A 71,490-nucleotide genomic window follows, 5' to 3' on the forward strand; every position below is an offset into this window, starting at 1 on the left:
CTGGGGTCAGAACTGTGCAGTCTGCTCAGGGTGTGGTCTGCTCAGATCCCTTAGAACTGGAGGTTCAGGGTTCGGTCCTTGCACTCATTCTTTTCCACAGTCAACCACTCCCTTGGTGCCCTCATCCATGCTTGAGGTTTTAAGTATCATTTATACAGTGTGAGCTCCTAAATCTATTTCTCCAGCCCAGTCGATTTCTCCTTTCCCCTAAACTCTGGAGTTGTCTGTCCAAATTCCACCCCAGCTCCCCAACCTGCATTCCTAGTAGACATCTCCTTTACTGAGTGCCTATGATGCCCCCTCCTCAGTATGCTCCTGCCAGAGTCTCCCCATCTCCACTGACAGCAGCTCCACCCTTCCTTCTACTCACTCATTTTACAACTATGGGTGTCCTTGATTCATCTTTCTCACACCACAGATACAATCCATTGGCAAATGCTGTGAGTCCATCTTCAAATGCATCCAGAATCCCCTCACGTCTCACTCTTTCCCCTGCTCACACCCCAGTCAAGGTCACCGACATCTCCAGCCTGGAATACTGCACTCACTTCCTACTGTTCTTCCCTTCTGCCTCCCTCGTCCCTCACCTCTCAATTCTGTTCTCAGCACAGCAGTCAGAGATCCTTTTAGAAGAGAAGTTGTGGCTGGGTTTGGTGGCTCATGCCTGTATCCCAGCACTTTGGGAGGCCGACACGGGCAGATCACTTGAGGTTGGAAGTTTGAGACCAGCCTGGCCAACATGACGAAACCCTGTCTCTACTGAAACTACGAAAATTAGCCGGGCTTGGTGGTGGGCACCTGTAATCCCAGTTACTCAGAAGGCTGAGGCAGGAGAATAGCTTGAACCTGGTAGACGGAGGTGCAGTGAGTGGGGATCATGCCATTGCACTCCAGCCTGGATGACAGAGCAAGACTCCATCTTAAATAAATAAATGAATAAATAAATAAATAAGTAGTTGTACCATGTCCCTCGTCTGCTCAAAATTGTCCTCTACCTCCCATCTCACTCAGAGCAAAGGTCAGATCATTCCCCACTCCCCTCAAGCCCACCTGCTCTGGCTGTACCTCTGACCTCATCTCAGTTGCTCTCTGTCCAGCCCTCCTGGCCTCCTTGCTCTTCTGGAAACACCTTCCTGCTCTAGTACATTTGAACTGGAGGATCCTCTGCCTGGAAAGAACTTCCCCAGACATCCTCATGGACAACTCCTCATGTCCCTCAAATCTTTCCTCAAAGGTCACCTTTGTAACGTGGCACACACTGACCACCCAGCACAACAGCCCCCTTCCCTGTCCCCACTGCCCACACCCTGGATCACCTGTCTCACAGAACTTACCACCTTCTAGCACTTTCTTCCCTTCCTCTGGTTATAATGTATCTTTCGTCTGCCTCCGCATTGGAACACATGCTACCCAAGGTCAGAGATTTTTCTCATTTTACTTCAGTGATGTTCCCCAGATGCAGAACCACTCTGTCCTATGTCTGGCTGACAACAAAGGTCAGTTGAATCAATCATCAGTGCAGAGCACCTCCCTATTCTAAAGCCAGTATCTTTATTAACATAGCTTCAGGCCAAATGCTGTTTTGTGGTGGCCACAGCACAAGGTCCCCTCACACTGACACCAAGGCCTCCTGTGCTTTTCTCAGCAGTGCTGCTTGTGGTCCTCCCTCCCCCATCCTTCCTCCCACACCAACCCCCCCCACACACACCGCAGCACACAATCAGGTTTCTCTCTTCAAAATCCAAGAACAGTCCTTGATGATGCGTCCAATTTCACAAACAAGTATAAACCTAAATTTCACTCTGCTTTAGATTTGAGTTGGGATTTGAGCCAGCACCAAGATCACTAGAACCAGGGCAGGGAGAGAGGGCAGGAGAGCAGAGCAGAAGAGGAGCCCTAGAAGGAGGGCAGGATTGAATGGATCTGAAAATTTGTCTTAGAAAGCAAAGGGACTCCCGTGTGCAGGGGCCACCCTGGGCGATGTGTGAGCCTCTGCGGTCACAGCTCCGGCTGGACAAGTTTCCACTAAAGGGACAAGGACAATGGAGCAGTGAAGGTGACCCAGCTGAGGACTGACCACATAAAGCCCATGAGGGACTGAACAGCCACTGGGCACAGGCCCCGTCCACATTCGGCTCCTCACAGCCTTCTCCAGTCCCCACCTGCAACAGACTCAGCACCGGGAACATGTGGATTCTGGAAGGTTCTCAGGTCTCTATTTCCTCTCTCAAATTTTAGGAATTGACTTATTTAATTAACCCATCAACTTCTCATGGCAAATACTGAGAAAACAAATTTCTATTGAGATTCTTATTTTCAGTAGGGAAGTAAGAGGTTGCAGCTCAATGCAGCATGAAGTTGAGACTGAGATGGAGACATCCAGCCCCACCTCTCTGGAACAGGAAAGATGACTGGGGAGGAAACACAGGTCAGCGTGGGAACAGGGGTCACGGTGGACACGGGGGTGGGCTCTCCCTCCACCTCCTCACATTATGCTAACAGGGACGCAGACACATTCAGATGCCTTTGCAGAAAGAGATGCCAGAAGCTCTTGAAGTCACAAAGGGGAGGCGTGGAGAAATCCTGCATCTCAGTCCCACACAAGGCAGCTGTCTCAGGCTACAGAAAACAGTAGTCATGAACAAATTCAGGTCAGTCATGGTAAGTGATGACACTCTGAACAGTCCCCCCACAGACTCGAAACATCCAAGTCAAAGAATCTCCATTACCCAGGCCTTTCCCCTCTGCCCCACCCCCACCCACTTCAAATCCCCAGGGTCTCACCTTTACAGGCCATGAGAGACTCATCAGAGGCCTGATCAGAGCCCTGGGCACTGCTGCTCCCTGGGGTACAACAAAAACAGGACCTGGTCAGAGCCCACAGGAGACGTGGTGCAGGAGGAATAATGGAGTGGGTGAGCTCCTCCACACTCCCGCCCCCGCCACTTCCAGTAGCTCCCGCTTTTTCCACCTGTGGGAAGTAAATGTCCTGTGAGGGGACAGGGAGGAGGCAGGGCCATGGGATCTTAGAGGAACCTCCTAGTCTTGAACCCAAGAGAAGTTTCTAGAACTATGACTACAGACCCAGGGTAGGATCAGGAAACACCAGGAAAGCAGGTGTGGGTCCTGGACCAACTGCCCTCCTAAGGTCTGTCCTTAGCAGGAACCTTCCCCTGACTCATGAATGCTGGAATCACAATCCCAACACCACAACCATCAAGGTGATACATTGTCCTTCCTTGTCACGGGTGCTGCACAGAAGAGTAAGTGCTGGCACACAGGACCCAGGCAAGGTCGGCCCATGAGTGGATGGTGCTTTCCAGTAATGAGGCAGGGAACACTTCTACCTGGGGCTTGAAACCCCCAGCGGGACAAGAAAATCCAGACCCTACCCCTCACCTCTTCACTACCTGAGCTCTCTGTCCTCCGCATCACAGCAGCAACCACAGCTACGGTGACCACAGTTCCTAAGACAGCCAGGCCAGCAACGATGCCCATGATGGGGATGGAGTGCTGGGAAGCCCGCTCTGGGGAAGGAAGAGAAGGTGAGGGGCCCTGACCCCAAGGCCTAAGCCCTGACCCTGCTGAAGGGCTCCAGAAGGGCTCCCGCTTTCCCTGAGATGTGACCCCTCTCCTTACCCCATCTCAGGGTGAGGGGCTCCAGCAGCCCCTGGTGCTGCACATGGCACGTGTATCTCTGCTCTTCTCCAGAAGGCACCACCACAGCTGCCCATTTCTGAAAGGTTCCGTTCCCTGCGGGCCTGGTCTCCACAAGCTCAGTGTCCTGAGTTTGCTCCTCCCCATCCCGCTGCCAGGTCAGTGTGATCTCCGCAGGGTAGAAGCCCAGGGCCCAGCACCTCAGGGTGGCCTCATGGTCAGAGACAGGGTGGTGGGCCACGTATGTCTTTGGGGGATCTGATGGGAAGAGTCAGAAAATTCAGGGGCTTTGCATCTCTCATGAGACAGCCCAGCAGCACCCATGTGACCATCCTACGAATGGACAGGACACCTGGGGTGGAGAAGGGAGCACAGAAGCCAGACACCAGCCTGGACACAGGCACCTGGGATAATCTCCTATTCCTTGGAAAGTTCTAGTCTCTGAGGGAGGAACAGCGACTTCGGGTCCTGACCTGAGTGGAGGCCGAGGGACTCAGAAAAGCTGGAATCAGACTTTCAAACACGTTGAGTGTGAGGAAGAGAACAAGGCCTGAGAGAAAAAGCTCAAGGCTGCTGCGGTGGTTAAAGGGGACCCCTGATCAGTATTCAGGGACTGTCTTCCCCTCCATTTCCTCAGAGACGTCATCCCTTAATTGTCCTAGAGAGCAGAGGGGGCCCTCAGAGGAAATCAGGAAAACTCATGTCATTCTCCATTCAAGGGAGGGCGACATTCTAGTGCTGATCCCATTATCCTCCCCTCCTCGTGGGAGGCCATCCTGGGAGATTTATAGGAAACGGGGAAGGCTTCCCATGGCCCCTGGTACCCACGCGCTGCAGCGTCTCCTTCCGGTTCTCCAGGTATCTGCGGAGCGACTCCAGGCACTCGCCCTCCAGGTAGGCTCTCCGCTGCTCAGCTTCACGGGCCGCCTCCCACTTGCGCTGTGTGACCTGAGCTGCCATATCCGCGGCGGTCCAGGAGCTCAGGTCCCCGTTCAGGGAGATGTAATCCTTGCCATCGTAGGCTAACTGGTGATACCCGCGGAGGAGGCGCCCGTCAGGCCCCAGGTCGCAGCCATGCATCCTCTGGAAGGTGTGAGACCCTGGCCCCGCCCCCGCGGTCAGCCACGCCCACCGAGCCCCGCCCCGCCCCGACCAACCCGTGGGGACTTCCGCCTAAACTGAAACTGAAACTGAGCAAAGGCGCCCGCGGCACTCCCAGGTCGAGGGTCTTGGGCGGGTCCTGCAGCCTCGGGGTGGATCTCGGACCCGGGCCATCCGTGGGGCATGGGGAGGGGTCGTGACCTGCGCCCCGGGCCGGGTCACTCACCGGCCTCGCTCTGGTTGTAGTAGCGAAGCGCGGTGCGCAGGTTCACTCGGAAAACCTGTGCGTGGGCCTTGGCTTTCTGTGTCTCCCGGTCCCAATACTCCGGCCCCTCCTGCTCCATCCACGGCGCCCGCGGCTCCATCCTCGGACTCGCGGCGTCGCTGTCGAACCGCACGAACTGCGTGTCATCCACATAACCCACGGCGATGAAGCGGGGCTCCCCGAGGCCGGGCCGAGACACAGCGGTGTGGAAATACCTCATGGAGTGGGAGCCTGGGGGCGAGGAGGGGCTGAGACCCGCCCGACCCTCCTCGCCGCGCGGCTCCCCGGGTCCTGCGCCCCCGTCGGGCGGATCCCTCGCTCCTCCCCGCAGAGGCCGTCTCCCTCCCGACCCCGGACTCACCAGCCCAGGTCTCGGTCAGGGCCAGGGCCCCCGAGAGCAGCAGGAGGAGGGCTCGAGGCGCCATGACCCCATCCTAGGCGTCCGGGGAGAATCTGAGTCTGGGTGGGGACTTTAGAAGCCGGACCGCAGAGACCCTGATTGGCTTTTCTAGAATCAGACACCCAATGGGAGTGGGAACTGACGCCGCGTCACGAGTGCCCTGTAAAAAGGACCCAACACAGGTTGGGAGAAGTGAAACTCAGCGGAGTGGGGAATCCCCAGCGCAGCGCCTGCGCAGTGCAGACAGTACCCTGAGACCCTGAGAGCCAAGCCCGGGACCTGGGACTTTGTCCCGATGCCTCTTCTCCTACACCAAGCCTCTTTGTCACACTGACTGCCTAAGTGCTGGTCAAGGATCTGCCTGTGGAAACCAGGGAGAGACCCCCCAGGCTGCGCCCAGATCCTTCCCCTTCACTGCTCGTCCTGGAATCCCCGACCCTGAACTCGACTCCCTGCCTCCCTCTCCTGCCTCTCCCCTTGGACCTTTGTACAGGGAAACGCACCACGGGGTAAATGTAAGTGTGGCCTTACATTTTTATTTCTTTTGGATAACTACATATTTGTGGAATTGCTGGGGCATGTGGTAATGGATGGGTAACTGTGTAAGAAATTGCCATACCACTTTACAAATTGGCTGCCACATTTTTTGCATTCCTACCAGCAATATCAGACATTCTTGTTTTTTCCGTATTCTTGTCAGTGTTTAGACTTATCATATGTCTTTTTAACTTAACCTATTCTAGTTGATGTGTGATGGCTTCTCATTGTGGTTTTAACTTGCACTTCTTAGATGACTAATATTGTTTGCTATCCTTTCATGTTCATCTAAGTGACTTATTACACACATTTTATGAATTAGTTTGTAAATTCACTGATTAATTCCAGAGACTTTTTCAGAATTCCCTAGTGTTTTCTACATAAGCAATGAAGCTGGTGACAAAGAAAGTCTTCTTTCGTCCTTTCTTATCTGTTGACCTTTTTTCTTTTAAAATTATTTTTATTTGGTAGAGATGAGGTCTCACCTATCAGACTGGTCTCAAACTCCTGAACTCAAGTGATCCTCCCCACTCAGCCTCCCAAAATGCAGGGATTGCAGGCGTGAGGCACCATGCCCTGTCCTTGTTACACTGGTTAGGATGCCTGTTAGGCGTTTAAACAAGAAAGATGAGAGCTCACATGTTTTACAAGGAACTTAAACAAATTAACAAGAAGAAAAAACACCCCCATCAAAAAGCGAGCAAAGGATATGAACAGACACTTCTCAGAAGAAGACATTTATGTGGCCCAGAAACATATGGAAAAAAACTCAATATCACTGATCATTAGAAAAATGCAAATCAAAACCACAATGAGATACCATCTCCCACCAGTCAGAATGGCAATTATTAAAAAGTGAAGAAACACGAGATGCTGGCGAGGCTGTGGAGAAATAGGAACACTCTTACACTGTTGGTGGGAATGTAAACTAGTTCAACCACTGTTGAGGACCGTGTGGCCATTCCCCAAAGTTATAGAACCAGAAATACTATTTGACCAAGCAATCTCATTACTGGGTATATACCCAAAGGGATATAAATAATTCTACTGTAAAGACACATGCACACGTATGTTTATTGCAGCACTATTTACAATAGCAAAGAAAAAGAACCAACCCTAATGCCCATCGGTGACAGATTGGATAAAGAAAATGTGGTGCATATACACCATGGAATACCACACAGCCAGAAAAATGAATGAATTAATGTCCTTTGCAGAAACATGGATGAAGCCGGAAGTCATCGTCCTCAGCAAACTAACACAGGAAGAGAAAACTAAACACTGCATGTTCTCACTCCTAAGTGGGAGTTGAACATTGAGAACACATGGACACAGGAGGGGAGCAATACACATCAGGGCCTGTTGGGGAGTGGGTGGTGAAGGGAGGGAACTTAGAGGATGGATCAATAGGTGCAGCAAACCACCATGGCAGATTATGCATATGTAATAAACCTGCACGTTCTGCACACGTATCCTGGAACTTAAAGTAAAATAATGTAAGTTAAATAAAAAAGGAAAGCGCATGTCTTACATGTACACATATGTTCATTGCAGCACAATTCACAATAGCAAAGACCTAGAATCAACCTAAATGTCCATCAGTGGTAGACTGGATAAATAAAATGTGGCACATATACACCATAGAATACTATGTAGCCATAAAAAAGAATGAGATCATGTGCTTTGCAGGAACATGGGTGGAGTTGGAGGCCATTATCCTTAACAAACTAAGGCAGGAACAGAAAACCAACTACCACATGTTCTCACTTATAAGTGGGAGCTAAACTATGAGAGCATGTGGACACACAGAGGGGAACAACACACACTGGGGTCCACTTGAGGGTGGAGGGTGGGAGGAGGGAGAGGATCGGAAAAATAGGTAGTGGGTACTAAGGCTTAATACTTGGGTGGGTACTAATGGGTGTAGAAATAATTTGCACAACACAACCCCATGACACAAGTTTACCTATATAACAAACCTGCACATGTACCCCTTAACTAAAAATAAAAGTTAAATTTAAAAAAAGCAACAACAAAGAAAGTGTATATCTAGAAAGAGCATATGGTTGGGTTCCATGTTTTTTTAAACCAAATCATATAATCTCTGCCCTTCATTGGAGTGTTGACTCATACAGGTTTTTGTCATTATTGACATGATAAGTTTTAGGTCTACCATGTTATTTTCCCAGTTTTTGTTTCTCTGTTCCTCTTATCATGACCAATTACTTTTTGTTTAAAAACCATAGAAACAAAAGAAAGTAGAAAAACATCTTTAAAGTGCTGGAAGGAAAAAAGGTCAAAAAGAATTCTATATCCAGCACAAATGTCCTCCAAGGACAGACAAAATAAGGAGATATTTCAGGTAAAAGAAAATTAAGAGAATTTCTCATGAGCAGATCTGTACAATAACAATTGGTAAAGAAAATTCTTCAGGCTAGAAGCAAATGATACCAGGTGGAAAATGAGATTATCAGAAAAGATGAAGATGATCAAAAATGGTAAATATTGAGCTAAGTTCAAAGGCTATCTTGCTCCTGTCATTTACTCTTACTTTATATTCATAGAACTGTTTAAAGATAAGAAAAAAACTTTTCTCGTGGGACTTATAATCTATATAGATATATTGCATATAATATCTACACCACAAAAGATAGATATTTTACAGAGGATAAGTGGTTACAAGATTTCCATATTTATCGGTACTAGTACATTATTAATTGAAAGTGGACTGTGAAATGTCAAGAATAAGTTAATTTCTGAAGGGAATTGAGACACAAAAAAATATTCAAGAGATCAACAAATCTCACAGATGGTTTTTTGGGGAAAAAAAAAAAAAAACCTTAGCCAGTCTTGAGTCTCATCATCCTACAATTTCAGAACTATTGCGAATACAAAAGTAATCAAAGAACAGTCCTGCCCAGAAAGAGGAGTTGTCCCTAAATATGGTGGCCCTGGGACAACTGGCCCTCCCTGCTGGACCTCTTCTGCATGGGCACTTTCTGCAGTGACTTTGTTGCCTTGCTATTCCACTCTACCCAGTGTCCTGACCCAACAGACAAGGGGCCTCTGCTGCTGTGTCCACACTTGGAGAAGGAAACCTTGATGACATCAGTACATGACAAGCCAGGCATGACAGCTCACCCCTGTAATCCCAGCAATTCAGGACGTTAAGGCCGGAGGTCAGGAATTAGAGACCAGCTTGAACAACATAGTGAGACCCTTGTCTCTAAATCAGAATAAAAATAAGTAAACTTAGCTGGGCATGGTGGTGGGCACTTGTATTCCCAGGTATTGGGGAGGCTGAGGTGGGAAGATCTTTTGAGCTCATGAATTCAAGGCTGCAGTGAGCTATGATCGCACCACTGGACTCCAGCCCAGGCCACAGAGTGAGAACTTGACATAAAAAAATACATCGTAAACCTTTGCTCACTATGGGTTCTTTTATTTATTATTTATTCAATTTGTGTTTTGATTTTATTTCACTGGCAGCACAATAAATCAGGACATGCAGAAACTAGAAATCACATCCACTTTCCAGTGGTAAAAAGCCCAGTCCAGGGAGGCGAGAAGGAGACAGTCCTCATTAGCATTGAGGATTTGAGGAGATGGAGATGGTCTGGGCAGGAAGGGTTTTGTCTTTGTTTTTTTTTTTGTTTGTTTTTTATGAATGAGTGTAACTTTTTATTAAGAGAGAATTGTTTTTATTGAAGATATATATGAAAAATGGTTAAATAAGATCAAATGGCTCCAAACGTCTTACAGTGAAAGCAACAGTCCTGCCAGTTGTTCTTTCCAGAGACAAGCACTTTTCATTTTCTTAGTTTTTCCTTCTGGTAGTTGCCTTCATGGGTTTTTCCAAATTATTATTTTTTCCATTTTTCAAGTGGGTGCATATATTAATACATGTAATTTTAAAAAGCCTCTTCAGTCTATAATGCATCCTAACCGTCCCCTGCCCCGTCCCTCCTAATCCTCCAGAGCAATGACTTTCAACTCTTTTAGCAATGTCTTCTATTTTTCTCCTCACATAACTACTTAGTCATTTCTTGATTATTTTATACATTCTGTAGTGATTTCTTAATATGACAGATGAGGATTTAGCTCTTACACCATCACTATCTTCACTTTTCCTCCCATATTGTCCCAAAGTAGTTACCAGAGTTAGGGGCTAAGCAGTCACCACATCATTATGACTATGTACATATTGCTCATTGTTGAGAAAAACAGCATAATATGCTCTTACTTCCTATCCTGTACTTCTTTCTGCCCTAGAATTAATGATTGCCTAACCACCCTTCCCCCTTGCCTTTTTACTTTTGCTTTATCTTCAATGAACTTCTTTCCAAATGCCCCAAATCTGGCAATAACCTATTATTATTTTTAAGAGAAGGGACCTCAGTATGGTGGCCAGGCTGGTCTGGAACTCTTGGGCTCAAACTATCCTCTTGCTTAGACTCCTGAGTAGCTGGAACTACAGGCATGGGCCGTTCCACCCAGCTAACATATTAATATTTTCACTGTTTCTTTTTAAAGCCAGCTCCATAGCTGGAATATTTCCTGTGTTGGATCCTATTTGCTGGATCCATGTCATTCTCTGGTTTGTCTCCTCCTTCATTTTGCTGGAGTATTTTCTCCAATAGCTTCCCAAGAAAGGGTCCATGGAGGTAACCCCTGAGTCTTTCCTTGTCTAAAAATGTATTATTTTACCTTCACCCTTGATTATTTGGCTGAATATAGATTTATCCGTTGAAAATCACTTTCTTTCTAGAATTCTGAAGGCATGCTTCCATTGTTTCCAGCTTCTTTTTCGAGGCAGGGTCTCTTTTGTCGCCCAGGCTGGAGTGCAGTGGCACAACCACAACTCACTGCAGCCGTGACCACGCGGGCTCAGTTCATCCACCTCAGCCCCTGAGCAGATGGGACTACAGGTGGGCGCCACAGTGCCCAGCTAACTTTTGTATTTTGTGTAGGGATGGGACCTCACCATGTTGCCCAAGCTGGTCTCAAGTGGTCCTCCTGCCTTGGCCTCCCAAAGTGCCCGGATTACAGGCCTAAGCCACTGTGCCCGGCCAGTTTTTCTTGTATTCTTTCTCGACATCCTTCATTTCTCAAAGGCATCTCAAACTCAGTGGGCCCCAAACCAAAGTCAAACTCCATCAGAACATCCTGCTACTTCCAACCTTAAAATATACCTTAAATCACGGTTTCTTACAACATGCAACCCTTCGGTTCAAGCTACCATCATCCCTCATCTGAACTTAGAATTGGTTTCCCTGCTTTTGTATTTTTTTAAATCATAAAATATTTCAAATAAACCATGTGTGGCTTTATACTTTTTATTGCATAAAAAGAATGAAGATCTGCCGTGTGCGATGGCTCACGCCTGTAATTACAGTACTTTGGGAGGCCAAAGCAGGCGGATCACTTGAGGTCAGGAGTTTGAGACCAGCCTGACCAACATGATGAAACCCCATCTCCACCAAAAACACAAAATTAGCCGGGCGTGGTGGCGCATGCCTGTACTCCCAGCTATTTGGGAGCCTGAGGCAGGAGAATTGCTTGAACCCGGGAAGACGGAGGTTGCAGTGAGCCAAGGTCACGCCATTGCACTCCATCTGGACAACAAGAGCGAAACTGTCTAAAAATAAATAAATAAATAAATAGTATGAAGAGCTTACATACTTAAACAAGGAATTCCTTTAAGTGTTTGGCATCCATTGTTCTTGTGCATGCCAGCAGCTTCTTACTGCAAACACCTGGGACTTGCTATAGAGCAGCTGGAGTACGTTCCACCCACACACAGGACAGAGAGCTGACAACCAAGTAGTGGAAGATCAATACTCCAGCTTTCTCCCCTCCGTTTCCCTGCATCTCAGCAGTATGGAGCTTGATACCAATGAGAACCTGCTCACTGACTTTAAACTGCTTTTCTTACCTTCTCAGTTCCATTTCTCCATACCTCAATTGATGATTTCTGGTAAGACCTAGCAAATAAACTGTTTTCACTGAAATTTCAGTCTTGGAATCTGCTTTGGCTTCCCCAGTCTAAGACAGAAATATATTCATTTTCCCAGCACTGGACTTCCAGGTTGTTGTCAATTTTTCACTGCTACAAACAGGGCTCAACATTTGTCTACAAACCTCTAAATATACACGTAGGAAGCTTTCGGTATTTCCTACTAGTGAAACTGCTCAGTTGGAGGGTATGTGCGTCTTCGTCTTTAATAAATACTACCGACATTTGAAAAGCCCGACAATGTCAAGGACTGGCCAGAGACCCATGTGCAATGGGTGTGGAATGGCAGCTCACTCTAGCAGGTGCGGGGACTCAGTTGGGGTCTTGGAGAGGCACTTAGTTATAGCAAGAGTGTTTCATAAATGATATCTGATACAGTCAAGATTAGTGGGGAATAAAAACACGTTGCTTGGAAGTACTTATCCATAAATCTAAAGTCAGCAAAAGTCTTCTTTTTCTAAAGTGAAAATACTTTTTTCAGAGGGAGGGGGAACAATTTAAAATAAACCAGAACACCCTTCATATTAATCATTCTTCTCATATACCTCAAATTTGTAGTTAATGCCTTTCTCCTCCTGGACATCCGAGAGAAAACCTGGGTATTCTGGCAGAAGTTTATATTTCTCCAAATCAATTTCTGGAAAATACGTGTCACTTTCAAAGTCCTGCATGATCCTTGTCACAAATAGTTTAAGATGGCCTGGGTGATTAATGGTTTCCTTATAAATAGAACTGCCACCAACTATCCAAACCATCTCTACTTTATTTGCTAATTCTGGTTGTTCAGTAAGTTTTTGTTTTTTTGTTGTTGTTTTGTTTTGTTTTTTGTTTTTTGTTTTTGTTTTTTTTGAGACGAAATCTCTCTCTGTCGCCCAGGTTGGAGTGCAGTGATGCGGTCCTGCTCACTGCAAGCTCCGCCTCCCAGGTTCACGCCATTCTCTTGCCTCAGCCTCCCGAGTAGCTGGGACTACAGGCGCACGCCGCCACTCCCGGCTAATTTATTTATTTTTTTATTTTTAGTGGAGACGGCATTTCACCGTGTTAGCCAGGATGGTCTCGATCCCCTGACCTCGTGATCTGCCCGCCTGGCCTCCCAAAGTGCTGGGATTACAGGAGTGAGCCACCGCGCCCATTCGGTTGTTCAGTAAGTTTTAAGGCATCGTCCAGACTTCTGGCAAGAAAATGAACCTCCTTGTGGAGGTTCCTTGAGTTCTCTGCTGAGAACTAAATTAATTCTATCCTTTAAAGGTCGATCCTTCTCAGGAATGGAGAACCAGGTCTTCCTACGCATAATCACCAGATTCTGTTTACCTTCTACTGAAGAGTTTGTGTCATTCTCTGGAAATATCTGAATTCATTCCTGAGCGGTGGCCAGGGCAGGTCCCCGTTCTTGCTAATGCCCATGTTCTGGGACACAGCGACGATGCAGTTTAGCAAATGAACCATGACAGCAGCGGTGAGCACCTCCGAGCCCGCTCGCTACACAGGGACGTGCGGCCAAGATTGGCCGGAAGGTTTTTACTTGGAACCTGGAGGATGAACAATGACATCCCTCTCTCCACCTTAAAGCTCATCCTGGGCATCCACCTCCTGGTAGCAGGAGCAGCGCAGCAGCGCCCCCTGCTGGTCCATGCGCTTCCTTTTGCAGATCACTCACAGCCATGAGACCCTCCTCTCCTTTCCAATCACCTGGGATTTCTTCACTGGACATCATTCTGCGTCAACTTTCCTGTAAAGTAAAAGAAGCGTGAGGTTGCTGGAGGAGGAACGGTGTCATTCCCCACCTTTGGCGAGATCCATGTCACCGTGTTCAAGGGAAGCGCCAGACCTTATTCCCTATGCAGAGAGGAGGCTCTGGCCATGAAGGCGCCTTTGGAGGGGTGAGGACCCGCTACACTGAAGGCCAAGAGCCTGCAGACGGTGGAGAAGGCTTCCCCTCAGTTGTGTCCTATCAGATTCTTCCAAGAGTCAAGGAGTAGACCTGCATATTGCCTCTGGTGATGTGAGCTGCACGCACACCTAGAAGTGAGGTCACCCCTGCTGGGGGTCCTGGGGCTACTGGTTGTTCTGCTTGCTCAGTGTCCAGAGAGGAGGATGAGAAGGAGGCTTTGTGCAAAATAGTAACCATGCTCTATACATTATTTGTGTCATAAAATAAAAGACTCCAAAAGGAAAAATATAACTATCTAAAATGTGTGCCCTTCAATAAAAAGTAAATACCCATTAACCATTAGGGATAGACGTTTACAGGGCAAACCAGAGGCCCCATCATTTGCCCCACTTCAACAATAAACTCCTTCCTCCTCCAAGTAAAAACATATCCTGACTTTTATGATCATCATTTCTTTTATATACCTATATATACATATATATATATATATATTTTTTTTTTTTTTTTTGAGATGGAGTCTCGCTCTGTCTCCAGGCTGGAGTACAGTGGCGCAATCTTGGCTCACTGCAACCTCCGCCTCCCGGGTTGAAGCGAGTCTCCTCCCTCAGCCTCCCGAGTAGTTGGGACAACGGGCACACCCCACCACACACCCAGCTAATTTTTGTATTTTTTAGTAGAGACGGGATTTCACCATGTTGGCCAGGATGGTCTCGATCTCTTGACCTCGTGATCCACCCACCTCTGCCTCCCAAAGTGCTGAGATTACAGGCTTGAGCCACCATGCCCAGCCTCTATTTTATATTTTTATCATCCAAAATTGTAATTTAGTTTTACCTTTAGAAATATTATTTTGTTCTCTTTTATTCTATCGATTCTTCCTTGAAATTTATATTGTGTGGTAGAGCTTCCCATAGTGTGCATTTTGCTGATTGCTCCCCAAATTGTAGTTTAATATGTATTTCTAGTATCTGTTATGCCTCTAAACTGGTAACTGGCTACGGAGATCAGCTTTTATTCAGGCTTGATTTCTTTTTCACTTGTACTTGTGTGATGCTACTGTATCGTTGTCTTCCGAAAAGAGGAAGAATCTCACAGTTTTTTTTTTTTTTTTTTAAGACGGAGTCTCTCTCTGTCCCCTAGCCTGGAGTGCAGTGTGGCGATCTCCACTCACTGCAAGCTCCGCCTCCCAGGTTCGCGCCATTCTCCTGCCTCAGCCTCCTGAGTAGCTGGGACTACAGGAGTCCGCCACCATGCCCGGCTAATTTTTTGTGTTTTTAGTAGAGACGGGGTTTCACCGTGTTAGCCAGGATGGTCTCGATCTCCTGACCTCGTGATCCACCTGCCTCGGCCTCCCAAAGTGCTGGGATTACAGGCATGAGCCACCGCGCCCGGCCAGTTTTTTTGGGGTTTTTTTTCTGTATTGTTAAACGTCATTGCTGTTCAATGGCTAAATCTGTTCATTCATTATCGGTTGCAAAAGAGTTATTACAGTCTCAGTCTCTCATTCCTTCTTCATTTATTATCTGAATAATTTCTAAAGGAAGAGATTTGTCCTCCCCTACTGTTTGTTTACTACTAGAAACTTGTTTTTTGAGAGACTAAATCAAGCATGTACTCAGCTATGACCCAGCGATTGCACTCTTAGTTATCAACCAATAGAAATGTATGTATGTGTGTGCCAAAATATATGAAAATATTATTCTTAGCAGCATGATTTGTAAAATCTAAATATGACATAATTGTCTATCAACAGTGAAGGGACAAGAAGTGTGAACTATTTATAAAGTGGAGCATTGGACAGCCATGGGAGTGAATAGGCTATGGCCACACACAGCGAGATGATGAGACCCAGGCGCATGTATAATGCCATTCAACTGGAACTGGCAGAACTCATCTGTGTTAGAAATCAGGAGTGGCTACTCTAGGGTTGGGGAGGGTGGTTTATGAGTCTCACCTTTTGGAGGCTACCTATGGGTCCAGCAGCACTGACTCCCACCTACTAAGGCCGTTGAGTGACCTGGCAGGATGGGCGCGTGAAGGGAGCTAGTGTGGTTCCTGCATGCATGTTCCCATCCTGCCAGGTCTGAGCTGGTCCACAGTGAAGCCTGGCTAACTTCCATTTGTCTGCTTGGTTGTTCAGTACCACCTCAGGGGTAGGTATTTTCTGTGTGGATGGGGTGTTAACTTGGGGTTCAGGCTCTTTCCACATGGACTATTTCCATCTCATGAGGGGCCTGTCCAATCTATGACTCTGTAGGTGACACACAAGCCAATTCATGTAAGTACTTGGAATCACATGGTTCTTGGTGTCCCATGGTCAAGAATTCTATCTGATCAGGGCCAGTAATACTAAAAGTTGCTTTGAGAAGGGGCATATGTCTTTGCTGTGGATGACATGATCTTACTCCAGAATCCCAGGCCCTCCATTGTGACTTTCCCACTGATGCTTGGTTTAGCTCCATCCTGCATCTTTCCCCAGCCCTGCCACCTCCAGCACCAGGGGGACTGAGGGATGGTGACTGCCTGCACCACAGCCTGGATCTGCTGCAGTGTCCTTTTTCGTGTAGGCCCCACTTGAAGCTGGCATCCTCGTATGTCACTCAAAATGTGGGCCAAAATATATACCTACATATGGAATGTGGTGTTGTCAGAACCCGAAGAGATTCACCAGGCAATCTGCTCCTCTCTCTCTTTGTTCTTTTCCGTGAGGATGAAAGATGTAATGGGTTTTTTGTTTTGTTTTGTTATGTTCTTATCGGAAGAAATTTCCCTGCATGCCCCTAGCCACTGCACTCATACAATTTCACTGCAGTGGCCACTCCTGAAGTTCTGTAAGATTTGTCCTCCTCTTTCTGGGGTGCATGTGTTTTACCAAGGCCTCCAGCATACTTTCCACCTTCTTTCTCATCCTTCCCAATCTATGATGTTGCCAATGAAATGAACAAATTTAACATTCTGTAGAATGTCCATGGTCTCTTAAGACTCTGTTATAGATGGCAGGAGAGTTCTAATAACTCTCAGGGAAACTGTAAATAAATGTGGTATGAATGTGAATAACTCCATACCCACTTTCTAATTGGAAAGGAAAGCACTCAGCAAATCCTCGACTGCACACCATTGGCCTGCAGCCTTGTTAACCTCCGCTAGCAGTGATATCCGGCCAGCATGGCAGCTGCAATCAAGACTGCCACTAGGTCAAGTCTGAAGTAATCCTGTTCATTCTTTAGACCTCATTGGGCTTCAGCAAGGACAGAATACACAGAGATAACAGGCAACCCCAACACCACCCCACTTCCTACAGCTCTCTAATGGTAGTACTACCCCCACAATACCTGCAATAACCTCCACAAGACCTGCCCTGGGATGTAATATCACTTCCGATTCAGTTGAGAAAGCGGCAGTTTCAGAGACTTCCCTTTGGCTTTCAGCCCAAAAAAAGCCCTTGCTGCACAGGCGAGGGATCCAGTGTGGGGGTGACTCCAGCTGCCAGTGCATCATTGCCAATTATGTTCTCATGGAATAGGGAAACAAACAGGGCTGGGATTACAGGATTATGAGTTATAATGTGTCCTGGCCTCTGGAAGCCCCTCTCTGATGAACATGATGGAGCTGTGGAAATCTGGACATCAATGTCTGCTCACTCCCCCAAATTCTGCCTATTTCCTTTGCCCAGTGTACAGTCTTTTCAGTAAATGGTTGTAGGTTCCTTTGAGAAGAGCACAGGGAATTTACCCAACATGTATTTCCATGCTGTTCCAGGGTCCTTCCTCCCACGGATATGGACTCCTCCTCTGTCACTGGGATGTGAATCTGAAAGTTGACTGAGGTCTACAGGCATTGAAAATGGAACATGATTTTGTACTGAGTCAACCACTCTCACCCTCCTACTCCTCAACTCTTGCTTTCTTTCCACAGATATCAAGCAGCGCCCTTGCTGGCTGCCTTCTGTTCTGAACCTGAGACCCTGCCCTCTGTTAACCTTCCCCACACTCCCTGCAGGTCAAGCACAATCTTGGCTGCTCCGTTGGGGTTGTCATGGTAACTGTGCCCTCTGACTTTTGCATGTCACTGCCACCACTTGATCTCTATCTCTTCGGGGCCACACCCTCCCAGCAGATAGTAACTAGCCCAACTCTGGGACCACGTTTCCTATCATCATCCCCATCCTACAGAGGACAGAACCCCGACATTTCTTAGTGATGCAGGTCTCTCTCACCAGCACGTTCATGAGGGCTCTGGTACAAGGGTGTGCCCTCTGGGTTTTCTGGTGGGACATGACCCTGATGGGCCTCTGGCCTCACATAATGGTTCCATCCACACCTCGATTTTCCTCAGGCTTCTTATTTCATCCTCTGCATGTTCCAGGGCAACTAAGTCATGGTTAACTTGTTGAGAGTTGGGCATTACTTTTTCCCATCTACATAGAGCCACCCAGCAGTGAGTGTGCCTCATGCCCTGAAGTCCCTGATAAACCCATGTCCTGAGAAACTGCCCTCAAGCCAAAGGATTTTTATTCATCCAGCCTGATATTGTGATGCTTTGATCAAACACCCTCACATTCCAATCCCGGAAGTGCTCCATGGGCTCCTACAAGGCCATGCCGGCTGGTTCCTGCAGAGCTCCTCAGAGGGATTCCCGCTGCATCACAGGGGGAGGCTTCTGCAGCATCTTCCAGTACAGGAAGCGGGAACTATTACCAGAGAAAGGGGAGCCTCCCCTGCATGCCAGAGGGTCCTGGAGGGCACCCATCGGATAACTCTGTTCCAGTTTGCAGGATCTCAGGTTTCCCCAGCAGGGCCCTGACTTTCCCACAACAGGCGTGCCTTGGCTGAGTGTCAAACATCTCTGGAGTGCCGTGACCCTCACAATGATGTCTTCAGCTGCTGTTCCATGCTACGTGCCCTTCCTCTAGAGGAGATAAAGGACTGTCCATGAGACACTGCAGAGGCACTCACACATAGCCACCGACTGCTGTTAACAATCCTCAGATTCTCATTCTCCTTTTATAGGACACCAACACAGCCGAGTAGTATTCACCCAACTCCACTGTCTCTGTAGGTTTCCCTCTCACCCTGTCGTTACTGTGCAGAGGCTTCTATCATCACACCTGCCATAGCTTCCCCTAACCAGGGCATCTTCTCAGGTCAGCACTGGGCAGATCCATAGTTGCTCGCCTGCACCTTGTGCTATGCACTTTCTGTGTCCTCCACCAACCCAGATGGCGTCCTCTTGGCCAGCCAGGCAGTGGGTGAGCTCATCCCAAATCCCCATGCTTTGGCCTGTGTTCTTGGAACACTCCTGACACCACTCTTGTTAGTTAGGGTCCCTTGAGGAGAAGACCCTAATTCTATTAAAAGTGTGATATTTTATTCAGGGAAATGCTTATGAGTGAAATTGGGGAGGAAGACAGAAAACGCTGGGAGAGCCATCGTGGGTGATGCAAGTCTAAACCCCTATGAAGGAGAGAGGGAGGGAGAGTCAGCTGGAAGCGCCCTAGACCCAGTGCAGGCTAAGGGAAGTTCAATAAAGGGATCAGGGAGCCCTGGAGCTCAGTTTGCCTTCAGTGGAGGAAAGATCCTGCTTTAGTTTCCCTGCTGTTCTCAACCGTTGGCTGGAAGAAGCTCATGGGAACATGGTTTCAGAGAAAATGTAGTGATAGACTTCAGGCTAGAACAGCTGGGACCATCATCAGTTACACTTCCTCTAGCTGAGGGTCTCAGATGTGCATTCCTGTGACTACCACAATGGCCCAGTGGTGAGAGAAAAAATGATGATGATAAGAGAAAAAAAAGGAATGGACTGTTGAATTAGAATCTTTAAGTAGATGAGATAGGATGCGGTTTGGACACCGGCAGAGGAACTGGCTCTGGCTGAGACTAGGTCAGCCTACAGCAACTGTCTATGTGGTGGAAGGCCCATCAAGCAGTGCAGCTGTAAATGCATGAGCTGATGGTGGTGGAATCTGTGGTCTTCTAATGTGTTCACTTCTCTCAGTGAGGTAGGAAACAAGGCCATCAGTTGAAGTAAGAATGGGGAAGGAGGGTTGGATGTGTGAGCACAGAGAGAAGGTGTTTAAGAGTCACCCAGGCCCGGAGGAGGCTGAGGGTGAGCCACGTAGGGAGAGGGTGATTGCTGGCCGTGGTGGGGGCTCCCCATGAGGTTTGGGTCATGAAGGTAGAGAGAGTAGTCAGTGTGCTGTGTGTTGCTCTCCTGCAGCTCAGGGAGCAGGTGCAGTGTAGGCAGAGGTGGAATCCACCAGCTGAGTAGTTTTGCCAATCAAGTGTGACAACGCAAGGGAGAGGCAAGGGAAATCATCTACCATAGAATCCAAAATGGGTGAGGAGGGAGGAGAGGACATTCAAGGCTGAGGGACAATGGGTGGATGGCAGGATCACTAGATTGGGAATCCCGGGGGGCCCAGGGGGTCAAAGGATTGCTGGAATTGATGTACTACAGGGTGGACACCAAGCCTGAAAAACACGTACATATAGAGTGAATTATTTGCTGACATCAAATTACAGCATATGATAAAATGATAGTATCTGTGTTCTCAGAGCCTGTGGCCACCCTGCAAGGGGATGAGTGGGAAGATGGTCAGAGTGGGAAGTGTGAGATTGACAGTATTTAAGTGTTGGGGTTCTTGGCCATGATGAGGCCTAGATGACAAGGGCGCAGGGCCCAGGCACAGCAGAGGAAAAAGTCATGGAAGAGATGAGGTTTAGGATCTCAGAAACCAGGGAGTGAGGGCATTCTCTCTGCTGTATGGGTGTCTATTACTGTCATAAAAATTACCACAGGCCAAGTGGCTTTAAACAGCACCTCTTTGTCATGTCACAGTTGTGTGGGTTGCAAGTCCACCCAGTCTCATGGAGCTGAGATCAAGGTATGGGCAGGTCTGTGTTCCTTCCTGGAAACTCTGGAGAAAAATCCACTCCCAAGTTCATTCAGGCTTTTGTCTGAATTCACATTCTTGCAGATAGGACTGAAGTCCCCGTTTCTTTTCCTGTGGCACATCCAACCTCCCGGCTTGGAACTTCTGGCTTCCTCTGCTGTGTCTCCTCTTCTTCCCTCTTCTGCAACATCTCTGACTCCAGCCAGAGCACGTTCTCCACTTTTAATGGCTCATGTGATTTGATTGGGCCACACAGAGAGTCCAGGAGAATCTCCCTATTTTAAGGTCCTTAATCTTCATTACATGAGTAATGTCTCTTCTGCCATGTAATGCAAGCTGTTCACAGGTTCTAAGATTGAGGCTGGACTTCTTTGGGGACCATTATCCAGCCCACCACATCTGCATGTGTTGAAGTCATCAATATCAAGGAGACAGCACTGCTGGAGAGGAAGCCAGGGAACCAGGAGCTACGAGTCAGGATTGAGAGGAATGGCCTGCAGCCCACAGGGAATGGCTACAATGAAGGGAGTGGGGCCCTAATCTGATGACAGCTGAGGGAGGTTTGGGAGGAGGGAGGCAGAAAGGTCTCAAAACCACAATGAGAAGTGAGTCCAAAGGTACAAGTCCCTGGGGAAAGTCCCCATGCGAGAGGACTTCTGAAGGGTCTGTGTCCTCCGGGAAACCCAGGTTCCTGCTGGAGCTGCGAGATCAGGAACATCCTGAGAGAGGATGTGGAGGTTTCACTGATCAAGGGCTGAGAATTCCAGGGGGTGCAGTGGGAAGATTTCTGGAGTTGGGAAGGGAGGATGAGGGGGACAGAAGAGGGGTGTGCAGAGACTTGTGGGGATGTGAATGCAGAGTGTTTGGGGGACCCAGTGTGACTGACACAGACAGGGAAAGGGCATGAGGAGCTCAGTCCTGGTGGACTCGAGGCAGACGATGGTGCTGAGGCTGTGGGAGACGAGGGAGGAGGAGCAGGGGTGGCTCTCACCTGGGCTCTATCCACGGAAGTAAGGACGGTGGAGTGGTTAGATCTTAGTGCTGTCTGGACCTTTCTTGACCCCCTGATGACAGAACGGAGTACCTAAGGCAGGGGGATTCCTAGAGGATTGACCCTTGAACGTGAGGAAGGGAAGTGAGCTCATTCCAGGTCTCAGGTCTACCCTGACACCTTCTGCAGGTGGTGTCACTTCTGGGTCCCACATGTGACCCCAGGATAGGGCCCTCTTCTTCCCTGCTGAGGAGATGGAGGCCCAGGGGAGCTGTGCTCAGATTTGATTATGCCAATATGCGTGTTCACACCTTAAAATATGATGTGGAAGTGGAGATGTTGTTTCCAAATAAAACAAAACTGAGTAAACAGGAGTTTTAAAAAACCTGAGCAATGGAGAGAAGAAGAAAATGTTTCTACTTTTCAGTTTTCCCAAATGTTGCTGTCAAGGGGCTGGAGAGAGAAGTTGCAGGGAAAATAGAAGCCTCAGAGAGGGCTGGAGCTCTTGAGCTCTGCTCACCTCCACAAGAAAGACCTTTGGGAAATTATTAAGACAATTTTCCATTACTTTGAAATTCTGTAATATTAGGGAATTCTAGTAACTCTCTTCAGTGTAATAATAATATTATTGTTGGAAAAATGTTATTTGTTAAGAGATGAGTACTGAAGTATTTAGGAATGAGGGTCATGATGTTGGCAGTGATTACCAAAGTTTCAGCAAAAATTATGGAAATATAATTTATTACATACACAAAGGAAATAATTAGATCTATGGTGACCATTGTATTCTTTGAAACTTTAGGACTCTTGGAAATTTTTTACAATAATTTGGAGAAAATTTTAAGGCTAATAATACATAATCACATAAGAAATGTTCACCACATCATGTGGAATGGAAATTAAGTTTTGAGACCAGATGAGGTGGCTCATGCCCGTAATCCCACAGCTTTGAGAGGCTGAGGTGAGAGGATCACTTTAGGCCAGGAGTTCGAGAGCAGTCTGGGCAACATAGCAAAACCCCATCTCTACAAAATCCTAAACAATTAATTGAACCTGGTGCCAGGTACCTGTGGCTCTAGCTAGCTGGGAAGCTGATTCGGAGTGATTGCTGAAGCCTAGGAGTTCAAGGTTATAGTAAGCTGTGATCACACCACTGCAATTTAGCCTCAGTGACAGAGCAAGACCCTGTCTCAAAAAAAAAAAAAAGAAAGAAAAGGAATATTTAGCATTTAAGAGCATTCAAGAGCTTGTGCATGAGAATGTGTCAGTTGTGTGTATTTTGTGTGTGACTGTGTCATTGTGTAGAGAGTATCTGAATAAGAGCGTATGTCAATCTGTGTGGCAGCATCTTTGTGTCTGCGTGTGTTGGTGTGTGAGTCTATGCGTGCATTCATTCATTCATTCATTCACTCAACTAGTATATTCAAAGTAACAATCAGGCACTATTCAGGGCAAGGGAAATGCAGCTGTGAACAATCAAAATCACTGTCCTTGTCCTCATGAAGCTTGTATTCTAGAGGAGAGAAATAAGCAATTAAAATAAATACATCCATAGCTGGGCACAAATGTGTGTAATCCCAGCACTTTGGGAGGCTGAAGCTGGAGGACCCCTTGAGTCCAGGAGTTTGAGACCAGCCTGGGAACCACAGCAAGACTCTATTTGTACCAAAAAAAAAAAAAAAAAAAAACTAGCTGAGTGTGGCGGCACACACCTGTAGTCCCCAGTTACTTGGGAGGCTGAGGTGGGAGGATCACTTGAGCCCAGGAGTTCCAGGCTACAGTGAGCCGAGATTGCACCACTGCACTCCAGCCTGGGTGACAGAGCACAACCCGGTCTCTCCAAATAAATAAATAAGTAAATAATTCTTAAATGTTAGTAAAAGGATTGTGAACAAAAACAAAGCAGAGGGGGGTCAGAGGTGATGGGAGATGCCACATGAAGTGGGCAGTGCAGGGATGGACTCTCATGGGAATGAGGAGAATGTCAGGGTGGAAGGGAGCCCTGGAGATGAGTTTCCAGGCAGAGGAGCAGCTATACTGAGGCTCTGTAGTGTGGACACCCGGGCGTACTGTATAAACGATGCCATGGAGGCCTCAGCTTGGCCCCATTGCACAGCCACATCTGGGTAAACTGGGAGGTCACTGGAGAGGGTCTTGCCAATGACAGGGATTTTTCTTTTTCTTTTTTTTCTTTTTGGACAGAATTTCGCTCTTGTTGCCCAGGCTTGACTGCAATGGCGTGATCTCGGCCCACTGCAACCTCCATCTCCCAGGTTCAAGCGATTCTCCTGTCTCAGCCTCCCGAGTAGCTGGGATTACAGGTGTCCACCACTGTGCCTGGCTAATTTTTTGTCTTTTTAGTACAGACGGGGTTTCACCATGTTGGCCAGGCTGGTCTTGAACTCCTGACCTCAAGTGATCCACCTGCCTCGGCCTCCCAAAGTGCTGGGATTACAGGCGTGAGCCACCACGCCTGGCCCCAAGAGGGGTTTTTCACGTAACATGCTTTGAAAAGATTCTTCAAAACATTCCAAAGGTATTACAGGGAAAATTTCCTCCCCCATGTCCTCTGCCAGAAATGAGCACGTTGCCAAGTCTCATGCATCCTTCCTGGAAAGTAGTTACGCACGTGTTATTGTTGTTACATGAAGGAGGAGCACTGGAAAGAAAGGAGTAGAAGAAAATGCTTCTTCTCTTCGGTTTTCCGCAGTGTTGTCATGAAGGGCTGGAGAGAGGGTTTGCAGGGAGGAGACAGAAACCTCAGGGACGGCACAAGGCTCCAGAGCTTCCCTCTCCTCTCATCGTTGTGGAGTCCCTTGCTGCCCAGAGGCTCCTTCACCCCCACTGATGCTCAGCCCCGGGTCAGCCATCTCTGCCTGACTTACAGCCCACTCCTCTCTTCTGCTCAGAGAATCTGAGAGCAGCGCGGCGGCGCCCCCCGTGTGGCCACAGGGCTAAGGATGGTGGCCCTGAGCTCCCACCTCACCTGCTCAGCCAAGACCTCCTCTGTGTCTCCCTGGGCTCCAGGCAGCAGGACAGGGGTCTGAACACAAGAGGGCGCGCCTACCCTATGTCAGGGTTGGGATCAGCCGTGTCTGTGTGGTTCTATTCATGAACGCTTTATTGTATTCCATTGATTTATGCCTATTTTATGCCAATATCACACTGCTTTTTGTTACTAGATGTTTATAGTAAATCTTGAAATCACCCAATAGCATCCTCCAAATTTCTTCTTTTAAAGATTATTTTGGCTATTCAGTTATTTGTATTTCCATAGAAATGGTAGATTCAGCTTGCCATTTCTTTAAACATTTCTTTTAAAGCTCACCAGTGTTTTAATTGATATTACACTTAATGTAATAGCTCAATTTTGGAGAATTAATAACATCGGAGATTCCAGTTCTTGAATGCACTATCTCTGTTTATATCGATCTTCTTTACTTTCTGTTGGTGGTGCCATGTAGAACTTAGTGTACAAATCATACACACTATTAAAACATTGATGCCTAGACATGGTATTACTTTAATCATTGTTTTATAAGTGGATTTTTAAATTTTTCATCATTCTGATTTTACATTACTTGTAGATACATTACTTTTGTAGAGGAGTTGTATCCTACAATTTTGATAAATTCACTTATTACTTCTAGAAGTTGTATTTGCCTTAGGATTTTCCACTTGCATAATATTGTCACCTGCAAACTAGGACATTTTACTTCTCTTTCATTTGTAAGTCTTTCATTTCTTTTTCTTGGCTTAATGCTCCGGCCAGGACCTCCAGGACAATATCTTTGCCGTTTTCCTGATCTTAGGTAGAGAGTAATCAATTTTCATTATAAAATATAATGTGAGTTGTAGGTTTTACATGGAAGCCCTTGATCAGATTGAAGAACCTGCCTACAATTCCTATTTACTGATACATTTTATCACAAGTGAGTGTTGCATTCTATTCTTTATTAATTTATTTTTTTAACTTTTAGGTTCTGTGGTACATGTGCAGGCTTGTTATGTATTTAAATTCCATGTCATAGGGGTTTGGTGTACAGATTAATTTATCATGTGGGTTACAAGCATGGTACTTGATAGGATGTTTTTTAATCCTTGCTCTTCTCCCATCCTCGACCCTCCAGCAGGCCCTGGTGTTTACTGTTTCCTTCTTTTGAGTCCATGTGTACTCACTGTTGAGCTCCCACTTATCAGCGAGAACTCATGGCATTTGGTTTTCTGTTCCTGTGATAGTTCTCAGAATAATGACCTGTAGCTCCATCCATGTTCCTGCAAAGGACATGACCTTGTCCTTTTTTATGGCTGCATAGTATTCCATGGTGTCTGTGTACCACCTTTTCCTTATCTAGTCTACCATTGATGGGTTTTTAAGTTGATTCCATCTTTGTTATTCTGAATAGCACTGCAGTGAACATACATGTGCATGTGTCTTTATGGTAGAATGATTTATATTCCTTTGGGAATAGACCCAGTAAAGGGATTGCTGGGTCAAATGGTAGTTCTCTTTGAAAAATTGCCAAACTATTTTCCATAATGGCTCAACTAATTAATTTGCATTCCCACTAGCAGTGTATAAGAGTTCCCTGCTCCCTGCAACCTTGCCAGCGTCTGTAATTTTTTGACTTTTTAATAATATCCATTCGTCTGGTGTGAGATGGTATCTCATTGTGGTTTAGATTCATATTTCTCTAATGATTAGTGATGTCGATCATTTTTTCATATCATTATTGGCCATGTGTATGACTTCTTTTGAAAAATATCTGTTCATGTCCTTTGCCTACTTTTTAATGGGGTTGTTTTCTGCTTGTTAATTTGTTTAAATTCCTCATAGGTTCTGGATAATTAGGCCTTTGTCAGATGCATAGTTTGTAATATTTTCTCCCATTCTGTAGGCTGACTGTTTATTCTGTTGATAGTTTATTTGGCTGTGCAGAATCTCTTTTATTAGATTCCATTTGTCAATGTTTGTTTTTGTTGCACTTAACTTCTGGCGTCTTCTTTTGATACCTTTTAAACATGTTTTTTAAATTCTTTTTTTCCTTTTATTTTAGTTTCAGGGTACTTGCCAACAGCTGACGCAGCATAGCAGGGAGCAGGTGCTTTGGCTGGTGTGGGGATACCGCCGGGAGAGGGGCTGTGGTGTTCTTTTGCAATGCTGGCGCCAGCAGTAGTGGTGGCTTGGCGGGGGTGCAGTTGCTGCTGTCTGTTCTTGCACTGGCACAGGCGGCTGTAACAGCCAGGAAGATTGCTTGAACCTGAGAGGTCGAGGCTGCAATTAGCTATGATTGTGCCATTGCACTCAGCCTTGGTGACAGAGTGAGACCCTGTTTCAAAAAAAAAATTATTTATTTTATTTATCTATCTATCTATCTATTTATTTATTTATTTAGAGACAGAGTCTCACTTTGTCGCCCAGGCTGGAGTGCAGTGGCGTGATCTTGGCTCACTGCAACCTCCGCCTCCTTGGTTCAAGAGATTCTCCTGCCTCATCCTCCTGAGTAGCTGGGATTACAGGCGCCGACCACCAGGCGCGGCTAATTTAGTATTTTTAGTAGAGACGGGGTTTCGCCATGTTGGCCAGGCTGGTCCTAAACTCCTGATGTCAAGTAATCTCCCCACCTTGGGCACCCAAAGTGCTGGGATTACAGGCGTGAGCCACAGCACCCAGACTGTTTTTTACTATATTGATTGAGTTGTATTATTTAATTTGCAGATGTTAAATCAAACTTACTTCTCCATATAAAACCAGTCTGGCATGACATATTGTTCTTTTTATGTTTATTTGAATTTGATAATTTTTGCATAGATTTTTGGGTCTGGGTTCAAGATAAATACTTGTTTGTGGTTCTTTTTTCTTGTGATTTTGTTGTCTGGGTTTTCTCTTCTTTTTTCTTAATCTTAGTAATATTGGCCTCATAGAGTTGAAAATGGTTGCCTCCTTTAATTTCAAAAATGATGTGTTTAAAATTGATGTTATATGTTCCATACAATTCATCAGTGAAGTCTTCTGGACCTAGAGTTTCCTCTATGGGAAGGAATTCAATTACACATTCAATTTCTACAATTTATACATAGCTGGCCATATTTTCTGTTTCTTCTTGGGTCAGTTTTCATGAGTTTTCTCTCTCAAGGAAATTGTTCATTTGGTTGTCAAACTTACTGGCATGAAATTAGTAATATTTCTTTTCAGGACCTGAAGACTGTGCACTGATGTTCTTTTCTTCCTGATATTGTTAATTTGGGTCTTTATGTCTTGATCAATCTAGCTAGGGGTTTATAAAATTTACTGATTATTTTCCCATATAACCAACTTTTGGATTTATTAATTTTATTTATCTTTCTGATTCATTGACTTCAGTTTCATTATTATTTCCTTCCTCTGCATGCTTTGGTTCACTTTGTTCCTGTTTGTTTTTTTATGGCAGAAGCTAAGTTACTAATTTGAGACCTTTCTTCTTTTCTGATACAGGAAAGTAAAGATACCAAATTTTCTCTAGTACTACAGCTACATTCCATACATTTTGATTTATTGTACTTTCATATCCTTCAGTTTAGAAGACGTCCTAATTTCTCTTGTGATTTCTTCATTGACAAAATTGTCGATCAGAATTGTGATGTTTAATTTCCAGATACTTGGTATTTTTTATGATCATGTATCTTAGTCCATTTGGGCTGTTGAAACAGAACACTGTAGTCTGTGTGGCTTATAAACAACAGAAATCTATTTCTCACAATTCTCACAATTCCAGAGCCTGGGAAGTCCAAGGTCAAGACAATGGCAGAGAGAGTGTGTGATGAAGGGTGCGTCCTGATTCACAGATGGTGTCTTTTCTTGGTGTCCTTACATGGTGGAAGGAGCAAAGGAATTCAATGAGGTCCTTTTTATAAGGGGACTAATCTCACTAATAAGGGCTCTGCCCTCAGGACTTAATCACCTCCTAAAGGCCCCACCTCCAAACACCATCACATTAGGGATTAGGTTTCAATATGTGAATTTAGGGGATGACAAAAACATTCAGTCCACAGGGTCATCTTATTGTTACTGATTTCTAATGTGTTTCCATATGGTCAGAAAATATATCTTGTATGATTTCAATATTTTCAAATGTATTGTTTTATGGCCTGAAATACAGTTTCTCTTGGTAAATGTCTCATTCACACTTGAGATCATATGTATTTTTTCATTGACGTTCATATGTATATAAGTCAATAAAGTCTGCGAGGCTAATGCTTTTTGGTTTTCTAGGTATTTGTTGGAATTTTTTATAGTTTTTAAATGTATTGCTAAAGAGAAACTTTTAACATATCTAATCATGCTCATGCAATTCTTCATTTCTATCTCTGTAATTTTGTCAATTTTTTTCATGAACTCTGAAGTTATGCAATTGGGCCCATTTCGGATTGCATGTCTTTTTGTTGAATTGACACTTTTGTTATGAAGCGTCTCCTTTTTTTAATCTCTGGTAATACATTTCATTTGAAAGTCTCTTTTTTACTGGTAGTACTATAACTCTTTCAACCTCCTTAAGTTTACTGTTTGCATGACATTGCTTTTTGCATCCACTTTCATTTGACTTGGACTTATGTGTGCCTGCAATAGTGTGTTTCACAGTGCTAAATTGGACAATTTATAAAGAAAAGAGGTTTAATAAGCTCAGCATTCCACATGGCGGTGGAGGAGCTCCCAGGAAAGTTACAATCATGGCAGAAGGTGAAGGGGAAGCAAGGCACATCTTACAGGGCAGCAGGAGGGGGTGGGAGGAGGTGCCACACTCTTAACCAATCAGATCTTGTGAGAACTCACTATCATGAGACCAGCAAGTGGGAAATCACCCCCCATGAACAGTACTACAGTCTATGAGGTCCTGGTCACACCAAAGCTCTTCCCCAAAACGAGCTGCCTCTTACTGCCATCAGGAACCCCAGGAGCTGGACATGGGATTCTTTGCCATTTCTGAGGAGGAGCTGGAGAGGTCCCAGAGCATATATACCTTGATCCAATTGGAACCACAGTGGAGTCAGGCAGAACTTGGCATTGGGCAGGGTAATATGTTTGTTTTAATTTGCTGGGGCTGCCATAACAAAGTTGGGTGACTTAAACAACAGAAATTCATTGTCTCACAGTTCTGGAGGCTGGACATTCAAGGTCACGGTGTTGGCAGTGCTGGTTTCTTCTGAGGCTTCTTCCCTTGGTTTGTAGATGTGTTCTCTCTGTGTCTTCACATGGTCACTCCTCTGTATCTTCTCTTTTTATGAGGACACTAGTCACATTGAATTAGGGCACATTCACATGACCTCATTTTACCTTAATGAATTCCTTAAAGACCGCTCCAAACGCAGTCACTTTCTCAGGTACTGGGGGGTTAGGACATCAACATGCCAATTTTGGGGGGTACAATTTAGCCCATAACAGTCTAGATTATCCTTGAGATTGCATTTTCTAAACAATAAAATAGAGTAAATCTCTTTAGCTTGATTCTGTCTCTTGATACTCTGAAATTTTGTTCTTGCAGCGAGAACAAAAAAAAAAAGAAGAGCCAAAAGTTAGTGTCACCCAGAAGGTGAGCCCTCCCTAACTCTGGCTACCCCAAGACCCAGGGCTGTGTCATTCCTGAAAGTCTTGCTCCATTCTAGTGATTCTGGTTCCAGCTTTTCAACTGGAAAGAGGATTTTCTCCCAGGGGAACAACTTCTCCTGCTGCGCAGGCTATTTTCATTATATTTGGAGGACAAAAAAAGTTGATATAATAAAAAGAACATATTCATCAACTTTTTGTGGTAATCATTTTTATATCCTTATGAATACCCCACATTGTGATGAAACATTAGCCAGCAGACCAAGTAGACCAGGCTGGCAGACTGGAAACCTAAACTGTAGTTGCTACTGTCATCTTCAGGGAGAATTTTTTCTTCTCTTGGAAGCCTCACATTTTCCCCAAAGGTCTTCAACTGACTCAAAAAGCCTCACCCACATTTCTAAGGCTAATTTCCTTTTCATAAAATCAACTAAGGCTGGGTGTGGTGGCTCATGCCTATAATCCCAGAACTTTGGGAAGCCAAGGCGGGTGGATCACTGAGGTCAGGAGTTTGAGACCAGACTGACCAACATGGTGAAACCCCATCTCTACTAAAAATACAAAATTAGCTGGGCGTGGTGCTGGGCCTCTGTAATCCCAGCTACTCGGGAAGCTGAGGCAGGAGAATCTATTGAACCCGGGTGGCAGAGGTTGCGGTGAGCCAAGATCACTCCATTGTACTCCAGCCTGAGTGACAGAGCAAGACTCCATATAAAAAAAAAAAATCTACTGACATCAGATTGTAACCACAACTGCAAAACACCGTCATAGCAACATCTAAATTAATGTTTGCTTAAATAACTAGGTACCATGGTTTAGTCAAATTGACACATAAGACCAACCATCCCAGCCCATGCTTGTGAACTCACACCCATAAATGTTTTCTCAAACCATACTTAGTCTCTAAATAAAAACAATTATAAAGTTGTACTTTTGCCAAAGATGATACAACTATCTTGCATCCAACTAAAAACACACTAACCCTTTCCGCAGAAAAAGATTCAAACTGAATGCATGATATGTACTCTTCTCTTTGATGTACTGTAACCTAAATACCATGTTTAAAAAAAACTTAAACCATCATTAATGAAAGGGAATTATTAGTAGTACATCTTATGTTTTATTATTAGATGATAAAGAAAAGATGAAAACAAAGGTATTTGCTTAATACATGTATGGGTACATACACACAGACATTAATATCTTTATGAAAACATAAGGAAGTAATGCTCATAACATTTACCGTCTTTAGTTCTGTAACTGGTCACATGGTTACAGCTGGTTATTTATTTATTTACTGATTTATTTGAGACAGTTTATTGTTCTGTTGCCTAGGCTGGAGTGCAGTGGCATTACCTCGGCTCACTGCAACCTCCACCTCCCGGGCACAAGTGATCCTCCTATCTCAACGTCCTAAGTAGCTGGGACTACAAGCACACCTCCAAGTTTGACTAATTTGTTGTATTTATTTTCAGTAGAGATGGAGTTTCAGCATGTTGCCCAGGTTGGTCTCACATTCCTAGACTTAAGCAACCCACCTGCCTCAGCCTCCCGAAGTGCTGGAATTACAGGCATGAGCCACCATGCTGGCCACAACTCGTATTTATAAATAGCTTTTTTCACTAACCGTCTCATATTCCCATTGCCTTCAGCAAGTCCCTCAGCTCATCAGGTTTCTTTTCCTGCTTGGGTGACTCAAACATTCATTTCTGCAAGAGAATGGGTCATTAGAAGTCCTACCTGACTTGGGTTGTTGCAGTTTTTATTGACTTTAATTATAGGGCAGAGTATTACTAAGAGATGCTCTAAAAGATCTCCTGTGTTAGAAACATAGTCTTATTTGCTGCCATTGTGTGGTAGCAGACCAATTTCCCCCTGAGGACCGAGACCAGTCACCCCAGACAGAGTAATAACTCTTTCCTTTGTCTGTTGATTCAGAAGCATGAGCAGCTGAAGGGGCCGGGTGGCTGTCTTAGCTTCCAGCTCAGTGGAATCATTTCTGTGTCTCCTGAGGGAGCATTCCTCCCTTTGGAAAACCTTTAGACCCTCAGGACATAAGGTTGTGAGAACAGGAAGCAAAGATATTGCAAGTGGATCTCCATGGGTAATAGTGAATCGTGCGACTCCCATATCTATTTGGTAATTTCTGGACACATGGATCTTGGCTATGAGATGAACACCACCACATAATGGATGCAGATTCAGAGCATGTACAACTTCTGGGGAACGCTGCCAAAAACCCACAAATTATTGCCACCTTGCTGACCCTGTAACTGCATGATGAAAAGGTCACATTGCCCTTCTGTAAAACCAGCTGCTTCAGGATGATGGAGAGCACAGTAAGACCTGTGAATTTCATGAGCATGGGCCCATTGCAGCATTTAATTTTCTGTGAAGTGAATTGCTTGATCGCGAGCAATGCTGTGTGCGACACTATATGGCAGATATGGCATTCTGAAGTCCAGGAATATTGTTTTGCCAGAAGCACTGCTTGCAGGGAAGATAAATTTGTATCCAGAGAAAATGTCTGTTCCAGGAGGAACAAACCCCTGCTCCTTTCACAATGGTAAGTGTTCAATGTAATCAACCTGCACCAGTAACTGGTTAATCACCTCCAGGAATGGCGTCATATCGGAGACTCAGTGTAGGTTTCTGCTGATGGCAGATTTGGTACATATCCAGCAGTGGTTGTAGCCAGGTTGGCTTTGGTGAGTAGAAATCTATGTTACTGAGCCCAGGCATCATCTCCACCCATACCACCACAGCCATTTTGTTCATGAGTCCACTAAGCAAAGAGGATGAGAGGTATACAAAGAATGAGTCTTCCCATCCACTTTATCAAAACCTCTCCTGCTGAGGTCACCTTGTGGAAATTAGTCACATGAGAGACAGATATGTGCACATTTAGAAAGGTGTATCCACATGCCTTATACTGAGAATCCCTTTCCAACTATTTTCCAATCATGTTCTTTAAAATTCTCTGACCATCCATCCAAGCCATTGGCCATAGCCTATGAATCCATATACAGTCATGTCTGTGTTCATTTCTCTTTTCAAGCAAAATTAATAATCAGCTACACTACTCAAAGTTCTGTCTACTAGAAACATCTCCCTTCAATACAGTTCTTCAGGCATGTCTCAGAAGGGATGCCTGCATACCATACAGAACTATTTATACACAGACCTTCATTTTCCCTTCCTGAGTCAATAATTATAAGGAACTCCCCTATGAGGCCATAGGTACAGGCCAGAAGAGAAAAGGTAACATAGCAGAACTGGGAGCCATGAGCATTTGGGCCATTTCCTGGTGTCGTGTACTTGTGCCTTCAGGGCTTCCTTCAACTTGATCTCCTGTATACCAATTCCATTAGCTGATGGAGTGCTGCTGTGCACCCTCAACACTATGGATTGTGGGTCAGATAACACCCAATTAATGACAGGTAGCTCAGATCATATGGTCATTTGGTGGCCTGTAATGAATCATTCAGTCTCTACTAAGGCCTAGCTGCAAGCCAAAAGCTTTTCTCAAAAGGAGAGTGGTTATCTGCAGAAGGTGGCAGGGCTTTGCTCATGGCTTTTAGTCCTGCCACTTTACCTTTTCTCCCCTAGCCTGCACCTAAAGTTATTCCCTGTGATTCACTCACAGGAGGCTGCCAAAGGCTCCACGTAGTTCTTTATCTGCCTCTGACAATTCAGTCTCTGTTGGATCTGCTGGATCATATCATGCAAGTGGCAGAGTAACTTGCACAGCATCCTGGACCTGATGCAGAGCCCTCTTATATTCTGGGCCCCACTCAAAACTAGCAGCTTTTCAGGTCAGTCAGTAAATGGGCTAGAGTAGCACACCCAAATGAGGAATATGCTGCCTCCAAAACCAAAGTGAAGTAGGTGTTGTGCCTGCTTTTTGGATGTAGGTAGAGCCAGATGCAACAAGTTATCCTTCACCTTAGAAGGACTATCTTAACGGCCCCCATCACTGGACCCCTAAGAAATTTCACTGTGGGGGTGGAGGAGGGCTCCTGATTTTTATCAGATGAATTTCCATACTCTGAAACCCAAATTTATTTTTAATAAGTCTAGAGGAGTTACTTCTTCTTACTTACTAGATCCAGTCGGCATAATGTCATCCATGGAAGGGGTCAGTGCAGGGTCTTCTGGATGGGAAAGGTGATCAAGTTTCTTGCAGACTAAATTATAATATAGGGCTCGAGAATTGATGTATCCCTGCAGTAGGACAGTGTATGTGTATTACTGGTCTTGGCAGTTGAAAGTAACTGTTTCTTGCGCTCTTTCATAGTGGATCTCGGGGAAAAAACAGTTGCCCTATCAATAGCTGCATACCAGGTAACAGGAGAAGTCTTATTTGTTCAAGTAATAAAACCACATCTGGCACAGTGGCTGCAATTAAGGTCACAATCTAGTTAAATTTACAGTTATCAATCAACGTCTTTAAGATACATTTGTTTTCCACACTGATCAAATAAATGAGTTGAATGGGCATCTGGTGGGAATTGTTTTCCCTGCATATTTTAAATTTTTGATCATTGTACTAATCCCTGCACTCCCTCCAGAAATGCAGTATTGCATGTGGTTTACTATTTTTCTAAATAGAGACAGTTCTACTGCATTCCACTTATCCATTTTTGCCTTATGAGCCCTCACTCCTTAGGTCAAGGTCCTGGGGGAGTGGCCAAGATGGCCAACTAAAAGAACCTAGGGTGTATGGCTCTCATGGAGAGGAACAAAGGGGCAAGTAAATGCAGTACCTTCAACTGAAACATCCAAGTACTTTCACTGGGTTTAATCAAGGAAACAACTCAACCCATGGAGCTTTAGATACTCTAGGTTTCTAGCTTCCTGGCAAAGTAACTGCAACTGTGGCAAAGTGGGAGGTCAGACGCCCATAAATACCCATAGGAAACAGGCTGAATCCACAGGGCCAAACAGTAGTGTTCTGCAGGCCCCATTTCCACGTCGCTTCACAGGATAAGATCAATTGACTTGGAATTCCAGCCACTAGTTGCAGTGTTGCGCCTAACTGGAACAGAGCTCCCCAGGGAGGGGTGGGCCTCCAACTTTGTTGTTTGGGTGACCATGCCATTCCAGCCTTCAAGCTTCACAGTGTCCGAGGCAACCAGGGGTCAAAGTGGAGCCCCAACACACCATAGCTGCTCTACAAAAAACATGGCCAGAATATGTTTTAAAACAGGTCTCCAATGCTATTCCTCCTGACTGGGCAAAACTTCCCAACCAGGGTCTCCAGCACCTCCTACAGGTATGTTCGGACTGGCAACAGCCCTCTACTTCCCTGAGACACAGCTCTTAGAGGAAGGGGCAGACTGCCGTCTTTGCTGTTACATAACCTTCACTGGTGATACCTCCAGGTACTGGAAAATTTGAGGCAACGAGAAACTGGAGGAGGCCCCCAGCAAACTGCTGCAGCCCTACAGAAAAACGGCCAGACTGTTAAAAAAGAAAACAAAAGAAGAGAAAAACAGAACCCATTCAAAGTTCAGCAGCCTCAAAGACTGAAGGTAGATAAGCCCACAAAGGTAAAAAAGAATCAGCACAAAAATGCTGAAAACTAAAAAGCCAGCAAGGGTTCAGAACCAGGCTAAGGCTGAGACGGCTGAAACAACAGAAGTAGAATTCAGAATATGGATAGGAATAAAGTTCACTATGCTAAAGAAGCACACTGTAATCCAATGCAAGGAAGCTAAAAATCATGATAAAACATTGCTGGAGTGAATGACAAAATAGCCAGTATAAAGAAGAATGTAAACAACATGATAGGGCTGAAAAACACACTACAGGAATTTCATAGTGTAGTCACCAGTATTAACAGCAGAATAGAGCAAATGGAGAAAAGAATCTCGGTGCTTGAAGACTGGCTTTCTGAAATAATACAGGAAGACAATAATAGAGAAAAAATAATGAAAAGTAATGAACAAAACCTCCCAGAAACATGGGATTATGTAAAGAAACTGAATCTACAAATGATTGGTGTACCTGAAAGAGATGCGGAGAATGGAACCAATTTGGAAAACATTTCAGGATATTATCCATGAAAACTTCCCCAACCTAGTTAGACAGGCGAACATTCAAATTCAGAAATGCAGAGGACCCCAGTAATTTATTCCATGAGAAGATCATCCCCAAGACATATAGTCATCAAATTCTCCAAGGTTGTAATGAAAGAAGCAAGTCTGCAAAGTAACCAGCTAACGACATGATGACAGGATGAAATCCATACATATCAATGCTAACTTTAAATGTAAATGCGCTAAATGCCCCATTTAAAAGACACAGAGTGGCAAGCTGGATAAAGAACCAAGACCTATCAGTATGCAGTCTTCAATGCACCCATCTCACATGCAATAACACACATTGGGTCAAAATAAAGGAATGGAGGAAAATTTATCAAGCAAATGGAAAGCAGAAAAAAGCCAGAGTTGCAATCCTACTTCCTGACAAAACAGACTTTAAGCCAACAAAGATCTAAACAGACAAAGAAGGGAATTACATAATGGTAAAGGGTTCAGTTCAACATGGAGATCTAACTATCCTAAATATATATGCATCTAATACAGGAGCACACAGATTCATAAGGCACATTCTTAGAGACCTTCAAAGAGACGTAGAATCTCACACAATAATAATGGGAGACTTTAATTTCCCTACTGACAATATTAGACAGATCATCAAGAGAGAAAATTAACAAAGATATTCAGGATCTGAACTCAGCCCTGGATTAAGTGGAACTAATAGATGTCTATAGAACTCTCCACACCAAAACAACAGAATATACATTTTTCTCATTGCCACATGCCACTTACTCTAAAACTGATTACACAATTAAAACACTCCTCAGCAAATGCAAAAGAACTGAAATCATAACAAACAGTCTCTCAGACCACAGTGCAATCAAATTCGAAATCAAGAATAAGAAATTCACTCCAACCATACAATTGTATAAAAGTTGGATAACCTGTTCTTGAGTGACTTTTGGGTAAATAATGAAATTAGGGCAGAAATCAAGAAGTTCTTCGAAACTAATGAGAACAAAGATACAGTGTACCAGAATCTCTGGGAAACAGCTAAGGCAGTGTTGCGAGGGAAATTTATAGCCATAAATACCCACATCAAAAAGTTAGAAAGATCTCATGTCAACGACCTACAATCACAACTAAGGGAACTTGAGAACGAAGAGCAAACACATCCCAAAGCTAGCAGGGAACAAGAAATAACCAAAAACATTAACAAATTTTCTTCTGAAGGACACAGAGACATGAAAAATCATTCAAAAGATCAGTGAAGTCAGGAGGCTTTTAAAAAATAATAATAATAAAATATATAGACCACAAGCTAGACTAACAAAGAAGAAAAGAGAGAAAATTCAAATAAACACAATCAGAAACAATAAGAACATTACCACTGACCCCACAGAAATACAGGTAACCACCAGAAAATATTATGAACACCTCCATGCACGTAAACACAAAAATCTAGAAGACAAGGATCAATTCCTGGACACATACACCACCCCCACGATTGAACCAGGAAGAAATTGAATCCCTGAACAAATAATGAGTTCTGAACTTGAGTCAGTAATAAGCAGCCTACAAACCACCAAAAAACCCCACGACCAGATGATTGACAGGTGAGTTCTATTAAATGTACAAAGAAGAGATGGTACGATTCTTACTGAAACTATTCTCAAAAAATGAGGAGGAGAAAGTCCTCCCTAACTTCTTCTATTAGGGCAGCATCATCCTGATACCAAAATGTGGCAGAGATACAACAACAACAGAAAAGAAAACTTCAGGCCAATATTCTTGATGAACAGTGACACAAAAATCTTCAACACAACGCTGGCAAACCTAATCCAGCAGCACATCAGAAAGCTTATCCACCACAATCAAGTAGGCTTCATCCCCAGGATGCAAGGTTGGTTCAACATATGCAAACCAATAAATGGATTCATCACATAAAGAGAACTAAAGGCAAAAACCACGTGATTATCTCAGTAGATGCAGAAAAAGCTTTTGAGAAAATTCAACATCTATTCTTGTTAAAAAAAAAAAAAACTCTCAGATCACGAGGTCAGGAGTTCAAGACCATCCTGGCCAACATGGTGAAACCCAGTCTCTACTAAAAAAAAATACAAAAAAAAAGCTGCATGTGATGGTGTGATGGTGGGTGCCTGTAATCCCAGCTACTCAGGAAGCTGAGGCAGGAAAATCGTTTGAACCCAGGAGGCAGAGGTTGCAGTGAGCCGAGAGCACACCACAGCACTCCAGCCCAGGTGACAGAGCGACACTCCGTCTCAAAAAAGCCTAAACAAAACAAAACAAAAACCACTAAGTAAACTAGGTATTGAAGGAACATACCTCAAAATAGTAAAAGCCATCTATGGCAAACCCACAGCCAACATCATACTGAATGGGCAAAAGCTTCCCCTTTGAAAGCTGAAACAAGACAAGGATGCCTTCTCTCACCACTCCTATTCAATGTAGTATTGGAAGTTCTGGCCAGGATAATCAGGCAAGTGAAATAAATAAATGATATTCATATAGAAGGAGAGGAAATCAAACTATTCCTGTTTGCAGATGGCATGATTGGATATCTAGAAAAATCCATAGTCTCAGCCCAAAAATTTCTTAAGCTGATAAACAACATCAGCAAAGTCTCAGGACACAAAAAACAATGTGCAAAATTTCTAGCATTTCTACACACCAACAACAGGTAAGCTGAGAGCCAAATCAGTAATGAACTCCCATTCACAACTGCCACAAAAAGAATAAAATACGTAGGAATATAGCTAACTTGGGAGGTAAAAGATCTCTACAAGGGAAACTACAAACCGCTGTCCAAAGAAATCAGAGATAATGCAAACAAATGGAAAATTTTCCTATGCTTATGGATAGGAAAAATCAACATCGTGGAAATGGCCACACTGCCCAAAACAATGTATAGATTCAATGATATTCCTATCAAACTATCATTGACATTCTTCACAGAACTAGAAAAAATAATTTAAAAATTCACATGGAACTAAAAAAGAGCCTGAATAGCCAAGGCAATCCTAGGCAAGAGGAACAAAGCTGTAGGTATTATGGTACCAGATTTCAACTATACTTCAGGTCTACAGTAACCAGAACAGCATGGTACTGGTACAAAAGCAGTCACATAAACAAATGGAACAGAATAGAGAACCCAGAAATAAGACCACATACCTACAACTGTTATCTTTGACAAACCTGACAAAAACATGAAATGGGGAAAGAATTCCCTATTTATAAATGGTGCTGGGATAACTGGCTAGCCATATGCAGAAGATTTAAACTGAACCCCTTCCTTACACCATATACAGAAATCACCTCAACATGGATTAAAGACTTAAATGTAAAACCCAAAACTATAAAAACCCTGGAAGACAACCTAGGCAATACCACTCAGGACATAGGCATGGGCAATGATTTTATAACAAAGATGCCGAAAGCAAGTGCACCAAAGCAAAAATTGACAAATAGGATCTAATTAAACTAAAGAGCTTCTGCACAGCAAAAGAAATTATCAACAGAGTAAACAGACAGCCTACAGAATGAGGGGAAATTTTTTGCAAATTATGAATCCAACAAAGATCTAATATCTAGCATCTATAAGGAACTTAAATTCATAAGAAAAAACAAACTAACTCCATTAAAAAGAGAGCAAACAGTATGAATAGACACTTCTGAAAAGAAGACATACATGCAGCCAACAAACATATGAAAAAAAGCTCAACATCACTCATCATTAGAGAAATGCAAATCAAAACCACAATGAGATACCATTTCACACCAGGCAGAATGGTGATTATTAAAAAGTCAAAAAATAACAGATGTTGGCAAGGTTGTGGAGAAAAAGGAACACTTGTACACTTTTGGTGAGACTGTAAATTAGATCAGCCATTGTGCGGTGATTTCTCAAAGGCCTTAAGACAGAAGTACCATTATACCCAAAAGAATATAAATCATTCTATTGTAAAGACATAGACACATATGTTCATTGCAGCAACATTCACAATAGAAAAGACACGGAATCAACTTAAATGTCCATCCATGATAGACTGGATAAAGGCAATGTGATAGATACATACCATGTAATACTATGCAGCCAGTAAAAGGAACAAGATCATGTCCTTTGCAAAGACATGGATGGAGCTGGAAGCCATTATCCTTAGCAAACTAATGCAGGAACAGAAAACCAAATACTGCATGTTCTCACTTATAAGTGGAAGCTAAATAGCTAAATGTATCTGTCTAGTTGCCAAACTTTCCCTTGGTGTATATTTCTAGTATTTTTCCATTGTGGCCAGAGAAGATATTTGATATGATTTCAATTTTTGAATATTTGTTGAGACTTGTTTTGTGGCTTAACATAGGCTCTCTCCTGGAAAATGTTCCACATGTTCATGAAAAGAGTGTATATTCTGTAGTGTTAAATAAAGTGCTCTGTAAATATCTGTTATCTTTATTTGGTCTAAAGTTCAGTTTAAATCCAATGTTTCTTTCTTGATTTTCTGTGTAGATGATCAGTCTCATGCTGAGGTTGGGATGTTGAAGTCTCCTCTCTGATTATATTGCAGTCTATCTCTCTTGTTACATGTAGTAATTTTACAGGATGCTCTTTGTTAGAAAAGGAAATGATTTGGGGGCTGCATTTCATTTTTAAAAACCTTACTGAGGACTTCTATACCATCACTATCTGCGGAAATAATTTCTTCTCAACTCCTATATCACTGCCAGACTCTGAGCCAGAAAGAGGTGACACAGAGGCTGGGACTGTGCAGAATGTATTTCAGTAGAAGTAGTTGAATGGGAGTAGTGATGTCCAGTTTCCAGGTGCAGCAGTGACATCTGTCCTGGCCTCGGGGTCCAGTGTCCAGCACCAGGGTGTCAGAGGTGTGAGCAGTGGCGTCTGTGCTCAGCAGCAGGGGCAGTTGTTCCCAGGAGGGACCTGATCCAGGGTGGGCTGTGGATTCTGTTCCTGGATGTGTAGTTTCCACGCTGGTTCTGTGGCCTTCCCTGTAAGGTCAGCCAAGAGAAAGGATGAGAAGGAAACCCAAGGTCAGACGAGGAAGTTTGTTAACCTGCCGGCTGCTCCACCACAGACAGAGGAGGCAGCACCAAGCTTACAGAATGAGGGGTTTATATGGAGGAGGGGAGTGAGGGAGGTCTTTGGTATGGCCACCTCCTGGGGTTGTTTGCTGGTTAATTTTGCCATATATCACTTTGTGACATTTATTACGTTTATTACAGGAGGGTTTAGGTACAGTTTATTTATGCTTCGCACGACCTCCCCCTGTGCAGTCTGGATGGTTTGTATTTAGGGTTTGCTTATTGCAGGAAAGTGTGATAAGTGAAGTCTGCTGGCTTCACCGCTGCACCTAGATAAGGGCTTAGAAATGTAAAGAGGCTTGGGGGAAGGAGAAGAGTCGCAGAGCATTAGGGGGAGGGGTGGGCAGCTCAGAGAGGTTTTGGGGCAGTGTCCACAGTACCAAGAAGCTTTTTGGGGCAGTTTGTCCCTAACATTCCCCACAATAAAATTAGCCCCCAATACCACGTATACTACTTCATGTGTAAATTAGAGAACTGGTTTCCATAGTTTGCTCCAAGAAGTGAGTGAGAAATGAGTCTGTGGGCGGGTGTCAGAGAGCGGCATTCAGGGGGTTCTTTGTGCGAGAGCCACATCCTGAATTGTGTACCTGGCCTCTACCTCATGGTGGAGAGAACAACAGGGAATATCACATCTCATAACTGATGATACATATCCTCCCTTTTCTTTTGCAAGAAAAATCCTCTTTTAAACAAGATTTGAAAACCCACCCCACCCACCCACCCTGGCCACTCTCTGATCTCTGGTCTCAGTGGTTCCCAATCTGGCTGAGCAACAGGATTGCTGGTGGGGCTTAGAAAATACGCAGGCCATTTCCCAGAATGTCTGTCTCAGAGTATTACGCACAAGACCAAGGAATCACTTATATAACAAGGGTTATAGGTGAGACTGATGCTCAGGCATGTGGGATCCTGGTGTTCTTGATCTGGAGACCAGCAGCATGAGCTCCAGCCTTGTTATAAATCAAGAATCTCTTGCTCGACTCCAGACTTCCTGGATCTCAGCACCACATCCAGGTGATCCCTGTGGACATGAGCATTCCTTATCTAAGTGTTCTCTAGACCTGTGGTCAGAAGTGTGCAGTCTGCTCTGGGTGTGGTCTGCTCTGATCCCTTAGAACTGGAGGTCCAGGGTTCAGTCCTTGCCCTCATTCTTTTCCAGTCAACCACTCCCTTGGTGCTTCATCCATCCTTGAGATTTTAAGTATTGTTTATATGGTGTGACCTACTAAATCTATTTCTCCAGCCCAGTCTACTTCTCCTTTCTGCTAAACTCTGGAATTGTCTGTCTAAATTCCACCCCAGCTCCCCCACCTGCATTCCTAGTAGACATCTCCTCTATTGAGTGCCTGTGATGCCCCCTCCTCAGTACGATCCTGCCAGAGTCTCCCCATCTCCACTGACAGCAGCTCCATCCTTCTACTCACTCATTTTACAATGACGGGTGTACTTGATTCATCTTTCTCACACCACAGATACAATCCATTGGCAAATGCTGTAACTCCACCTTCAAATGCATCCAGGATACCTTCACGTCCCACTATTTCCCCTGCTCACACCCCAGTCAAGGTCACTGACATCTCCAGCCTGGAATACTGCACTCGCTTCCTACTGTTTTCCCTTCTGCCTCCCTCATCCCTCGCCTCTCAATTCCATTCTCAGAACAGCAGTCAGAGATCCTTTTAAAAGAGAAGTCACATCATGTCCCGCTTCTGCTCAAAACTGTCCTCTACCTCTCCATCTCACTCAGAGCAGAGGTCAGATGCCTCCCCACTCCCTGCTGGCCCACCTGCTCTGACCACACCTCTGACCTCATCCCAGTTTCTCTCTGTCCGGCCCTCCTGGCCTCCTTGCTCTTCTGGGAACAGAGACACCTTCCTGCCCCAGTACATTTGAACCGGAGGATCCTCTGCCTGGAAAGAACTTCCGCAGACATCCTCGTGGACAACTCCTCATGTCCCTCAACTCTTTCCTCAAAGGTCACCTTTGCAACAAGTCACACAAAGACCACCCAGCACAACAGCCCCCTTCCCTGTCCCCACTGCCCACACCCTGGATCACCTGCCTCACAGCACTTACCACCTTCTAGCACTTTCTTTCCTTGCTCTGGTTATCGGGTATCTATCATCTGCATCTTCCCACTGGAACACATGCTCCACAAGGTCAGAGATTTTTCTCATTTTACTTCAGTGATGTTCCCCAGATGCAGAACCACTCTGTCCTGTGTCTGTCAGAAACAAAGGTCAGTTGAATGAATGATCACTGTAGAGCACCTCCCTATTCTAAAGGCAGTATCTTTATTATTAACATAGCCTCAGGCCAAATGCTGTTTTGTGGCAGCTACAGCACAAGGTCCCCTCACATTGACACTGAGGCCGCCTGTGCTTTTCTCAACAGTGCTGCTTGTGGTCCTCCCTCCACCATCCTTCCTCCCACACCAACCCCCTCTCCCCACCTGCACACTGCAGCACACAATCAGGTTCTCTCTTCAGGAAAGAACAGTCCTTGATGATGGGTCCAATTTCACAAACAAATATAAATCTAAATTAGATTATGCTTTAGATTCATGAGTTGATATTGGAGCCAGCACCAAGATCACTGGAACGAGGGCAGGGAGAGAGGGCAGGAGATCAGAGCAGAAGGGGAGCCCTAGAAGGAGGGCAGGAGCTGAATGGGTCTGAAAACTTGTCTCAGAAAGCACAGAGACTCCTGTGTGCAGGAGTCGCCCTGGGCGATGTGTGAGCCTCTGTGGTCACAGTTCTGCTGGACAAGTTTCCACTGAAGGGACAAGAACAATGGAACAGTGAAGGTCACCGAGCTGAGGACTGACCACATAAAGCCCCTGATGGACTGAACAGCAACTGGACACAGGCCCCATCCACACTTGGCTCCTCACAGCCTTCTCCACCCCCACCTGAAACAAACTCAGCACAACTAACACGGATTCTGGAAGGTTCTCAGGTCTTTATTTCCTCTCTCAAATTCTAGGAATTGACTATTTAATTAACCCATCAACCTCTCATGGAAAATATTTGAGAAAATAAATTTCTATTCAGATTCTCATTTTCAGTAGGGAAGTAAGAGGTTGCAGCTCTGTGTACCATGAAGCTGAGACAGACATGGAGACATCCAGTCCCAACTCTCTGGAACAGGAAGGGTAACTGGGGAGGGAACACAGGTCAGCGTGGGGACACGGGTCACGGTGGACACGGGGGTGGGCAGTCTCTCCACCTCCTCACATTATGCTAATAGAGATGCAGACACATTCAGATGCCTTTGCCAGATGCTCTTGAAGTCACAAAGGAAAGGCCTGAAGAAATCTTGCATCTCAGTCTCACACAAGGCAGCTGTCTCAGTCTACAGAAAACAATCGTCATAAACAAATTCAAGTCAGTCATGGTAAGTGATGACACTCTGAACAGTGCCCCACACACTCGAAACGTCCCAATCAAAGAAGCCCCATAACCCAGTCCTTTCCCCTTTGCCCCACCCCCACCCACTTCAGACCCCAAGAATCTCACCTTTACAATCCCTGAGAGACACATCAGAGCCCTGGGCACTGTCGCTGGCTGGGGTAGAACAAAAACAGCATCTGGTCAGAGCCCGCAGGAGACATGGGACAGGAGGAATTATGGGGTGGGTGAGCTCCTCCACACTCCCACCCCCACCACTTACACACAGCCTGAGAGTAGCTCCCTCCTTTTCCACCTGTGGGAAGAAAATGTTCTGTGAGGGGACAAGGAGGAGGCAGGGACACGAGACCTTAGAGGAAGGAACCTCCTAGTCTTGTACCTGAGAGAAGTTTTCGGAACTATGACTACAGACCCAGGGCAGAATCAGGAAATACCAGGAAAGCAGGGGTGGGTGCTGGACCAACGGCCCTCCTAAGGCCTGTCCTTAGCAGGGACCTTCCCCTGACTCATGAATGCTGGAATCTGGACCCCAACACCACAACCATCAAGGTGATACATTGTCCTTCATTGTCACATGTGCTTCACAAAAGAGTAAGTGCCGGCACACAGGCCCCAGGCTGGGATGGCCCATGTGTGGATGCTGCTTCCCAATAATTGTGGGGAAAAGAAAGAAAGATCAGCCTGTTACTGTGTCTATATAGAAAGAAGTAGACATAAGAGACTCCATTTTGTTCTGTATTTGAGATGCTGTTAATCTGTGACCCTATCCCCAACCTTGTCCTTGCAAGAGACATGTGCTATGGTGATTCAAGGTTTAAAGGATTTTGGACTGTGCAGGGTGTGCTTTGTTAAACAAGTGCCTGAAGGCAGCTTGCTGGTTAAAAGTCATCATCATTCTCTTAATCTCAAGTACCCAGGGATACGCACACTGCCAAAGGTCACAGGGACCTCTGCCTAGGAAAGCTAGGTATTGTCCAAGGTTTCTTCCCATGTGATAGTCTGAAATGTGGCCTCGTGGGAAGGGAAAGACCTGATCGTCCCCCAGCCTGACACCCGTGAAGGGTCTGTGCTGAGGAGGACTAGTACAAGAGAAAAGAAGGCCTCTTGGTGGTTGTTGGCAGTTGAGATAGAGAAAAGCATCTGTCTCCTGCCCGTCCCTGGGCAATGGAACATCTCGGTATAAAACCCCATCCTATGTTCTGTTTACTGAGAAAGGAGAAAACCGCCTTAGGGCAAAAGGCGGGATTTGCTAGCGCAATGCTGCTCTTTATGCACTAAAAAGGTTTATGGAGATGTTTTCATACGCATATCAAGGCACAGCACTTTTCCTTAAACTTATTCATGTCACAGAGAACTTTATTCATATGTCTTACTGCTGACTTTCTCCCTACAATGATCCTATTCTCCTGCCATTTCCTTTTCTTTAAGATGGCAAAGATAATTATCAATAAATACCAAGGGAACTCAGAGACCGGTGCCGATGTGGGTCCTCTGTATGCTGAGCGCCGGTCCCCTGGGTCCACTTTTTCTTTCTCTATACTTTGTCTCTGTGTCTCATTTCTTTTCTCAAGTCTCTCCTTCCACCTAACGAGAAACGCCCACAGGTGTGGAGGGGCAGGCCACCCCTTCACTAATGAGGCGGAGCACACTTCTACCTGGGGCTTGAAACCCCCAGTGGGACAAGAAAATCCAGACTCCACCCCTCACCCCTTCCCTACCTGAGCTCTTCCTCCTCCACAACACAGCAGCGACCACAGCTCCAGTGACCAAAAAGGCTAGGACAGCCAGGCCAGCAACGAAGCCCACGATGGGGATGGTGGACTGGGAACATGGCTCTGGGAAAGGAGGGGAAGGTGAGGGGTCCTGACCCTGCTGAAGGGCTCCAGAAGGGCTCCCGCTTTCCCTGAGGAGAGACGTGATCCTTCAACCCACTCCTTACCCCATCTCAGGGTGAGGGGCTCCAGCAGTCCCTTGTGCTGCACATGGCACGTGTATCTCTGCTCTTCTCCAGAAGACACCACCACAGCTGCCCACTTCTGGAAGGTTCCATCCCCTGCGGGCCTGGTCTCCACAAGCTGGGTGTCTTCAGTTTGGTCCTCCCCATCCCGCTGCCACATCAGTGTGATCTCCGCAGGGTAGAAGCCCAGGGCCCAGCACCTCAGGGTGGCCTCATGGTCAGAGACGGGGTGGTGGGTCACGTGTGTCTTTGGGGGATCTGATGGGAAGAGTCAGAAAATTCAGGGGCTTTGCATCTCTCATGGGACACCCCAGGAGCACGAATGTGACCATCCTGAGAATGGACAGGACACCTGGGGTGGGGGAGGGAGCACAGAAGCCAGACACCAGCCTGGACACAGGCATCTGGGAAAATCTCCTATTCCTTGGAGAGTTCTAGTCTCTGAGGGAGGAACAGGGACTTCTGGTCCTGACCTGAGTGGAGGCCAATGGACTCAGAAAAGCTGGAATCAGACCTTCAGACACATTGAGTGTGAGGCAGAGAACAAGGCCTGAGAGGAAAAAGTCACAAAGCCCAAGGCTGCTGCAGGAGTCAAAGGGGAACCCTGATCAGTATTCTAGGAACTGTCTTCCCCTCCATGTCCTCAGAGACGTCATCCCTTAATTGTCCTAGAGAGCAGAGGGGGCCCTCAGAGGAAATCAGGGAAACTCATGCCATTCTTCATTCAACAGAGGGCGACATTCTAGCGCTGATCCCATTTTCCTCCCCTCCTCATGGGAGGCCATCCGGGGAGATCTATCGGAGACGGGGAAGTCTCCCCACAGCCCCTGCAGGGTACCCGCGCGCTGCAGCGTCTCCTTCCCGTTCTCCAGGTATCTGCGGAGCCACTCCAGGCACTCGCCCTCCAGGTAGACGCTCCACTCCTCCGCCTCACCGCACGCCTCCCACTTGCGCTGGGTGATCTGAGCCGCAGTGTCCGCTGCGGTCCAGGAGCGCAGGTCCTCGTTCAGGGCGATGTAATCCTTGCCATCGTAGGCGTGCTGGTTATATCCGCGGAGGAGGCGCCCGTCGGGCCCCAGGTCGCAGCCAAACACCCTCTGGATGGTGTGAGACCCTGGCCCCGCCCCCGCGGTCAGCCCCGCCCACCGAGCCCCGCCCCGCCCCGACCAACCCGCGGGGATTTTGGCCTCAAATGAAAATGAAACCGGGTAAAGGCGCCTGGGGCTCTCTCAGGTCAAGGGTCTGGGCGGGTCCCGCGGCCTTGGGGCGGATCTCGGACCCAGGGACTCGGGGCGACCCGGGTCGTCCGTGGGGGATGGGGAGGGGTCATGACCTGCGCCCGGCTCCAGGGTCGCTCACCGGCCTCGCTCTGGTTGTAGTAGCGGAGCAGGGTCCGCAGGTTCTCTCGGTGAGTCTGTGCGTGGCCCTCGGCCTTCCGCGTCTCCCGGTCCCAATACTCCGGCCCCTCCTGCTCCACCCACTGCGCCCGCGGCTCCATCCTCGGACCCGCGGCGTCGCTGTCGAACCGCAGGAACTGCGTGTCGTCCACGTAGCCCACGGAGATGAAGCGGGGCTCCCCGCGGCCGGGCCGGGACACGGAGGTGCTGAAATACCTCAAGGAGTGCGAGCCTGGGGGCGAGGAGAGGCTGAGACCCGCCCGACCCTCCTCCCCGCGCGGCTCCCCGGGTCCTGCGCCCCCGCCTGCGGTCCCCTCGCTCCTCCCCGCAGAGGCCATTTCCTTCCCGACCCCGCACTCACCGGCCCAGGTCTCGGTCAGGGCCAGGGCCCCTGAGAGCAGCAGGAGGACGGTTCCGGGCATCATGACCCGCACCCTGTGCGTCTGAGGAGACTCTGAGCCCGGGTGGGTGCGTGGAGACTTTAGAACTGGAACCGGGGCGACGTTGATTGCCTTCCCTAGAAACCCGACCCCCGATGGGAGTGGGAACTGGGGACGAGTCACGGGTATCCTGGAAGAAGGACCCGACACAGATTGGGAGAAGTGAAACTCAGGGGAGTGGGGAATCATCAACCCAGCGCCTCCCCAATGCAGACAAGGCTCTGGGAGCCTGAGACCCTGACAGCCACACCCGGGACCTGCGACTTCGTCCTGATCCCTCTCCTACACCAAGCCTCTTTGTCCCCCTGTCTGCCCAAGTCCTGGACAAGTATCTGTCTGTGGAAATCAGGGAGAGACCCCGAGGCTGCACCCAGCCCCTTCCCCTTCACTACTACTTCTGAAATCCCCGACCCTGAACTGGGATCCCTGCCTGCCATTCCTTACCTCTCCCCTTGGACCTTTGTACAGGGAAACTCACCACAGGGAACTTCATGCCGGAGTGAGCTCGCCCTGGGAATGGAGGTGTGGAGACAAGGGTTTTCTCTCTAAACCTGGTGAAGTTTTGTCTGAAGGCACCACGTAGAGATTCTCATAGAGACCAGTTTCCTTTTTGTTTATTAATACAGTAGGTAGCACAATATTGGTAATCCCTGAATGATTAGAATTCCAATCTGTTAGAGACCTGTGTCAAAACAGCATTACAATTAAACTCTCAAAGCTCCTAACTTTTACTTTCCCAGACTATGGATCTGTGACTCTGGTTTGTTGCATTTAAAATTATCTTCATTCCCTAGCCCGAGTTTCCCTGCATGAGTCCAGAACATCTCCTGAATACAAAGAAGGTTTGCTAGTGTCTATTTTAACCGGGAGCCTGGAGTCATCACCTCAAAGTCGCGAGTGCTCCATGCAGTCCCAATGCTCTTCACGGACGCTCAAGCACTGCCTGTTTTCGTGAACTCTGCACATCTAAGCAGTGTGCATATTTTATCTGGACACTTGGTATTTTTGTAACTCTTTTTTTTTGTTGTTTTAATCGTAAGGAATCAATTAGGTTTTTGGCAGTCCCACAAAATGTATTAAATACCGAATGCAAAGAACCCCCTGCTAGGCTCTTCCCCTGCTTTAAAATTCTTTCCCCTGCTCCTTTTCCTCACCTCCTGCTTCTCCAGCCCTTCTCTCTGCCCCTCTCATCCCTCACACCCTCCTCTCCCCTTAGTCCCCACCACCCTGTCACTCCTGAATTGTGGCACTAACACTGTCCCTCACCTGTAGAGGACTATGTGCTTGCAAACAAGGCGTTCCAGGTAAGTCCTGCTCTTGCAAAGGAAGGAGGGTATTCGCGATAAGTCCTGCTCTTCCAAAGGAAGCAGGACGTTCCTTCCCTGCAAACAGGGAGGACAAAGGAGCTAGCTGCAAACTGCGGACCCTGGGGGCTTGTTTATGTGTAAACATCTTGAAAATCCAGAAAATCAGGGAAAGGTCAGAAAAACAACAATGTGTCTTGTGACTTGGCAACATTCCACAAAGGGACTGTATAAAATAAAGCAGAGCGTGCAGTTCAGGGTGGCCGCCATGTTTGTCTTGTCTTGTGTTGTCTTGTGTGTTCATTCCTTTGTTTAGGAAACACGTGGACCCCAACACCTGGCAGAGGGAGCAGGGCCCATGGCTCCACCAGAGCAAGGAACCGGAGGGGGAACACCCCGGGCAGGTAAATAAATGAAGGGGGACACACGGGAAAATTATAGGGAATTCCACCTCTCTGGCCTCTGAATATTTGCAGTTACTCCAGGGACTGTTGATGCCTATAGGAGTAGAAGTAAAAGAAAAGACTTTGAAGCGATTGTTTGCCCATGTTGAACAACATTGTTATTGGTTTCAATATCAAACCAAAGTGCAGTTAAATCGAAAGGAATGGTTACTTTGTGGACTTTGTGTAGTTCCATTACTCAGGCATTAGAGTTACTTGAAACTGACTCAGAGCGTGGAGATACTGCCACAGGAGGTGAGGCATCTGAAGCTTTAGAGAGGAATGATCCTAGAGAGGAACATATTTATGCCCTGGTTGTTGAGGATAAGGAATTGGAAAAAGAGCGAATGCCTCCTTCATCTGAAGGAAATTCTGATTTGCAGCGTATTTTAGAGATGCTACAACAGTTGTTAAAATTGCAAGGTACTGCTGCTCCTGTTTCTCCTATCTCTCCGCCACGAACCTTCCCTGTTACCTTCCCTTCTGCTCCTTTGAAAAAGGATTTCCCTTTGCCTCCACCTCCAACCTCTTTTGCCTATGTCAGGTCAGGTTTTCTCTGTGCCTTTTCCTCCTGTAGGAGAAAAGAAGGAATTGAAGGAAAAGGATGATTTCAAGGAATTAGATCTATTCCCAAAAACACGGGCTGCTTTCGGCCCCAATGCTCAGTTCCCAGACGGTGGCCAGAATGTGACTTTTACAGCCCTACAATTTAAATTTTTGAAAGAAATGAAAGCTGCAACAAAAATTATTAAGACCTTTAAAGGCCAGTGGAGCTAATTTAGATGAGTATATTCGGGCTTGTGCAGGCATTAGGGGAGCTATTTACAATGCTCAATTGTTTGCTGGGGCACTTTCTAAGGCTTTAAAAGGCAATTCTAAACAAGGTATATGCTATCAATGTGGGAAACACAGTCATTTTAAAAAGGAATGCCGGAAAAAATTAGGCTCTTCTGCTCTAAAAGAGAAAAAGTTACCCTCTGGGGAGTGCAAACGATGTAGAAAAGGTCAACATTGGACAAATGAATGCCGTTCAAAAACTGATAAGAGTGGAAATTTATTGTCACCCCCCTAGGAAACGGGAACCGGGGCCCGCAGGCTTGGGGCCCCAACAATTACAATGCAGGCCTACCACAATACCCAGTGAGCGATGGCTTACAACATCAAGGAATGACTTCGAGTCATCCTTAAGGGTATCACCCCATACCCCTGTTTCCCAGCTTTATGCTGCAACTAAGCAGAGCGCTGCTGCTGACTTAACTATTACTCAACCTTATACTCTGTCTCCTAATGGAGGAATATGAAGGGGTGGCCTGCCCCTCCACACTTGTGGGCGTTTCTCGTTAGGTGGAACAAGAGACTTGAGAAAAGAAATGAGACACAGAGACAAAGTATAGAGAAAGAAAAAGTGGGCCCAGGGGACCGGCGCTCAGCTTACAGAGGACCCACGCCAGCACCGGTCTCTGAGTTCCCTTAGTATTTATTGATAATTATCTTTACCATCTTAAAGATAAGGGAGTGGCTGGACAATAGGATCATTGTAGGGAGGAAATCAGCAGTAAGACATATGAACAAAAATCCCTGTGACATGAATAAGTTTAAAGGAAAATGCTATGCCTTGAGATGCATATGCAAACATCTCCATAAACCTTTTAGCAGCATTGCTCCAGCAAGTCCCACCTTATTCCTAAAGGTGATTTTCTCCTTGCTCAGTAAACAAAGCATACAATCCGGTTTTACATGGAGATGTTCCATTGCCCAGGGACGGGCAGGAGACAAATGCTTTTCTCTTACTTGAGATTAAGAGAATGGTGATGGGCCGGGCGCGGTGGCTCAAGCCTGTAATCCCAGCACTTTGGGAGGCCGAGACGGGCGGATCACGAGGTCAGGAGATCGAGACCATCCTGGCGAATACTGTGAAACCCCGTCTCTACTAAAAAATACAAAAAACTAGCCGGGCGAGGTGGCGGGCGCCTGTGGTCCCAGCTACTTGGGAGGCTGAGGCAGGAGAATGGTGTAAGCCCGGGAGGCGGAGCTTGCAGTGAGCCGAGATCCCGCCACTGCACTCCAGCCTGGGCGACAGAGACACACAAAGTCTCACAAAAAAGAACAAAAAAAAAAAAAAAAAAAAGAGAATGGTGATGACCTTTAACCAGCAAGCAGCCTTTAGGCACTTGTTTAACAAAGCACATCCTGCACAGCCCAATATCCATTAAACCTTGAGTCACCACAGCACATGCCTCTTGCAAGGACAAGGTTGGGGGTAGGGTCACAGATTATCAGCATCTCAAATACAGAACAAAATGGAGTCTCTTATGTCTACTTCTTTCTATATAGACACAGTAACAGGCTGATCTCTCTTTCTTTTCCCCACAGGAATATATAAGTTAACTACTGGAGTGTGTGGCCCTTTGCCAAAGGGACATGTGGGACTTTTGTTAGGTCGAAGCAACAGCGCTATGCGGGAGTTAATGGTGGTCACAGGAATTATTGATCCTGATTTTACTGATGAAATCCTTATTATGGTACAAGTCTCACAATTTATGCGCCTAGAGGCAGGGGAACGTATTGCACAATTGCTTTTATTGCCTTTTTTTCCTTTCCTATCTAGAGATGTGTCTCATCAAGGAGGTTTCAGTAGTACTGGGAAAACCATTTTCTGGGAAACTTTAGTTTCTGATCAAAAACCTTTATGTTCATTGCAAATTAATAGGATACTTTTTGAGGGATTAGTTGACACAGGAGCCGACGTATCTATTATATGTTTGGCTCAATGGCCTGATCATTGGAAAAAGAAACAAGTATTGGTTACTCTATCCGGCCTAGGTACTGCTTCTATAGTCTACCAAAGTGTCGAGCCCCTGAGCTGTGTAGGACCTGAAGGACGACAAGGAAAAGTGTTCTTTTATATTGTTCCCATTAATATTAACCTTTGGGGCCGTGATCTTTTATAACAATTTGGTGCCTTTTTAAGCATTCCTCATATTTCTTCAGCTGCCAAAAATATGATGTTCAAAATGGGCTACAATCCTTTAAACTCTTAGCCACTGTCCACAAGCCTCAAGCTTTACAATTGAAGTGGAAAACTACAACTCCTGTTTAGGTGGAACAGTGGCCATTATCTAAAGAAAAACTTAAGGCTTTAAAGAATTTAGTTAAGGAACAATTGGCCAAGGGGCATATTAAACCAAGTACTTCTGCGTGGAATTCCCCTGTGTTTGTCATTAAAAAGAAAAGTGAAAAATGGCACTTATTAACTGATCTTAGAACTGTAAATGCTTGTATTCAACCTATGGGGACTTTACAACCTGGGCTTCCTAATCCAGCTCTTATCATCCCTACTTACAAATTGCGACATCTATTTGCTACCTTGGAAGGAGATTCAGGTTTAAATAGTTCTCGTCAATTATCCCCTGTAGCAGAAAAAGAATTGTCATTTGTAGAAAATAGAATTAGTGAAGCTCACCTTGATTATATTGCACCCAATCTTCCACTTTCGTTGTGTCTTTTTCATACTCCCCATTCGCCAATGGCCATTTTACATCAAGATAATAATATTATGGAGTGGCTGTTTTTGGCTAATAAAGCCATTAAGAAAATTCACCCATATATTGATAAATTGGCTAAATTAATTATTAAAGGATGACATCGAGCTCATCAGTTGCTTGGTGTTGACCCTATAAAAATTATTACCCAATTATCTAATTAATACATTGAATCTCTGTTGGAAACTCATGAGGGTTGGCAAGTGGCTTGCGCTGAGTATACTGGTTCTTTTTCTCAGCATTATCCTAGTAATAAATTATTTGCTTTTCTGCAACAATATTCTTTATTGCCATATAATCCTATCTCTTACACTCCGGTTAAAGGTCCTACCATTTTTACTGATGCTTCCAACTATGGAAAAGCTGGATACTGGACATCAGATAATTCAAAAATTTCTCACTACCCATTTGAATCAGTACGACAAGGAAAACTTTTTGCCATTCTTATGGTTCTACAAGATTGGCCTCAAACTCTTTATAATATAGTTAGTGATTCCCAATACGCTGTATATGTAACTAAATATATATCTCAAACTTCTTTACCATTATTTCCTCAAACTCCTTTACAAAAATTATCTTCTTTATTATTTATGGCTCTTACTTCTCACACTGCCACCCTTTTTATCACTTATATTTGTTCTCATTCAACTTTGCCAGGACCTTTATCTTTTGGCAATAGTCAGATTGATTCTTTACTTATTGGCAGTGTCCAACGGGCTCAGGATGAGCACCAACTACATCATACTAATAGTTTAGGATTACAACGGCGATTTTCTATAACACACCATCAAGCCCGAGCTATTGTCAGAGCCTGCCCACCTTGTGCTCCTATTATTGCACCTTTTTTAAGTCCAGGTATTAATCCTCAAGGCACTCAACAAAATCACATTTGGCAAATGGATGTAACTATGTTCCTTCCTTTAGTCGTTTAAAATATGTTCATCATACAATTGATACCTAGTCACATTTCCAATAGGCTACACCATTGCCTTCTGAAAAGGCTGACTCTGTTATTACTCATTTACTTACTTGCTTTGCGGTTATGGGAGTTCCTGCTGAACTAAAAAGTGATAATGCCCCTGCTTACTACTCTCGTAAATTGGCTGCCTTCCTTTCTTTATACCATATTCGTCATTCCACTGGTATTCCATTTAACAATCAAGGTCAAGCAATTATTGAAAGAGCCAATGCTACCTTAAAATTACAACTTTTAAAACAAAAAGGGGGAGATGGGCGAGATTCCCCAACACATCAAATTCTGAAAGCCCTTTTTACTTTAAATTTTCTCAACCATTGGCACCAATTACAGCAGTCTGCAGCAGTGAAACATTTTCAACAGCCTTTAGAAAAGCTGCAAAACCGTAATCTGTGGGTGTATTATCCTTCATTACAAGGGAAATATTTAAAAGGAAAAGTTTTACAATGGGGCCGAGGCTATGCTCTTGTCCATACAGGTGCTGGAGACAAGTGGTTTCTATCTCGATGGTTGAAACAGTGCCATGGCGAAGAGGAGCTGATCCAAAGAGTTCCTCAAGGAATTTCAGGAGCTGAATATGAGCACCCAGAGAACATTCACCTTCGGGACTCAACGTGCGGAGCCCCCGACATGGGGTCAACTGAAAAAGCTTACTCAGAAAGCTGAAGGGGTTGTTCAACAAGCTGGGCAGCCCAAAACCCCACTGACTTTATTCCTGGCTGTGCTGGCTGTAGTAAATTGTCAGGTAATGGCTGGAGAATTTACATACTGGGCTTATATTCCTTGTCCATCCTTATATCAAGGTGTGGCCTGGGGAGACAGAGAAGTCTCAGTATTTACTAATGATACTGCTTGGATGCCATTGCCTTTTTTAAACCAGGATCCTGAATTAGACACTGGCACAGTAAATACTTCCTATCAATTTGGGGTTGAAGGGTTACCTATATGTCTTGGGAGTAGTCCGCATTGTCTGCAGTTTTCTCATGAGGCTTGGGCTATTCGCTATAACCATAGTCATATCTCTGCCTTTACTATGATTATTGTGGCTCAAAGTTTTAAGTATAATCATACTGCAGTACTTAATGAAACTCTGCCAAGTACATTATCTTTATGCCATATCCCTGATGTGTCCAGAGGTGTTTCCCAACTAGAGTGGACTAGATGTAGAGGTAGTGGGCCATGATTGTTGTTAGAAGTAAAAGGGAAAGGTCGTAAATACCTTGTTACTGATTGGAGTGTACATGGAGATTTTCAAACTAAATTTAGTCATGTCAACCTACACTGGCATAAGAGTAATCACAGCATTTCTGTGGATGGCAATGAAACTATTATTTGACATGATGGTGGTCTATCACCCCCTATGCTGCATTTGGCTAATACTTCACAAATACAAAGTCATATTTGGAAGTTGCTAGCTGCTGATAAACCAATGTTCACTTTCACGGGAAACGTCCTTAAATCTTACTACTAATATTGCTAACCCTTTCCATATATCTTTGCATCAAAACAGTTCTAGATATGTTATTGCATGTGTAAGAAAACCTTATTTGTTGTTAACAGGAATTTTTAAATGGGATAATTAGACAGGGGTAGTTAACTGTACGGATAATTGTACATTCTTAAGTTGTATAAATACTACTTGGTGGAATAATAATTGGAATGAGTCTCATTCCGATTTATATATACTAAGAGCCAGAAAAGAAACCTGGCTACCTGTAAACTTAACATGTACTTGGAGTGAATCCGCTGGGGTTACTCAAATTTACAAGGTTATGCAAGATCTTGTCCACTGCAGTCAGAGGATGGTTGGAATCGTCATGACCACGGTGATAGGACTTGTAGCAATTGCTTCCACCGCCGCTGTTGCTGGATTAGCTCTACACCAGAGTATACAAAATGCAGAATTTGTGCAACGATGGCATGAACAATCACATTTGTTGTGGCAGCAGCAACGAGACATGATGCTCATTTGACTGAACGAGTGGATAATCTGGAGCAAGTGGTTTCTTGGTTGGGAGATCAGCTAACAGTGTTGAATACTCAAGCTTTGTTGAAATGTGATTGGAATACTACCCAATTTTGTATTACTCCTGTTCCTTTTAACAGCACTGTACATAATTGGACTGAGATAAAGAGACTTTTAATTGGTCATAATAATCTTTCCCTAGAAATACAAGAATTAACACAGAACATTTGTGAAACATTTTGCAATCAGTTACCATTGCTGACTGGTGCAGATTTGATGACTGGTATTGCACAAAGTTTGACGTCTTTGACCCCCATGAGCCCTGTAAAAACTTTGCTGACCTCTGTTTCTAGCAATGTATTGATTGTTGTTCTTGCCTTTGTCATTTTCACAGTCTGCTGGAGACAGTACCAAAGGGCAAACACTGAATCCCAGCGAGCCCAACATGTAATGATGGTTTTGAAAGAAATTCAAACTTATAAATAAAGAAAGGGGAAATGTAGAGGACTACATGCTCGCAAACAAGACGTTTCCGATAAGTCCTACTCTTGCAAACGAAGCAGGGCATTCCCGATAAGTCCTGCTGTTGCAAACGAAGCAGGGTGTTCCTTCCCTGCAAACAGGGAGGACAAAGGAGCTAGCTGCAAACTGCAGACCCTGGGGGCTTGTTTATGTGTAAACATCTTGAAAATCCAGAAAATCAGGGGAAGGTCAGAAAAACAACAATGTGTCTTGTGACTTGGCAACATTCCACAAACCACTGTATAAAATAAAGCAGAGCATGCCGTTTGGGGGGGCCGCCATGTTTGTCTTGTCTTGTGTTGTCTTGTGTGTTAATTCCTTTGTTTAGGAAACACGCAGACCCCAACACTCACCTCCTGCCCACGTCTGTTCTCCCCACAGTGCTCAGCAGTCCTGCTAATGTGAGCAAAGTCCTGTCATTTCTTCACCTACTATTGCTGGATTTTGGTCTACAATTTGCTATATGTTTTCAATTGGTCTCATCTCTTTTTGTTTCTGCTCCTCCTCTACTACTTTTTTATGTGTCAAATAAACATTTTGTAGTTTATGATTTTAATTCTCCTAGTGGCTTTTGGCTATATTTCTTTACACTAATTTTTTACTGTTGTAAGAATGGAAACCCAATTCCTTGGCTTTTCACAGTGAAGTTCAGGTTATATTAAATGACACCTGGCAAAATAGAGGACACGTGTAACAGTGTAGCTTCATTTAACCTAACATTATGCTATTATTGTTTTATATATTACATCAATCTATATTATAAACTCAATGATACAGTGTAATACTTTTTGTTTTAGACAAGCAGCCACATGTCTTCAGGAAATTAAGAAAATGAGTGTGAATGTGACATGTGTATGTGCATCATTCCTGTTGTTAATTGTTCCTTTCTGTGTATCTGGGTCACTATCTAGTATCATTTCCCTTCAGCCTGAAGAACTTCCTTTAAAATTACATGTGGTACAGGACTCCTAGGAAATGAATTTTATGGCTTTGATGATCTAAAAATGTCTTTATTTTTGCCTCCCCTCCCCTTCCACCCCCTTTTTTTTTTTTTTTTTTTTTTTTTTTTTTTTTTTTTTTTTTTTTTTTGCTTATTAGGACATTTACATATAATAAAATTCACCAGTTTTAGCTGTGGTTTTTGGTGAATATTGGTAATTATTTATAGTTGTGTAACTGCCACACTGCCCAGTAGAGAAACACCGAATGCAGAGAACCCCCTGCTAGGCTCCTCCACTGCTTTGGAGTCCTTTCCCCTGCTCCTTGTCCTCACCTCCTGCTTCCCCAGCCCTTCTCTCTGCTCTCATCTCTCACACCTTCCTTTCCCCTTAGTTCCCACCACCCAGTTACTCCTGAACTGTGGCACTGTAGAGAACAGGTTCTTTTCCCTAGAAACTTTCTTTATGCCCCTTTCTATTTAATCCTTGCCTCCCACCCTCACCCCTTCCCTTCACTCAACCACCGCTCTGTTTTCTGTCACTGCAATAGTGAAATTTCTAGAATTTAATGGACATGCAATCATATGATATGTAGTCCTTCGTTTGGTCTCTCACTTAGCATAACGATGTTTGAGATGATGCCATTCTCTCATTTTTGTTGCTGAGCAGCTGCTGAGTATTGCTGGAATCCCAGTTTATTCATTGGTTTCTCTATTCTCTAGTTGACTGACATGTGGATTCCTCCAGCTAGGGTTTGTTATTAATGAAGCCACTAGAAATAACTGCTTACAAGTGTGGCCTTACATTTTTATTTCTTTTCAATAAATACATATTTGTGGAATTGCTGGGTCATGTGGTAATGGATGGGTAACTGTATAGGAAATTGCCATGCTGCTTTACAAATTGGCTGCCATATTTTTTGCATTCCTACCAGCAATATTGGACATTCCTATTTTTTCCATATTCTTGATGATATTTAGACTTATCATATGTCTTTTTAGCTTTACCTATTCTAGGTGATGTGTGATGGTTTCTCATTGTGGTTTAACTTGCATTTCTTTGATGACTAGTATTGTTTACTATCTTTTCCTGTTCATCTGAGTGACTTATTAAATATATTTTGTGAACTATTTTGCAAATTCAATGATAATTCCAGAGACTTTTTCAGAATCTCCTAGCGTTTTCTACATATGCAATGAAGCTGGTGACAAAGAAAGACTTTTGTTTCTTCCTTTCCTATCTATTGATCATTTTCTTTTAAAATTATTTTTATTTGGTAGAGATGAGGTCTCACTATCAGGCTGGTCTCAAACTCCTGAACTCAAGTGATATTCCCACCTCAGCATCCCAAAATGCAGGGATTATAGGCAAGAGCCACTATACCCGGTCCTTCTATTGGTCTCTTAGTTAATTTTCTTGCAATGTTGCACTGGTTAGGGTGCCTCTTAGGTGTTTAAACAAGAACGATGAGAGCTCACATGTTTGTTTACAAGGAACTTAAATTTACAAGGAAAAAAACAGCCCCATAAAAAATTGGCAAAGGATATGAACAGACACTTCTCAGAAGAAGAAACAAACAAACAAAAAATCAACATCAATGATCATTAGAGAAAAGCAAATCAAAACCACAATATACTATCTCCTGCCAGTCAGAATGGCAATTATTAAAAAGTGAAGAAACAATAGATGCTGGTGAGACTGTGGAGAAAAAGGAATGCTTTTCCACTGTTGGTGGGAATGTAAAATAGTTCAACCATTGTGGAGGATGGTGTAACCATTCCTCAAAGATCTAGAACCACAAATACTATTTGGCCCAGCAATCCCATTACTGGGTATACACCCAAAGGAATATGAATCATTCTACTATAAAGACACATGCACATGTATATTTACTGAAGCACTACTTTCAATAGCAAAGACATGGAATCAACCCACATGCCCATAAATGATAGCCTGGGTAAAGAAAATGTGGTAGATATACACCATGGAATACTACACAGCCATAAAAAGGAATGAGTTCATGTCCTTTGCAGAAACATGGATGAAGCTGGAAGTCATCATCCTCAGCAAACTAACATGGGAACGGAAAACCTAACACTGCATGTTCTCACTCCTAAGTGGGAGTTGAACAATGAGAACACATGGACACAAGGAGGGGAACAATACACACCAGGGCCTGTTGGGGAGTTGGGGGCAAGTGGAGGGAACTTACAGGACGGGTGAATAGGTGCAGCAAACCACCATGGCAGACTACATGTATGTAACAAACCTGCACGTTCTGCACATGTATCCTGGAACTTAAAGTAAAATAAAGTTAAAAAGAAAGAGCATGTCTTACATGTACACATATGTTCATTGCAGCACTATTCACAATAGCAAAGACCTGGAATCAACCCAAATGCCCATCAATGGTAGACTGGATAAAGAAAATGTGGCACATATACACCATAGAATACTATACAGCCATAAAAAAGAATGAGATTATGTCCTTTGCAGGAACATGGATGGATTTGGAGGCCATTATTCTTAGCAAACTAACGCAGGAACAGAAAACTATATACCACATGTTCTCACTTATAAATGGGAGCTAAATGATGAGAATACATGGTCACGTAAAGGAAACAACACACATTGGGGTCCACTTGAGGGTGGAGGGTGGGAGGAGGGAGAGGATCAGGAAAAATAGCTAATGGGTACTAAGGCTTAATACTTGGGTGGGTACTAATGGGTATAGAAATAATCTGTACAACAAAACCCATGACACAAGTTTACCTATATAACAAACCTGTACATGTGCCCCTTAGCTAAAAATAAAAGTTAAAACAAACAAACAAAGTGCATGTCTGGAAAGAGCATATGGTTGGGTTCCGTGTTTTCTTAAACCAAGTCACACAATCTCTACCCTTCATTAGAGTGTTGATTCATACAGGTTTTTGTCATTATTGATATGACAAGTTTTAGGTCTACCATGTTATTTTCCCAGTTCTGGTTTCTCTGTTCCTCTTGTCCTGACCAATGACTTCTTATTAGAAACCATAGAAACGAAAGAAAATAGAATAACGTCTTTAAAGTGCTGGAGGACAAAAAGGTTAACTAAGAATTCTATATCCAGCATAGATGTCCTTCAAGGATAGGCAAATAAGGAGATATTTCAGGTAAAAGAAAATTAAGAGAATTTGTCACCAGCAGATCTGTACAATAACAACTGGTAAAGAAAATTCTTCAGACTAGAGGCAAATGACACCAGGTGGAAAATGAGATTATCAGAAAAGATGAAGATGATCAAAAATGGTAAATACTGAGCAAAAGGCTATCTTGCTCCCCTCATTTATTCTTACTTTATATACATAGAACTGTTTAAAGAAAAAGTTTTTTATCGTGGGACTTACAACCTATATAGATATATTCCATATAATATATATACCATAAAAGATGGACATTTTATAGATGATAAATGGTTGCAGTCTTTCTATATTTACGGGTACTAGTACATTATTAACTGAAAGTAGACTGTGAAATGTTAAGAATGAGTTAAGTTCTGAAGGAAATTGCAACACTAAAAACCATTCAAAAGATCAACAAATCTTGGAGATGGTTTTTTGAAAACAAATCCCAGCCAGTCTTGAGTCTCATCATCCTACGATTTCAGAACTACTGTGAATACAAAAGTAATCAAAGAACAGTCCTGCCCAGAAAGAGGAGTTATCCCTAAATATGGTAGCCCTGGGTCAGTTGGCCCTTCCTGCTGGACCTCTTTCACATGGGCACTTTCTGCAGTGACTTTGTTGTCCTGCTATTCCACTCTACCCAGTGTCCTGACCCAAGAGACAAGGGGCCTCTGCTGCTGTGTCCACACTTGGAGAATGAAACCTTGATGGCATCAGTACATTACAAGCCGGGCATGACAGCTCACCCCTGTAATCCCAGCAGTTCAGGATGCTAAGGCCAGAGGATTGCTTGAGATCAGGAGTTGGAGACCAGCTTGGACAACATAGTGAGACCCTTGTCTCTAAAAAAGAATAAAAATAAGTAAACTTAGCTGGGCATAGTGGTGGGCACTCATATTCTCAGGTATTGGGGAGGCTGAGGTGGGAAGATCCCTTGAGCTCATGAAAGCAAAGCTCCAGTGAAGCTATGATCGCACCACTGGACTCCAGTCCAGGCCACAGAGTGAGAATTTGACATAAAAAATACATTGTAAACCTTTGCTCACTATGAGTTATTTTATTTAATATTTTTTCAACGTATGTTTTGATTTTATTTTGCTGACAGCACAATAAACCAGGACATGCTGAAACTAGAAATCACATCCACTTTCCAGTGTTAAAAAGTTCAGTCCAGGGAGGCAAGAAGGAGACAGTTCTCATTAGTGTGGAGGATTTGGGGAGATCGAGATGGGCTGGGCAGGAAGGTTTTTTTCTTTGTTTTGTTTTGTTTTGTTTTATGCACGAGTGTAACTTTTTATTAAGATAGAATTGTTTTTATTAAATAAATACATGAAAATGGTTAAGTAAGATAAAATGATTCCAAAATCTTACAATGAAAACAATAGTCTTGCCAGTTGTTCTTTCCAGAGACAAGCACTTTTCATTCTCTTAGTCTTTCTTTCTGGTAGTTACCTTCATGGGTTTTTCCAAATTATTTTTTTTAGTTTTTCAAGTGGGTGCATATATTAATACATGTAATTTTAAAAAGCTTCTTCAGTCTATAATGCATCCTAAGTCCCCTGCCCCATCCCTCCTAATCCTCCAGAGTAATGACTTTTAACTCTCTTAGCAAAAAAAAAATAGCAACTCTATTTTTCTCCTCACATAACTACTCAGTCATTTCTTGATTATTTTATACATTCTATAGTGATTTCTTGATATGACAGATGAGGATTTAGCTCTTACACCATCACTATCTTCACTTTCCCTCCCATATTGTCCCAAAGTAGTTACCAGATTTAGGGGCTAAGCAGTCACCACATCATTATGACTAAGTACATATTGGTCACTGTTGAGAAAAACAGAGTATTATGCTCTTCCTATCCTGTACTACTTTCTGCCCTAGAATTAATGATTGCCTAACCACCCTTCTCCCCTTGCTTTTTTACTTTTGCTTTATCTACAATGGACTTCCTTCCAAATGCCCCAAATTTGGCAATAACTTATTATTATTTCTAAGTGAAGGGTCCTCACTATGGTGGCCAGGCTGGTCTGGAACTCTTGGGCTCAAACAATCCTCTTGCTTAGACTCCTGAGTAGCTGGAACTACAGACATGGGCCATTCCACCCAGCTAACCTATTAATATTTTCACTGTTTCTTTTTAAAGCCAGTTCCATAACTGGAATATTTCCTGTGTTAGATCCTATTTGCTGGATCCATGTCTTTCTCTGGTTTGTCTACTCCTGCATTTTGCTGGAGTATTTTCTCCAATAGCTTCCCAAGAAAGGGCACATGAAAGTAACCCCTGAGTCTTTGCTTGTCTAAAAATGTATTATTTTACCTTCACCCTTGATTATTTGGCTGAATATAGATTTATCCATTGAAAATAGCTTTCTTTCTAGAATTCTGAAGGCATGCTTCCATTGTTTTCAGCTTCTTTTTCGAGGCAGGGTCTCTTCTGTCACCCAGGCTGGAGTGCAGTGGCACAACCACGACTCACTGCAGCCGTGACCGCGCGGGCTCAGTTCATCCACCTCAGCCCCTGAGCAGATGGGACTACAGGTGGGCGCCACAGGGCCCAGCCAATTTTTGTATTTTTTGGAGAGATGGGGCTTCACCATGTTGCCCAAGCTGGTCTCAAGGGATCTGTATATCTCTGCCTCCCAAAATGCTGAGCCAATGTGTTACAGGCGTGAGCCACTGAGCCTGGCCAGTTTTTCTTGTATTCTTTCTCGACATCCTTCATTTCTCAGAGGCATCTCAAACTCAGTGGGCCCAAAACCAAAGTCAAACTCCATCAGAATATCCTGCTACTTCCAACCTTAAAATATATCTTAAATCACAGTTTCTTACTACATGCAACCCTTTGGTTCAAGCTACCATCATCCCCCACTTGAACTTAGAATTGGTTTTCCTGCTTCTGTATTTTTTTAAATCATAAAATATTTCAAATAAACCATGTGTGGCTTTATACATTTAACTACATAAAAAGAATGAAGATCTGCCGGGTGCGATGGCTCATGCCTGTAATTCCAGTACTTTGGGAGGCTGAGGCGGGCGGATCACTTGAGGTCAGGAGTTTGAGACCAGTCTGACCAACATGATGAAACCCCATCTCCACCAAAAACACAAAATTAGCCGGGCGTGGTGGTGTGCGCCTGTAGTCCCAGCTATTCGGGAGCCTGAGGCAGAATTGCTTGAACCCAGAAAGGCGGAGGTTGCAGTGAGCCGAGGTCACGCCATTGCACTCCGTCTGGGCAACAAGAGGAAAATTCTGTCTAAAAATAAATAAATAAAAAGTATGAAGAGCTTACATACTTAAACAAGGAATTGCTTTAAGTGTTTGGCATTCACTGTTCTTGTGCATGCCAACAGCTTCTTACTGCAAACACCTGGGACTTGCTATAGAGCAGCTGAAGTACGTTCCACCCACACACAGGACAGGGAGCTGACAACCAAGGAGTGGAGGATCAATACTCTAGCTTTCTCCCCTCCGTTTCCCTGCATCTCAGCAGTATGGAGCTTGATACCAATGAGAACCTGCTCACTGACTTTAAACTGCTTTTCTTGCCTTCTCAGTTCCATTTCTCCATACCTCAATTGATGCTTTCTGGTAAGACCTAGCAAATAAACTGCTTTCACTGAAATTTCAGTCTTGGAATCTGCTTTGGCTTCCCCAGTCTAAGATAGAAATATATTCATTTTCCCATCACTGGACTTCCAGGTTGTTTTCAATTTTTCACTGTTACAAACAAGGCTGCAACATTTGTCTACAAACCTCTAGATATACACGTAGGAAGATTTTGGTATTTCTCACTAGTGAAACTGCTCAGTCCAAGGGTACATGCATCTTCATCTTTAATAAATACTACCAACATTTGAAAAGTCAGACAATGTCAAGGACTGGCCAAAGTGCCACATGTGATGGGTGTGGAATGGCAGCTCACTGTAGCAGGTGCGGGGACTCAGTCGGGGTCTTGGAGAGGCACTTAGTTATAGCAAGAATGTTTCATAAATGGTATCTGATATAGTCAAGATTAGTGGGGAACAAAAACACATTGCTTAGAAATAATTATCCATAGATCTAAAGTCAACAAATTCTTTTTTTCTAATGTGAAAATACTTTTTTCAGAGGGAGGGGGAACAACTTAAAATAAACCAGAACACACCTTCATATTAATCATTCAAAAGATCAGTGACGTCAGGAAGTTTTAAAAATAATAATAATAAAACATATAGACCACGAGCTAGACTAACAAAGAAGAGAGAAAATTCAAATAAACACAATCAGAAACAATAAGAACATTACCACTGACCCCACAGAAATACAAGTAACCACCAGAAAATATTATGAACACCTCTATGCACGTAAACTCAAAAATCTAGAAGACAAGGATCAATTCCTGGACACATACACCACCCCCAAGATTGAACCAGGAAGAAATTGAATCCCTGAGTAAATAATGAGTTCTGAACTTGAGGCAGTAATAAGCAGCCTACAAACCACCAAAAAACCCCAGGACCACATGATTGACAGGTGAGTTCTATTAGATGTACAAAGAAGAGATGGTACCATTCTTACTGAAACTATATTCCAAAAAAGTGAGGAGGAGAAAGTCCTCCCTAACTCCTTCTATTAGGGCAGCATCATCCCGATACCAAAATGTGGCAGAGATACAACAACAACAGAAAAGAAAACTTCAGGCCAATATTCTTGATGAACACTGACACAAAAATCTTCAACACAATGCTGGCAAACCTAATCCAGCAGCACATCAGAAAGCTTATCCACCACAATCAAGTAGGCTTCATCCCCAGGATGCAAGGTTGGTTCAACATATGCAAACCAATAAATGGATTCATCACATAAACAGAACTAAAGGCAAAAACTACGTGATTATCTCAGTAGATGCAGAAAAAGCTTTTGAGAAAATTCAACATCTATTCATGTTAAAAAAAAAAAAAAAAAACACCTCTCGAATCACGAGGTCAGGAGTTCAAGACCATCCTGGCCAACATGGTGAAACCCAGTCTCTACTAAAAAAAAATACAAAAAAAAAGCTGCATGTGATGGTGTGATGGCGGGTGCCTGTAATCCCAGCTACTCAGGAAGATGAGGCAGGAGAATTGCTTGAACTGGGGAGACAGAGGTTGAAGTGAGCCAAGAGCGCACCACAGCACTCCAGCCCAGGTGACATAATGACACTCCGTATAAAAAAAAAAATACTCAATAAACTAGGTGTTGAAGGAACATACCTCAAAATAGTAAAAGCCATCTATGGCAACCCCACAGCCAACATCATACTGAATGGGCAAAAGCTAGAAGCATTCCCCTTGAAAACTGATACAAAACAAGGATGACTTTCTCACTACTCCTATTCAACATAGTATTGGAAGTTCTGGACAGGATAATCAGGCAAGTGAAATAAATAAATGGTATTCAAATAGGAAGAGAGGAATTCAAACTATTCCTGTTTGCAGATGACATGATTTGATATCTGGAAAAAAACCATAGTCTCAGCCCAAAAGCTTCTTAAGCTGATAAACAACTTCAGCAAAGTCTCAGGATACTAAATCAAAGTGCAAATTTTACTAGCATTTCTACACACCAACAACAGGTAAGCTGAGAGCCAGATCAAGAATTAACTCCCATTCACAACTGCCACAAAAAGAATAAAATACGTAGGAATACACCTAACTTGGGAAGTAAAAGATCTCTACAAGGGAAACTACAATCCACTGTTCAAAGAAATCAGAGATGATGCAAACAAATGGAAAATTTTCCTATGCTTATGGATAGGAAAAATCAATATCTTGGAAATGGCCATACTGCCGAAAACAATGTATAGATTCTGCTGAGACCAGCTCTGTTGGGGAGACCCTAACCCAGTGGTGCTAGAGGAATTAAAGACACACACACACAGAAAGATAGAGGTGTGAAGTGGGAAATCAGGAGTCTCACAGCCTTCAGAGTTGAAAGCCCCAAACAGAGATTTACCCACAGATTTATTAACAGCAAGCCAGTCATTAGTATTGTTTTTATAGATATTAAATTAACTAAAAGTATCCCTTATGGGAAACGAAGGGATGGGCCGAATTAAAGGAATAGGTTGAGCTAGTTAACTGCAGCAGGAACATGCTCTTAAGGCACTCGTTCATGCTATTATTTGTGGCTTAAGAATGCCTTTAAGTGGGTTTCCACCTGGGCACGCCAGGTATTCCTTGCCCTCATTCCGGTAAACCCATAACCTTCCAGCGTGGGCTTTATGGCCAACATGAACATGTCACAGTGCTGCAGAGATTTTGTTTATGGCCAGTTTTGGGGCCAGTTTATGGCCGGATTCTGGGGGGTTTGCTCCCAACAGATTCAATGATATTACTACCAAACTATCATTGACATTCTTCACAGAACTAGAAAAAATAATTTAAAAATTCACATGGAACAGAAAAAAAGCCCGAATAGCCAAGGCAATCCTAGACAAAAGGAACAAACTTGGAGGTTTTATGGTACCAGATTTCAACTATACTTCAGGTCTATAGTAACCAAAACAGCATGGTACTGGTACAAAAACAGTCACATAAACCAATGGAACAGAATAGAGAATCCAGAAATAAGATCACATGCCTACAACTGTTTGACAAACCTGACAAAAACATGCAATGGGGAAAGAATTCCCTATTTATAAATAGTGCTGGGATAACTGACTAGCCATATGCAGAAGGTTTAAACTGAACCCCTTCCTTATACCATATACAGAAATCACCTCAACATGGATTAGACTTAAATGTAAAACCCAAAGCTATAAAAACCCTGGAAGACAACCTAGGCAGTACCACTCAGGACATAGGCATGGGCAATGATTTTATGACAAAGATGCCAAAAGCAAGTGCACCAAAGCAAAAATTGACAAACAGGATCTAATTAAACTAAAGAGCTTCTGCACAGCAAAAGAAATTATCAACAGAGTAAACAGCCTACAGAATGAGGGAAAATTTTTTGCAAACTGTGAATCCAACAAAGATCTAATATCTAGCATCTATAAGGAACTTAAATTCACAAGAAAAAACAAACTAACTCCATCAAAAAGAGGGCAAACAGTATGAACAGACACTTCTGAAAATAAGACATACATGCAGCTGACAAACATCCGAAAAAAAGCTGAACATCACTCATCATTAGAGAAATGCAAATCAAAACCACAATGAGATACCATTTCACACCAGGCAGAATGGTGATTATTAAAAAGTCAAAAAATAACAGATGCTGGCAAGGTTGTGGAGAAAAAGGAACACTTACACACTGTTGGTGAGATTGTAAATTAGATCAGCCATTGTGCAGTGATTTCTCAAAGGCCTTAAGGCAGAAATACCATTATACCGAAAAGAAAATAAATCATTCTATTGTAAAGACATAGGCACATATGTTCATTGCAGCAACATTCACAATAGAAAAGATACGGAATCAACTTAAATGTCCATCAGTGATAGACTGGATAAAGGCAATGTGATAGATACATACCATGTAATACTATGCAGCCAGTAAAAGGAACAAGATCATGTCCTTTGCAGGGACATGGATGGAGCTGGAAGCCATTATCCTTAGCAAACTAATGCAGGAACAGAAAACCAAATACTGCATGTTCTCACTTCTAAGTGGAAGCTAAATGATGAGAACACATAGAAACTCAGAGGGGAACAGCACACACAGGGTTCTTTCAGAAGATGGAAAGTAGGAGGAGGGAGAGGATCAGGAAAAATAACCAATGAGTACTAGGCTTAAAACCTGGGTGATTAAATAATCTGTGCAACAAACTCCAAGAACACAAGTTCACCTATAAAACAGCCTACACTTGTACCATTGAACTGAAAATAAAAGTTAAAAAAAAAAGAGCTGATCTGCGGATTCTGCCCATGGCTGAGTAGGTCTATTTCAATTATGCAAACCAGCGCTGAGGAAATAATCACAGTGTGGTCAGGGGCCCACTGGACCCGCTGAACGGTTCACGGATGTTAGGGCTTCAGGTTTTCTATTCTTAATCTAGTCTTGCTAGGTTGTATGTTTCCAGGAATTTATCCATATCCTCCAGGTTTTCCAGTTTGTCAATACACAATTGTTCATAAAAGTCTCTGATGATCTTTTTGTATTTTTGCGGTATCAGTTGTAATATTTCTCTTTTCTTTTGAGTCTTCTCTCTCTGTTTCTTGGTTTGTCCAGCTAGTAGTTTATCACTTTTGTTTGTCTTTTTGAAGAACAAACTTTTCACTTCGTTGATCATTTACATGGTTTCTAAAAGTCTTTATTTAGTTGTGCTCTGGTCTTTATTACTTTTTCTGCTAATTTTGGATGTGCTTTGTTGCTTTTCTAGTTCCTTGAGGTTCATTGTTATATTGTTAATTTGTAATGTTTCTACTTTTCTTAAGTAGGTATTTATTGCTATAAACTTCCCTTTTAGCCCTGTTTAGCTGTATCACACAACGTTGGTATGTTGTGTTTCCATTTTCATTTGTTGCAAGAAACTTTCTGATTTCCATCTGAATTTCTCTGTTGATGCAATGATTATTCAGGAGCATGTTGTTTAATTTCCATATATTTGTCTAGTTGCCAAACTTTCCCTTGGTGTACATTTCCAGTATTTTTCCATTGTGGCCAGAGAAGATATTTGATATGATTTCAATTTTTGATTATTTGTTGAGACTTGTTTTGTGGCTTAACATAGGCTCTCTCCTGGAAAATGTTCCACGTGTTCAAGAAAAGAGCGTACATTCTGTAGTGTTAAATAAAGTGCTCTGTAAATATCTGTTATCTTTATTTGGTCTAAAGTTCAGTTTAAATCCAATGTTTCTTTCTTGATTTTCTGTGTAGATGATCAGTCTCATGCTGAGGTTGGGATGTTGAAGTCTCCTCTCTAATTGTATTGCAGTCTATCTCTCTTGTTAGATGTAGTAATTTTACAGGATGCTCTTTGTTAGAAAAGGAAATTATTTCGGGGCTGCATTTCATTTAAAAAAACCTTACTGAGGACTTCCATACCCTCACTATCTGCCGAAATAATTTCTTCTCAACTCCTATATCACTGCCAGACTCTGAGCCAGAAAGAGGTGACACAGAGGCTGGGACTGTGCAGAAAGTATTTTAGTAGAAGTGGTTGAATGGGAGTAGTGATGTCCAGTTTCCAGGTGCAGCAGTGACATCTGTCCTGGCCTCAGGGTCCAGTGTCCAGCACCAGGGTGTCAGAGGTGTGAGCAGTGGCATCTGTGCTCAGCAGCAGGGGCAGTTGTTCCCAGGAGGGACCTGATCCAGGGTGGGCTGTGGATTCTGTTCCTGGATGTGTAGTTTCCACGCTGGTTCTGTAGCCTTCCCTGTAAGGTCAGCCAAAAGAAAGGATGAGAAGGAAACCCAAGGTCAGGTGCGGAAGTTTGTTAACCTGCCGGCTGCTCCACCACAGACAGAGGAGGCAGCACCAAGCTTACAGAATGAGGGGTTTATATTGAGGAGGGGAGTGTGAGGGAGGTCTTTGGGAGGGTTTAGGCACGGTTTGTTTATGCTTTGCTCGACCTCCCCCTGTGCAGTCTGGATGGTTTGTAATTGGGGTTTGCTTATTGCAGGAAAGTGTGATAAGTGAAGTCTGCTGGCTTCACCGCTGCACCTAGATAAGGGCTTAGAAATGTAAAGAGGCTTAGGGGAAGGAGAAGAGTCGCAGAGCATTAGGGGGATGGGTGGGCAGCTCAGAGAGGTTTTGGGGCAGTGTCTGCAGTACCAAGAAGCTTTTTGGGGCAGTTTGTCCCTGACATTCCCCACAATAAAATTAGCCCCCAATACCACGTATACTACTTCATGTGTAAATTAGAGAACTGGTTTCCATAGTTTGCTCCAAGAAGTGAGTGGGAAATGAGTGTGTGGATGAGTGTCAGAGAGCGGCATTCAGGGATGTTCTTTGTGCGAGAGCCACATCCT

General features: G+C 44.2%; 2 protein-coding genes and 1 pseudogene across 8 annotated transcripts; all 3 read right to left on the reverse strand.

The window, feature by feature from the left end:
- Positions 1-2,191: 2,191 nt before the first annotated feature.
- LOC112622407 (class I histocompatibility antigen, Gogo-B*0101 alpha chain-like) lies at positions 2,192-48,707 on the reverse strand. 6 transcript variants are annotated; one of them, XM_025382036.1, is made up of 8 exons: positions 48,619-48,707; positions 48,220-48,489; positions 47,699-47,974; positions 46,843-47,118; positions 46,622-46,738; positions 45,166-45,198; positions 45,012-45,059; positions 2,192-2,619 (listed from the first exon to the last, which is right to left on the reverse strand). In XM_025382036.1, exons 1-8 carry the CDS (start codon positions 48,680-48,682, stop codon positions 2,615-2,617), a joined length of 1,089 nt encoding a protein of 362 aa, XP_025237821.1. In that variant the 5' UTR covers positions 48,683-48,707; the 3' UTR covers positions 2,192-2,614. The 6 variants fall into 6 exon arrangements, with proteins under 6 accessions (XP_025237821.1, XP_025237819.1, XP_025237820.1 ...); XM_025382034.1 differs by lacking the exon at positions 2,192-2,619 and adding an exon at positions 44,757-44,847 and having other exon boundaries at positions 45,032-45,059; XM_025382035.1 differs by lacking the exons at positions 2,192-2,619; positions 45,166-45,198 and adding an exon at positions 45,199-45,307 and having other exon boundaries at positions 45,035-45,059.
- Positions 2,602-5,497, reverse strand: LOC112622406 (class I histocompatibility antigen, Gogo-B*0102 alpha chain-like). Of its 2 annotated transcripts, XM_025382032.1 has the most exons (7): positions 5,385-5,497; positions 4,985-5,254; positions 4,482-4,757; positions 3,640-3,915; positions 3,411-3,527; positions 2,785-2,971; positions 2,602-2,619 (listed from the first exon to the last, which is right to left on the reverse strand). In XM_025382032.1, the coding sequence occupies exons 1-6, from the start codon at positions 5,446-5,448 to the stop codon at positions 2,820-2,822; spliced, it is 1,155 nt and encodes a 384-aa protein (XP_025237817.1). In that variant the 5' UTR covers positions 5,449-5,497; the 3' UTR covers positions 2,602-2,619; positions 2,785-2,819. The 2 variants fall into 2 exon arrangements, with proteins under 2 accessions (XP_025237817.1, XP_025237818.1); XM_025382033.1 differs by lacking the exons at positions 2,602-2,619; positions 2,785-2,971 and adding an exon at positions 3,027-3,076.
- LOC112622430 lies at positions 12,501-13,422 on the reverse strand (annotated as a pseudogene).
- Positions 48,708-71,490: the final 22,783 nt, after the last annotated feature.

Source organism: Theropithecus gelada, chromosome 4 (assembly GCF_003255815.1).
Source record: "Theropithecus gelada isolate Dixy chromosome 4, Tgel_1.0, whole genome shotgun sequence".
In the NCBI taxonomy this organism is placed as follows: domain Eukaryota; kingdom Metazoa; phylum Chordata; class Mammalia; order Primates; family Cercopithecidae; genus Theropithecus; species Theropithecus gelada.

Bases quoted from the DNA above. Each gene is read 5' to 3' on its own strand.
- LOC112622406 (XM_025382032.1), bottom strand. From the start codon at position 5,448: ATGGCGCCTCGAGCCCTCCTCCTGCTGCTCTCGGGGGCCCTGGCCCTG. The intron at 4,758-4,984 runs GTGAGTGACCCG...GGGCGGGGCCAG, and splicing joins CTACAACCAGAGCGAGGCCG to GGTCTCACACCTTCCAGAGG. The intron at 3,916-4,481 runs GTACCAGGGGCC...TCTTCCCATCAG, and splicing joins GGAGACGCTGCAGCGCGTGG to ATCCCCCAAAGACATACGTG.
- LOC112622407 (XM_025382039.1), bottom strand. From the start codon at position 48,682: ATGATGCCCGGAACCGTCCTCCTGCTGCTCTCAGGGGCCCTGGCCCTG. The intron at 46,739-46,842 runs GTAAGGAGTGGG...CTCCTTTCCCAG, and splicing joins GCCCCTCACCCTGAGATGGG to AGCCATGTTCCCAGTCCACC. The intron at 45,199-46,621 runs GTAGGGAAGGGG...TTCTTCCCACAG, and splicing joins GTGGAGGAGGAAGAGCTCAG to GTGGAAAAGGAGGGAGCTAC.